The sequence below is a fragment of the Lactuca saligna genome, chromosome 1 (genome assembly GCF_052625555.1).
Source record: "Lactuca saligna cultivar CGN05327 chromosome 1, ASM5262555v1, whole genome shotgun sequence".
NCBI lineage: Eukaryota > Viridiplantae > Streptophyta > Magnoliopsida > Asterales > Asteraceae > Lactuca > Lactuca saligna.
Genome location: NC_136417.1, coordinates 122,826,986 through 122,878,661, shown reverse-complemented (window position 1 = coordinate 122,878,661; position 51,676 = coordinate 122,826,986). Strand labels below are relative to the sequence as shown.

Sequence of the window (51,676 nt, the reverse complement as noted above, 5' to 3'; positions counted from 1 at the left end):
CCCCCGAAATTTTCCTGTTCCCCCGCCCCCGCTCCCGCCCCCGGAATGTTCAATGTTCCTACCCCCGCCTCCGAATCCCCTTTATTACCCCCGCCCCCGCCCCCGTTCCTCCACCCCCAATTGATTTTGAGCTACTTTTTTTGAGCTAAAAGAAGTTGTTATTTTGGTTAAAATAAGCTATTTTTTAGGTAACAAATAATTATTTATAACAGAATTTTATATGTTAAAAACAAAAAAGTTATGGCATTTTAAAAAATTATACTAACAACTTAAAAACATGTTTTTTGATGAATTTTGGAAGCTCAAAATCATATTATTGTTTATTATATTTATATAATTAATATATGTAAATATATGTGTAATTTATTAACGGGGTCCCCATGGGGATTTCGGAACGGGATTGCCTACCCCCGTCCCCGAAATTAAAACGGGGGTTAACCTTGCCCCCGCCCCCGTCCCCGCTCCTGATTTTTTTTAAAAAAATCCCCAAACGGGACGGGATCCCCCACGGGAACGGGGTTCCACAGAACTTTTTGACATCCCTAAGTACATCTAAAAATAAAAATGTAGCCATCGTTAATTTAAACATTGTATTATAATAACCAAATAAACCGCTACCGTATTGTTAAAAATATTTAAATACAATTCATTTCACCGCTCCCAACCTAGTTGCTATATAAATGACACATCATTTGTTTATATCTACATTGGTTTTCATATTTCCAAACCACAACTCAAAATATCCATTTTTCTAAACCCTCCCAATCCACTTCTCTTAATGTGCAAGTACCAAAGCCAAATATACAAGTTAAGAAAGAAAAAGTTGTGTGGCTACCAAAGCCACTCACCACCATACCCCTAGAGGCGGATCAAAATTTCATAGTAGGGATTACACAGGAAGATTAGGGGTTGCACGATAGTAGAAAAAATAAAAAATTTTATAAAATTTCGAAATTTTTTCCACTGCGGTCGGAAATTTTAGGGGTTACCCGTGCCACCCCGGAACCCCCTAAACCCGCCACTGCACACCCCCTCAAGGGGCGAAGTCATTTAGGTTTTTGCCCCGGCTTCATCCATCCTTATAAGGCTTGATGGTGGGTGCCGGTGTCACCACACTCTATATTAGTTCCACCTTATTGATCTTGACATGTTTGCCATTTTTTTATATAGGATGTAGTGTTCATAACCAAAAATAAGGTAAAAAGGAGAGAAAGGGGTGTTTAGATGAAGATAAGGAGAGAGAATGGCAAAAAGTGTGCCACTGGTAAAATGATGCCGACAATATTAAAGGTTACGGGCTGGTGTTTGCCGCCAGCTATCTATGTCACACATGATGCTGACGACAATAATACCATGCCACATAGGTAAAGGTGTGATCTTGAAATTTGAAGAATAATATGGATTGTAATAACTAACATATAATGATTTGATGCAGTGAAACGTAATGATCTATATTAATAACATCATGTATTTATAACTTTTAACTACTGACAAATGATATTTAATAGTACTAGCTAGAAGTAAGATCCATGTATTACTTGGGTTAATTAAAAGAAATTAAATATAAATATTTAAATATTTAAGAACTTTGGATTTATAAGAAAATAAGAAAAATAATTAATTATTAAAATTGATTTTTTTTAATCTTTTAAATTTAAGTAAATAAACAAAATAAACTAACAAACTTTCATTTATAAATTTTGAAAGGATAATATTATACTTACCCCACTTTTAATAATCCCACCATTTTATTATTAATTTTTTTTATAGTTATCAAAACTTTATCTCACTTCAACTACATCACAAATAATTATTATATATTTTTAATTATTTTTTGGATGTTGTTTATTAACGTGTTTTACAAAAATAAGTTTCTTAATTATTTTTTATAATTTTCTAATATATTTTTTATTTTTTTAAACTTCTGACTATATATTTTTATGAGGTATGCTTTTATGTATCTAAGTGAGAAAATTATTTATATACAATAACAAATAAATTTATTGAATTTTTTTTATATGTATACGATCTAAATGGAAGTATAAAAAAATGTTTTTTTATTCACTTAAATAAGATCGCAAAAAATGATTTGTATACATGAACCAAAAAAACAAAAAAAAATGATATATATATATATATATATATATATATATATATATATATATATATATATATATATATATATATATATATATATATATATATATATATATATATATATAATGTTTGTCGCACAAAAAAAAGGTTTTTTTTTTCTATTCAAAGTTATAAAAAGAAAAATATAAATCCTTAATAATTAAATTATGTGCAAAGTAATTGACCATTTATAGTTGGGTTATTAATTTATAATCTCACATATAGTATTCTTACTAGTATTAAGGGAAATCTTCAGAAAAGTCCCAATATTTACGGAAAAGTTACACTTTAGTCCCAAGATTTTTTTTTTTGAACGAAAAAGTCCTGAAAACCGGCAAAAATTTGCAGTTTGACCCTTTTTGACCGGTTGAAACCGGTACCAAACTAATTTGGGACTATTTCGTAAACTAATCCAAAATATTGGGATTTTTCAGTAAACAAAAAATATTAGGACTTTTCTGTAAACAAAAATATTAGGACTTTTCTATAAACAAAACCTTAATTATTATTATTGTTATTATTATTATTATTATTATTATTATTATTATTATTATTATCATCATCATCATCATCATCATCATCATCATCATCATCATCATCATCATCATCATCATCATCATCATCATCATCATCATTATTATTATTATTATTATTATTATTATTATTATTATTATTATTATTATTAAAAATATAAATAAGAATACTTTTTTTTGAACTTGTTATTATTAATATTGTTACTAATACATATAAATGTATTTAAATGAAAAAATAATATTAATGACATTGTTTAAGGGTGGAGGTGGAGGAGATGTTGCTGCCTTTAGCATTGAAATCATGCATGTTTGCTTGTATATTTTTACCTTTTATATGGCCATTTCACATTTGTTGTTATTGTTTTCAATTAAAAATAATAATACTTAACAATTTAAAAGAAGTTGCATATTTGTAAAATTCTTTATAAATAGTTTAAGTTAGAAGGATTTCTCACTTTGTATATAAAAATGTTTACAGTAGAAGGATTATTTTCCAAATCCAACAGATCCACTACAAATATCTACATAGGTAGCCCATATCAAAATTCAAAAATATTAATTACAATATCTTGTTCAATAAAAAGTAATAGGACATGTTTTTTGGATTAATACTTTTGAATTTTGAATAATACTTTTGAATTATTCCTATTACTTTTTGTTAAACAAAATATTGTAATTAATACTTTCGAATTTTAATATAGGTTACTTATGTAGATGTTTGTAGTGGATTTGTTGGATTTGGAAAGTAATTCTTCAACCTTAAACAATTTTATATACAAAATGAGAAACTCTACTACCTTAAACTATTAATATGCAACTTCTTTCAAATTGTTAAATATTAATATTCTGAATTGAAAACAATAATAACAAATATGAAATGACCATATACAAAGTAAAAATATACAAGTAGACATTCACGATTTCAATACTAAAAACATCACCATCTCCTCCACCTCCACCCTTAAACAATGTTATTAATAATATTTTTTTCATTTAATGCATTTATATGTATTAGTAATAATATTAAAAATAACAAGTTCAAAAAATAGTATTCTTATTTATATTTTTAATAATAATAATAATAATAGTAATAATAATAATAATAATAATAATAATAATAATAATAACAATAATAATAATTAAGGTTTTGTTTATAGAAAAGTCCTAATATTTTTGTTTACAGAAAAGTCCTAATATTTTTTGTTTACTGAAAAATCCCAATATTTTGGATTAGTTTACGAAATAGTCCCAAATTAGTTTGGTACCGGTTTCAACCGGTCAAAAAGGGTCAAACTGCAAATTTTTGCCGGTTTTCAGGACTTTTTCGTTCAAAAAAAAATCTTGGGACTAAAGTGTAACTTTTTCGTAAATATTGGGACTTTTCTGAAGATAAAATGAAACTAGTTTGTTTTGTAATTTATAACACCTAATAAAGATTATCCATAGCAATATAAAAAAAGATGAACAACAGAACCAAACAATATAAACAATATAAATATTTTATTATTAAAATAATAGATTAAAAGATTATTGAAAAAGTTTCTTTTTATTCAAAGTTATCAAAAGAAAAAAATGGTATGTTTAAACTTGATTATAAAAAGTAATAAATAAAAAGAATATAAAAAGAAAAACATAAGTAACTTAATATATATTTAAAAAACATAATGATTATAATTTTATTGAAATGAAACATGTTATTAATAATTACTTAATAATTATAACTAAAAAGTAACTTATATGTATATCTAAATTTGATTGGCTATGAATCCACTATAATAAATGAAGGTTTTTGTTACTATATGTTGCATTTTCATTTAATTTGCTAAATATCATTTTGCGGTTATTTTGAATTATTTTTTTCTACATGTCATTTTATGAGTTTTTCTATTTTAATAAATTTCACATAATACTTTAATGTAATAATTACAATTAATTTAATAATAAATGAATATCAAATTCATTAATGGACTTACCTTCTTATTTCAAAATTTCCAAATTAAAGCCCATTAGTTTATTTATTTAAAATTAAAAGATAAAAAAATCAATTTTAATAATTCATTATTTTTCTTATTTTCTTATAAATCTAAAGTTCTTAAATATTTAGACATTTATATTTAATCTTTTTAATTAACCTATGTAATACATGAGTTTTACATCTAGTAAAAAGAATAACTCGTAATTAGAAAAAAATATATAATGATTACCTAATTATTAGTAAAAGTAATGATTAAGGGGTAGGGATAAATATAAAGAAGGTATGGATAAATGATGTCTATAAGAAGGTAAGTCAATTAATGAAATTGATATTCATTTATTAATATACTTATTGTAATTTTTATATTAAAGCATTATGTGAAATTTATTAAAATAAAAAAAAACTCATAAAATGATACGTAAAAAAGAAATTAATTCAAAACAACCACAAAATGATATTTTACAAATTGAATGAAAATATGGCAAGTGATAAAAAAAATCATTTATTAGAATAGATTTCATATTTACTTCAAATTTTATGAGAACAAGATAATAGATGAATCCCACAAACCCACTTGCAAAAACATAACAAAAAATTAGCAAATTGACCGAGATAACCATGATTTCCACATGCCACCATCTAAGAATTTTTTTATTTAGTATCCATTTTTTTTGGACATTTATATATTTTTCTTTTAGATAAAAATGATCATTGTGAGTGGAGAAGCTGGTGATAGAGGTGAATATTCATTAGTTGAATCGCTTAAATTAGGAAAAATCAATAAACTGATATACATTTGGGGCAGTAGATGTGATGGTATTTCTTTATCAATCTCGTCTTAATTTTTTATAATCCCATCATACGTCGACTTTACTACAATGTGGAGAAAGTTGATAGGACTAAAAACATTAAAATTCAAATTATTTACTTCTAATCTTGTGCAAATAGTCTGTTCCATGTAATCTTGACTTCGTTTGGGATAAAATTACTTTTGTGTAATTTCCTTATTAACAAACGATTTAGATAACTACATTTAACCTTCTTCCAAATCTTACTAAATTTTGATTTGCTTGGATCACTTTACTCAGATTTGGAATGAAATGTGACGAAGGAATATTGGCAAAAAGAAGGGTCTTGTATGGCTAATGTAATAAGGAAACAAAGGTTTGTCCAAACTATTGGTGAATTTAAAAGTTGGTTGTTATTTAGTGACACATAAACAAAAGTAATATGTTTTGTTTAATTCTCATATATTTTTCTTTTTAATCTGTAAGAGTCATCAAATGTGGATGATAGGCTTGAGTTAGAGTTTATAATATGTTATGCAATGGAAAAATGACAGCATATACTTAAATAGAAATATTTTATCATAGAACATGTTTAAAATTGATATTTTATAAATATGAACAAACTGTTAATGCATTAAATGCACTACAAACCCACATTTTATATAAACGTATGAAATCAACAAAACCAAACCAACAAGGCTATACAACCATGCGTAAAAAACTACATATATGTGTAAAATGACCAAAAAGGGCTTCCTTTTACATATAAGCATATAAACATCTTAAGAAGATCATTCAAAAACAGTAGAAGGAAATCAGTAGCAATTATTGTTCATTCCTAAGTTACTAACATCAAAATTCAGAAGGTTAACATTAAAACATGTATATTAGAATTGATAAATGGAAACATGCATATGATGAAACATGCATAAGAAACTACTATCCCTATCAGGTATTTGATCAAACAACTTGCCTGCAAACATATTCCATTTTTTACATGACACTATACATATCAGATGTCATACATTTGAACATTAAACACAAATACCAAATCAATAGCAACAAACAAATAGCAAGTCAATTAAAAATGAAAGTAAGAAATCACCTAACAGAATTCCAGTGACGAACTTAAACTTGATGATTGACCAACAACATCAATTGGCGATTTCAAAAAAAAGCAGAAAAAGAAGAAGAAAGAAAGAAGAAAAGAAGGAATGAGAATGGAAACTGGGATTGGGTGCCACCAAATTCTGGCTATCGAATGTCTCCGACCGGTGGCTTCACAGGGGAGGTGACGGCCAGTAGTGGAGAGTCGACGTGAGGAGCAGATAGCGAAAGGTGATGTTTTAATCGTAAGTACAAGGAGTAAGGTTTTATAAGGTGAAGGGTTCTCAAATATGAGATAATGATTTTTCTATAAAAAATGACTAATTACAATATAAGTTAATTTTTAAAAGGTTTCTGTCTAAATATTAGTTTTACTTTTATATCAGTGTAGAATCGATAATAAATTAAAAAAAAAAAAAATTATCTTTACAACTTATAAATAAGATCATTTAAATCAATATGTTTCAAAATAAATCATATATCTTGAATTATATTCATTTGAAATTTTCTAACCTTTTCAACTTATCCTACTTAATGATTGATTAATTGAATTTTTTTTGCCTATATAAAAACTTATTTAGAGTGGATGGAAATAAAAAAGAATATTGCTAATAGGTAAAAGTAATTGTGTTCTTTTCTAACTTACAATTTATATATTATTTATAAAAAGATTCTTGATTTGTTTGGTTAGTTTTTCTTCTTTTTGTCCCTTAGTTATTTATAGTGTATGAAAAATAGTAAAGAATATGGAAATAGATAAATTTATCTATATTCTTTTATCTTTTTCAACTTATACATCTATAATCTATAATGGTTTTCTATATTTGTTTGTTTATTCACACTTGTTTCTTTTATCTTTTTGCTTAGTTGTATAAAAGTGGATGGAATTTTTTGCTTGTACAAAAATTTATTTAGAATGGGTGGAAATAGAAAAAATATGTTAATAGGTAAAGACATTGGTGTTCTTTTCTCTCTTTCAATTTATACATTATAAAAAATTTCTTGATTTGTTTGGTTACTAATTCTTACTTTTCTTCTTTTTATCGTTTAGTTATTTACGGTGCATGAAAAATAGTAAAAATGTGCAAATAGTTAAATCTATTTGTATTCTTTTATCTTTTTCAACTTATACATTTATAAAAAATTTCTTTCTTCAGCTTGGTTATTTATATTTGTTTTTCTTCTCTTTTTGTTTAGTTGTCTGCATAGAAATGAAGATAAATGTGAAAATAAATAAAACTATTTAGGTTCTTTTATTTCTTTCAATTTATATGTATTGATAAAAATAGAAACACACATAAGATTATGTGACTAAATATTTCGTTACATCAAAATTTAGCTTTTTAACATAAGAATCTACAAACGTTTTTTTTTCTTCAACCTACAAACTATTTTACTCCTTAAAATCATATATAAGAAGCAATTAAGTTTTAGATGAATTCGTTTTTTTTTTAATTATTATTTCTATAAAATTATTTTGCTATTTGTGATTTATTTTGTTAAACATTTATTCATCATAAATGTAAATAGAAATGTATTTAATATATATAAAAAATCAATTGTTAATGAACGTTCACATTTTACTATTTCAAAAAGAAAAAGAAAAACATCAAAAAAAAACTTCTATAAAAATCAAATAAATCACAACGACTAGATTAATGACCAAATTTCAAACATTCATTGTTAAAGTTGGTAATTAAAAATTTTGCAACCACTTGACTATAATAAGATAAGAGTTCAATATAAAATACTTAAAAATATCCATTAGTTTTAGTTTCATGTTTAAGTTGGATTTTAACTAAGTATTTAAATAGTAAGGAATGATAATAATCTCTATTCTAATAAAAGAATAGTTTTATTCTTATTTGGATATGTATCATTCTATTAAGCTTTTTAATTAATGCATATGTTATTCTTTTTTTGCTATGTGTCACTTTATTATGTTATCTAATTAATACATATCACTTATCAATTTATTGATTCTTCATTTCAAATTTTAAAATTTAAATTTACCACTCTATTTACATTAAATTAATATCATTAGAATAAAAATTAAAAAAAAAATAATACAAATTATAAAGTGATATAATTTCACATATTTATTTAAATCAATGATTATAATTTCATATAACTAAAAATATCCTAATTAATAATATATTTAAAATAATTGATTAATAATTTTGAGTTTTTACTATAAAAGTTTAATTAAATTTGTAACCATGATTTCCACGAGTTATAAATTAGTCTACTATAATAAATGAAAGTTTTTTTTTCACATGTCACACTATCATTCAATTTGCCAAATGCATTGTGAATTAATTTCTTTACCACATATCATTTTATGGGTTTTTTTCTATATTAATAAATTCCACATAATACTTTAATATAATAATTACAATAAATGTAGTAAAAAATGAATATCAATTTAATTAATGGACTTACCTTTTAATTTTAAAATTCTAAAAATTAAAGATAATTAATTTCTTTTGTTTATTTATTCAAATTTAAATGATAAAAAACATTTCCATCTTAGTAATTCATTATTTTTTTTATTTTCTTATAAATTTAAAGTTTTCAAATATTTTGATTTTTATATATATTTTTTTTAAATTAACCCATATAATACATGGGTCTCATAACTAGTATAAAATATACAAAATTTTAAATAAAATTAAAAATTGAAACCATCAAACGGTTGATACTCAAATGGAACAGTTAGAATGACTGAGTATGATAAATTAAATCAAGTATTGCAAACATAAACATTTATAAAAAATGATAAAAAAAACAAGTATAAATGTATATATCTATATAATTTTTAAATTTATATTTATGTTGTTCAAGATAATTCATATCTTTATTCTTATTCAATAGAAACTACCATAAAATGTTTATAACAAATAATATTTAATTAGTGAACTAAACATAATGTTAAATTTAATGTTAGTTACTTAGTTAGTCTTAATGTCATTTAAGTTATTTCTTTCCTCGCGTAATAAAAGAATCATCCAAATAATATGATTAAAGTTAGATAATTATTTTTTTCATCATAATAATTTGATACTTTCATTTATTAATTTTTATAAATTAAAGTAAACCTTTGAGTTATTTGCTACACTTTTTATTTATGTTTAATACAAAACATAGTGATATAACAAAACAAAGAAACACATACAAACATTTTATTAATCATCATCATTTGTTAGATAAAAAGTTAATATTGTTTTAAGTAATTTATATGGATAAAAATCATTAAAGCCGTAAAAATTTTCACGTGTAATTGGGAAAAATCTTATTATTATTATTTTTTGGTTTTGGCCACAAATTTTACGCAGAGTTATTACTCTAGTCCACTTAACGAGTTTCATAATTAACTCTGTCATTTTTTTGCAAACCAATCCTAAAATTGTGTTTAAAGTCCAATTTTGGCCCCTATAGTTTGTAAACCAAATGTCTAAAACTCGTTTTACGTTTTTTTTTTTAACTTCTTTATTTTCATTTATTTTTATTTTTTATTCAAAACTAAACTTGGTTATATATATTTTTTTGTTTTTTTATATTCTTTTTCTTTTTCGTATATATATGTGTGTGTTTCTTTATTTTATTTTAGTATTTTAATTATTTTCTATTTTAATAATTATAAATAGTAAATATCACACACTGAATCAAAATAAAGAAAATAGAAAAACCATAAATTACCCAAATTTTTTTAAAAAAAAAAACTCAAACACCAAAAATATAATATACTCTAATATATTCATATACTTTACACTTTTTGAAAAATATCAAACAAAGTTATCAAGTTGACAAAAAACAAAACTAAAAAAAGACAAAAAAAAAATACAAAAAAAAAAAAAAATTCATACACTTTACACTTTTTGAAAAATATCAAAATAAATTATCAAATTGACAAAAAACAAAATGTAAAAAAACGAAAAGTTTACGAAAAATATAAAAAAAACAAAAAATAAAAATATAAAAACCAAGTCTAGTTTTGACTAAAAAATTAAAATAAATGAAAATAAAGAAGTTCAAAAAAAACATAAAACCGAATTTTGGACACGTGATGTGTAGTTTTTTTTTGCAAATTATAGGGATCAAATTTGGACTTAAACACAATTTTAGGATTGATTTTGCAAAAAAAAATAAAGGGTTAACCATGAAACTCATTAAGTGGGTTAGAGTAATAACTTTACCTAAAATAAACTCGGGAAATCTGCGAAAAAGTCCCAATATTTTAGGCCAATTTACGATTTAGTCCCAAATTAAATTTTGTTTACAAAAAATGACAGATTACCGACTAAAACTTCGGATTGGCCCTTCGTGGCCGGTTTCACAGATTTAGCCGGTATCTCGTCTTTTTTCGTTAATTAATCAAAATTTTGGGGCTTTTTCATTAATTAATCAAAATTTTAGGGCTTTTTCATTATTTATTACCAATAAACCAAAATATTTGGACTTTTCTGAAGATTACCTTTAAACTAATATATATTATATGATCTAATTTAATATGTACTATTCCATGTCTTCTTTCTTATGCTCTTCTAGGCTCACTGTGTGTTTTTATCGGTGTCGTCAAACCCAACAACAAAAATCTCACTCACAAGTCTTGTTAACTCCATCGATTTTCCAAAATTATCCATTCACAACTCTATGATCATCTTTCAATCTCTAAATAAAGAACGGAGAAAATCGTTGTTGATTACGTGGATGTCCCTATTACCTAACCATGACTTAAACCGTGGTTCCAACACTTGGATGTTCCTATTACCTAACCATGACTTGAACACATACACTAATGGCGTTGTCCATAGTGTTGTTAACAATAGAAGACGAATCTCACATGTTCAACCACTGATACATTAGCTCAAGTCTTACTTGACCCTTGTTTCCTTACAACACTATAGAAGCCCCGACATAAGATAAATCCCACATGGTTCATCATTTATTGGTTTTTTTTGTCAAAAAGTAAAGCATTTTAGAAGCCCCAAATAGACTAAAACGTAATAATGACAATTATTACGTTTTAGTTTATCTGGGGCTTCCAGAATGCATTAGTTTTTGGCAAGACACAAACCCTGAAAATTAGGGTTTTCACACTCAGCTCCTACTCGTCGAGTTGGGGTCCTCCAACTCGTCGAGTAGACTCTAGAAATTACGCGACCATTAACACTCTCTACTCGGCGAGTTGGGGCCTCCAACTCGTCAAGTTGATCAGACAACAAGAATATAACTTAATTAAATATTATACCTGGGAGTTGGGATGTTACACCTATTGTAAGGAAACAAGGGTCAAGTAAGACTTGAGCCAAGGTATCAGTGGTTAAACCACGTGGGATTTGTATTTTGTTGTTAACAAAACTATGGACAATGCCGTTAGTGTATGGGTTCAAAATAAGGTTCGAGTCATGGTTAGGTAATAGGAACATCCGAGTGTTGGAACCGTAGCTCGTAGGTATACCAAATTAATATTTTAATAGTTTATGATGGATAGCTTGTTGACATTTTTTTTTACAATTAGAGTTAACATTCTTCATGGTTTTCAATACATCATATCGAGTTGATTTTTTTACATATGTTGAGTTTTTTAAGATTAATGGTTCATTCTTCATGGTTTTCAAGCCCTATTGTAAGGAAACAAGGATCATGTAAGACTTGAGCCAAGGTATCAGTGGTTAAACCATGTGGATTTGTATTTTGTTGTGAACAACACTATGGACAATGCGACTAGTGTATGGATCGAAATAGGATTCAAGTCATGGTTAGGTAATAGGAACATCCAAGTGTTGGAACCACAGTTGAAGTCATGATTAGGTAATATGGGCATCCACGTAATCAATAAGGATTTTCTCCGTTCTTTATTTGGAGATTGAAAGATGATCATAGAGTTGTGAATGGATAATTTTGGAAAATCAATGGAGTTAACGAGGCTTGTGAGTAATATTTTTGTTGTTGGGTTTGACGACACCGATAAAAAAATACACAGTGAGCCTAGAAGAGCATAAGAAAAAAGACATGGAATAGTACATATTAAATTAGATCATATAATATATATTAGTTTAAAGGTAATCTTCAGAAAAGTCTAAATATTTTGGTTTATTGGTAATAAATAATGAAAAAGCCCTAAAATTTTGATTAATTAATGAAAAAGCCCTAAATTTTTGATTAATTAACGAAAAAAGACGAGATACCGGCTAAATCTGTGAAACCGGCCACGAAGGGTTAATCCGAAGTTTTAGCCGGTAATTTGTCCTTTTTTGTAAACAAAATTTAATTTGGGACTAAATCGTAAACTGACCTAAAATATTGGGACTTTTTCGCAGATTTCCCAATAAACTCTACCTAAAATTTGTGGTCAGAGCCAGCAAAAAAATAATAGGGTTTTTTTTTTTTTTTTTTTTCCAATTACGAATGAAAAAAAGTCCTGGTTTTTATGGTATTATATAACATATCTATATCACATTTTAACTTTTGGGTAAACTCTACAGATTGTCCCTATGGTTTGGGGTAGCTTGCATGGTTGTTGCCTAAAAAGTTTTTTTAACTCGGACAATCCCTTTGTTTTGTTTTTGTTGTGTCGTTGGTCCCTAAGTGACATAAAAATACTATCATGCCCTTACGTATTTCTTTTTTAATTTTCTATTATTTTTGTTTTCCATTTTTAAATCAAAAAGAAAAAAAATAAAACCCCCACTCATTTTATCTCTGTTCACTCGCCTCTCCTTTTCCGTCTCTCCCCAAACCCTTTTCCAGCGAGACACTTTTGTGATGACACCATTGCCACTTTTCTAATAACCACCCCTCATCCCCTCCTAATGTCCGTTCACAAGAAAACCACATCCAACCACCACTACCATTGGAAAACTCCTTCACCTCGGAAACCACCTTCACCCTTTACCTTTCTATTTATTATTCATGTTTATAGTATTCCCCTCATCCCTAAGCCATCGTTAGTCTATATCTATAAGGTTCGAAATGTATATAGTGAGAAGTAGAAATAGGTTTAAGTTTATAACATCAAGTTACTGATGCAGATTCAAATCATCAATGTACAACCAACTCGTAATCAGCAACTCATATATCTTGGTTTGAAGACTATACGATAGTATCGTCTGACAATCACTTTTGATAAATTCTATGAAGTGATTCATGTGAGCGTAGGTTTAGTCCAATACTCAAATATTATTTCAAGAGCACTCATGAATGTTTGTAGCAAACTTTTGCAATGTCTAACACCTTAGACAATCATACAAAACCCATTCATGACAGTCTACTTTCATAACCTACTTCCAAAGTATGATCGACTGTGGATAGTTTGAATAATCTTATTATTCTAGAAGTCATAACATGCAAAAAGTGAAACAATAGTAAATAATTGACACAAGATAGTATCTTTACTTATAAATAAAACTCCTTTTATTCAATCATCAAATATCAATTACATTTTAGCTATTACAAGTTTCTAAATTTCTATCTAATCACTAAAACCAATATCATCTTTCAGCCTGATACTCCTAGCGTGATGCAAGTGCTTAACGCTACTTAGTCTCTTTGTAAGGGGACCTGTCGGGTTCTCCTCTGACGATACCCACTTCATTACGAGGAATCCTTCTTCTACTCGATGTCTTACGAAGTGATATTTTTTGTCGATGTGCCTGGATCTGCCATGATCCCTTGGTTCCTTGGCTAAAGTGACCGCACCCTTGTTGTCACAGAAAATCTCCGTAGGCTCCTTTATAGCTGGTACAACTCCAAGGTCTCTGATGAAGTTCTTTATCCATATTGCCTCATTTGACGCTTCGCTTGCGGCTATCTATTCTAATTCGCACATTGAATCAGCTACAGTCTCCTGTTTGGAACTTTTCCATGTTACTGTTCCTCCATTTAAGGTAAATACCCAGCCCGACTGAGAGCGGAAATTGGTCTGAAAGCAGGCATCACTATACCCTGTCACTCTCAAGTCATAATTATACCTAAGAATGTTCTTTACTACAATCCAGTGAGCTTTACTAGGGTTCCCTTGATATCTACTAACCATGATCAAAGCAAATGCTACATCAGGGGGAGTACATGTCATAGCATACATGATCGAGCCAACTGCAGAATCATATGGTATTCGACTCTTTTCTCATATCTCATCATTGGTACTCAGACTCTGAGTCTTACTCAATTTGGTATTGCAATAGATAGGCAATTATCCTTTCTTGGAATCCTCCATGTTGATGTTGGATTAGGTGTCTAAGCCCATAACTATAGTTGGTATGTACTTGACCCGAGAGTAGCATGGTCCATTTCAGGTTGCCTTCGCCAGAACAATTTGACAGGATGGATATTTGCAAAAGAGGATATTTGTGATTTATTAATATATTATAAGAATAATATATTAATTGAGAAATCATATTATTTAATTGGTATTGATCAATAATTAATTTGGAATTTATTTAGTGATCAAAAGAGACTGATTAAATTTACGAGGACTGATTAGGTAAATCAGTAATACTTATAGTTTAGGCTAAATATCCATGTTGATTAGGATTAGAATAAATCTTTGTGAGAGTCCATGAAGAGTTGGTCCAAAAGGCTAATGAGTTATTGGATTAAAATCCCAAGTGAATTAGGGTTTACAAGTTGAAACCCTAGGAATTCCAAACTATAAAATGAACCCCTAGCTTGATAAAATCGGCACAAAAAAGACTCCTAAGGTGAATGGCTAGTCGATTTTAGGTTCATAATCTCTCTCTCATATTCATCCAATTGTTATTGGTGTTTATGACTTGTTTGAGGCATCACACTTGAGGTGCTAAGCTCTTGAAAGGCCAACAAATACAAGCTACAAATAAGAGGTATTCTTCTAACTAGTTTTATGATTCATGTACCAAATTTGTATACTAGATAGGTTTCATGCTTTGGATAATTTTTTGTTGCATGTATAACTAGAGAAAACTTAGATCCAAAACATTAAGGTTGTATGTGCACCATAGGAGTGTTATAGTACATAAAACCCAACAGTGGTATATGAGCCTATGGTAGTTTTCTATTATATTGAAGCATTGGTATTATTTTCAAAGTTGGAAAATCTATCAATTTTGATTCTGCATGATCACCACGACGTGACAATGCTTGCCACGACATGGTGATGCATCTGATGGCAAATTTTGGATTTCATGGCTTAATTTGGATATGGATAATTACTATAAATTCTTTTGTTAATAACAAAAATTCAATTTTTATGTTATGAAAATAAGTATCCTCGTCTTAATTAAAAGATAATTGTCAAAATTTAAGATAACTGATAGTTTATATGAAAAACTAATTATTTGTAAAATTTGAAATTATCTTACTACGCAAGTATTAGGTCAAATTGGTAAATGATAAATTATATGATAATTACATTAGTTAAAATTTGATCTAAATGTTTCTTGAAGAGTTTCATAACTTGTCCTCAAGTTATGGAACTTGAAAAGTCTCATTCATGAAACAAATTAACTCTTTAAGTTATGGAATTCAAGAGTCTTGAAAGGTTACAAAACTTGTCATTAAGTTTTGGAATCCAAAAGGTTTTGAAGAGTTACAAAACTTGCTCTCAAGTGTTAGAATGAAAATTTGATTAAAACAGTTTTAATTGTGAAATATTAAATACTAAACCTTTTGACTTCATAACTTAAGTTTAGAATTAATTTTTTTTTAATTATGGTTTTGTTGATAATTAATTAAAAGAGTATTAATAAATCCATAATTATATGGTTTGAGTTTAATTAGATTAAAAATCTAGTTTAATTAATAGATTAAACCACCTAGTATTTTAAATATTTAAAATACACCCTTATACTATATAAAATTAAAAGTTTAATATATTATATATATGTATAAGTAAAAAAGTTAGTCTTACCGTTAGTAGACCTCATTCACGAAACTGGTCTATAAGGGGTGTTTAAGGAAGCGACATGTAAAATGACTGCCATTGGGTATCCACTATTACCCACCACACCCTTGACTAGTGGAGGGTGGTTAGCCGAACGCGTTTGATAGGACACCTAAATCCTCATTAAAAGTATAATGAAATACCAAGTAACTAAATGTTTTATAAATTCCCAATCTTAGCTACTTAGGAAAAATGTGAATTTGATGCTAACCTATGAAATTGCACATTGCACCTTATTAGTCGTTAGTGGAGCGTGTGTAGTTACCCGACACACTAATATGGGACTAATGAAGGATGACAATGGGTAGCTCATACTTTGTCCTAGATCAATGGAGGGCGTGTGGTTAACCGACACATTGATTAGGCGATAAATGACTTCGAGAGTACCAAACTAATTTGCATGGTTATTCACACCTTATCTGTGATCCTCGGTATCCTAGTCACAAACTTGAAGGGTATAATCGAGATTAAATGTGCTAGTGAAAAGTTCAATGAATCTAAAAAAATCTAGGAGTTTCATTTAAAACTTAATTCGTTTAAAATTTTGTTTTCATGGTGGAACTGGTAAATCATCATTTACCTACCGAAAAATAGTTTGCAATTGGATTACGACATCCATCTTCCGAATTATAAATTATTGTGTCGGGTCCTAGCCTTAATATTTGTGACAACCCGAAATTTATTTCATCATTCTTAACCCCTTTTCCGTTAACTTTTGGACTGGCTAATTAATTTGGGACTTTTATAAATGACTTAGTAAGGGTTGAAATAAATTAGAAACATCCCAAAATTTTCCTTTGAAAATTTTTAGTTTCAACCAAGTCAAAATACGACCACTAAATCGGGTGCGACCAAAAGCCCCGTTTAACGGCAGTATCGGGTAGATTTTCACTGAGCCCTAACTCAAGCCCCTATATAAGGGAGAGTAAACTCCATTTCCACCTTTTCCACTCTCTCTCTACAACTCGTTTTCGAGCCGAAAACACCCGTTTCGATCCCCAAACTAGTAAGAACTCTATCCTAACTTGTTGTATAGCTTAGTTAACATGCAAATTCGTGTTAAAGACACCAAATAGGGGTAAGATTATGTGTTTACACCCCAAGAACACTCTTGGACCGTGAACACATTAAATGGGGTTTTTAAGCCCCAAAACCCCTCTAAACTACCCCTAAGGCTTAGATATGGCTAAATGACTTATGGATACGGACTTAGAACACATTGAACTTACATTTTGGGGAGTAAACTTGAGTTTACTGCCCAAGAACTTGCTTGGGCCGTAAACTCCTCTTCATGGGGAGTAAACTCAAGTTTAAGTGTTAGAAATGCCCCTAAACACCTCCTATGGCCTTGGAAAAATGTCTAGAAGCAATTACACGAATGTAAATGCTTTAAACATTAAAGAAACCAAGGAAATAGGAGTTTACGGCCGTAAACCCCCCTAGGAAAGGTCCATGGGCCGTAAACTCCTAAATGGTTCCCAAATGATGCCCTAAACTCCCTATTTGACTTGGAAAAATGCATAGAACTTTATTTCCTACCATTTAAGACACTAATACACCAAAGGAATGAGTATATAGGAGCTTACGGCTGTAAAATCCTCAAATGGTCCCTTAAGAGCCTTAAACCCCTACATATGCATTATATTTGGACCTAGCCTAATTCTATGAACGATATAAGGCTATTTAGCATCCTTGAACACTCCCACCATGAGTTTATGGCCGTAAACTCATGGGGACATGGTCTTAGGGCCGTGAACTCTATAAAGAGTTTACTCATGAAGAGTAAACTCCCTATCTAAGCCATACACACCCTTAAATGTTACCTGGGACACCCCTAGAACATAATCAAAGTGTTTTCCGCACTTTAGGATGTGTATACGTATTTAATTAGTATTATATTTGCTAATTGTATGTAAACATATGTTATCATATGTTTATTAGGTCACTAAGTGTGTTCAAGTCTTTACTTGACACCGAGCACCCAACCGACACCTTCGTCGGGTCCACTTTACATCTAGTGAGTTCATAGCCCTGAATTAACCTTTTAAATGTTTTTACATGCTTTTATGGGGGGAATACAAGTTAAACATGCCAGTTATCATATCAATCACATGTGATTGATAACCCGCATGCACAAGGATTCATTACACTGTTAACTGTTTTACCAAGTATGATACTGTAAATGGTTTCCTAAAACGTCTTTATGTATCCAAAGCTTTTCTCAAATTACCACTCATGATGTATGTTTTATTTCAAACTCTGCTACAACAGCATTTTAAACAAAGGTTTTCTCTACTTTATCAAGGTTACAATCAAAACTTGTTTATGAATGATTTTCTTAAAGTATAAAGGTTTTCCAAAGATTTCATCAAAGTTTTCTTCCATGTTTTGTACTCCCACTTTGTTAGATACTACCACTTCGTCATACTTCCTCGTAGTTAATGCTACTACTTTGTTAACAATTTTACTTCGTGATACACTTTTGCTTCACGATACACTTTTACTTCACGATACGCTCTTACTTCACGATACACTTTTACTTCACGATTCACTTATACTTCACGATACAAGTATACTTCACGATACGCTTTTACTTCACGATTCACTTATACTTCACGATTCACTTATAGTTCACGATACACTTATACTTCACGATACACTTATACTTCACGATGCGCTTATACTTCACGATACACTTATACTTCACGATACACTTATACTTCACGATACGCTTATACTTCACGATTCACTTATACTTCAGGATATGCTTATACTTCACAATACACTTCTACTTCACGATTCACTTATACTTCACGATATGCTTATACTTCACAATACGCTTCTACTTCATGATACGCCCGTATTCGTTAACACTTATACCTTGTGAAACACTCCTACTTCGTTAAACACTTAAACTTAGTTAAATGTATGCCTATGCTTGTATAGTTATATAAATAATGTTTAAAGGACTTAGGAAGGCTAGTTCGCCCTATTTCCTTTTCTTCATTGAGATGTGGTCTGGTGGGATCGAATACCCATCCGAAGGTCGTTTGATCATTAGTTATACATTCTGTATACAAGCATAGACATATAGGTTTACATTAGTCAGTTCAGTTGTGAGTCTATATCATTAGTCCAGTATTTCACATCAGATCTCACTACACGAGATACATCTTCAGTACACGACCTTATCCGTTGTCAGGATAGTAACCAGAATCTCTTGTAGGGAGAGCGGGCATTATGTGTATAGATCTATACGGGATTGACACCCCCGCACCCTGACTGCTAGCTACAGTCCCCGACCTACCAAGCCCAAAGGGTGACATATGTCACATTATTACCGACGCTTGCAGGGCGTCAAGTTCTCTAGTGTCTCATGGTTACCTTATAATTCATGGCCTTAAGGTAATGGGTTTTAACACTGTATTCACTGTATTTAGACCTTGCTAGACGTATCATTCATTTGATACTGTCCGGGGTCTGTGTTCACTGTTTTTAGACCTTGCTAGACGTATCTTTCATTTGATACTGTCTGGGGTCTGTGTCTCCCTTTTTGTTAGATGGAATCAGGTGTACCGTTGATTCGATACTCCCTTGGAGTCTATAATTTCTTTTGCCTTAGTTAGCAGTCTTCACTATTGAGGCATATGTTATTTTCCCTGATATTCTCCTACTTTCTTTCAAAATCAATACCACATTTTGATAATGATAGTGTTAAGGAAAAATTACTTTTTACCACATAACTCTGTCCAGTTTTGGTAGAAGACTTCTTTTAATTAGAAAATATAGGATTTTATGGAAAGGACTCTAATTCACTATATACTTTCAAACTACTACTTATATAAAGTTATTTGGATGAAATGACACTAAATACTTATGAACTCACCAGCATTTGTAAAAATGCTGATACTCGCTTTTCAAATAACTTGTATTCTCAGGTCAGCTTTAGACATGTACATTCCAGGAGCTTTTGGATGAGGACAGTTTAGTACCAAGCTGCATCTATATTATTACTTGTATTACTTTGATGATGTAATGTACTATAAACCATATAAAACTATTACTATTAATGCAATGGTTATTGTCCTTTGATTACTATACTGCATATGTTGTGATACTTGACATGACGTCATCCACCCCAGAACGTTTCCGCCGTTCCGGTTTTGGGGTGGGACAATATTTCATTTGGGTGTTATATTAAGGACTTAAATCAACTAAACTTGAATTTCTCTCATATAGATGTCTAGTTTTGACAACTATGTTCTTCCCGAAACTTTTGAAAAAAAGCTTTCCTCATGAAGATGATGTTCCCATAAATCATACTTTAATTCCTCCACCTCCTCCAATAATTCTCCCTGACCCACATGTTCGAAGACTTGAAAAGTTCAAGGTCGCTCAAACCCTATTGGCAAGAAAACACCAAGATAGAAGGTCTGTGTGTGCATATGTCTTGGAGATGAAGTCACACATTGACATGTTGGGAATGTTAGGAGTCGTTGTGTCGAGAAAGTTGGCTATTGACTTGGTTCTTTAATCATTTCCCGAGTCATATAGTCAGTTTTTTAAAGACTACTATGTGACAGCACGACGTGGCCCTCATCGATCTTACCTATTTGCTAATTGATGCTGAATCAACAATGATTTGGCGCACTGGTAATGCAAACTTGATTGGAAGATCTAATTCCCAAACTTCCATAGACATTGACAATGGCGACATTGGAAGTCCAGAAAAGCTTTATCTTCCCAATGGAAAGGGATTAGCCAAGGTCAAACCATTTGACCAAATGGTAAAGAGAAAGGCTAAGTCTGTGATTGTCCCATGTACCATTCCGAACGAGTTTGTTTGTTTCTATCGCCACGAGAAGGGGCATTGGATGTGAAGCTGTCGTATCTACCTGAACGACCATAAGGATGGTAAAGTCAAAATGTATGAATCTGCTTCAGGTACGTCCACTATCTAACTCTATTAAGTTCCTATTTGAAGATTCTTAATACATGATGTGATGAGATCAGATTTTGATGTTTTATAGGATTGAAGAAGAGAAAGGAAGCTTAAAGAAAGAGTAGACTGAGTCTGATCGCAAAGAGATAGATTTCGATCGCATGATTCGATGATTAGAATTTTGAGCTGTTGCTTAGGAGTTATGATAGACTGCTTAGGAATATTTAGAAACATAGTTTTCATATGTACTTGCATTGTAAGGAAAAGTTTTTTCCATTTTATAAATAAAGAAAAAATTTGACTTTGTATTGTTTTATATTTCCTTGCAATGGAATTTGTGAAAATTGATGTTTGTATGTTTCTATTTTTAGCAATATGGATTTGATTCGTTCATTTGTGGTAGTGTCTAAAATTACAAAATAACGAAAGAGTCTCATCACCAAGTTTCAATTGGATAGAAGCTTGGAATCATGCAACTTGTATTGTATGATGCATGAGAACCTTCATCTTTGGGAAATTAAGACTAATTTCTTGTTCACATATAGATGTGAGTCAAGTGAAGGACTAGGGGATCTAGTACACCTTGTTGTGCACTGGTAAGGTCCACCACAAAGAACGATAAGACTATTTGTCATGATTTACTAAAAGCTTAGTGAATATGATTATGCTTACAAGATTAAGTATAATTCTGAATCATTGAAAAGGTTTCAATGTATAGCAGAATGAATAAGAAGAATTAATTAGACAAAAAGATAAAAGTTTCTCCAATCTGAAAGGAAAGAAGAGTACTTTAGTATCATGTTTTATGATCATCCTATTAATTATGAAAACATATCACAATTGATCATCTAAGGACACCTTAGTGCATTTGTATGGCTAAGAAGAGGAATCAGTAATTGTTGAAATGGTTAAATCAATTAAGGTGAGTCATACTTCGTTCCTAAATCAAGTCTTAGAGTCATACTCCAAGATTGTGTCTTGAGTGACATGTCTTAAGTAGGTTTAAAACACATCATGAAAAGTGGAGTAGAAAAGTTTTCTTTCTCTTACACATTTGATATTGGTAGTTGTGATGTTTAGATAAGACAAATACCAACTAAGACCAATTGAGTGAAGTGTCATTCTTGATAAGAATCCACACTAACTCTTGAATATTTTTTTTGTTGGTCAAGGAGTGTTTCTTGGCAAAGATTCTTATATGTTAAGAGGTCAATGGGAGTCTTAAAGATCTTGAAAATTTTCAAGAACTAATCAAGAGTAAAACTATTGTTAATCACTAGCACACGACTTAAGGTTTGTAACCTATCGTGTTGATATATTCTTGTTTCTATGCGTTGCAGTTAAAGTTGACTATACATGTGAGTTCTATGAGTTCTCAATTGTTTTCATAAGGCAAAGAACCTTGATCAGTGAAAGTTCATTAATCAATAGCTACTTAACAACTTGGAAGACATGGTAGGTCCTTGTACTGCCAAGTGGAAAGAAATTAATATTGAACAAGTTCAGTCCATATGAGTTTGAATTTTTCATAGACCTTGTCTTATGATAATGGTTGGGAATGACAGATTCACATGGATAGGAACGCATACACCATAAAATCTAAGTGTTATAAGATTTCTCTCTAATTCATGAAAATGATTGTGAGGAAACGCTTTCACCAAGTAGATTTTAAGGAGATAGCAGTTGTGTTAATTGCGTTCTCAAATTCTATTAAGATTACGGCATCCCTCTTCATAGTTCGAATCGTGAGAAAATGGCAAATTGTATGAACATTCGGGACTTATAGTTGTAAAGTTCTGAAATAGTTTAGTCACACATATGAGCTTTTTAATAAAAGGTGTATGTGCTTAGATAAAGGATTATTGAATCATCTTGTATCAGAAATCTGAACTTTGGTAAGAAAGTCAATAAGTATTGATTTCTAGAAGTCCAATTGATTTTTAGAAGTCCAATTGATTTCTAGATACATGTCAAAGTTAGTGGGAGCATAAGTGATATACTAGTAAGAATATAATTATCATGATAGTAGGAGCATGGTTATTATGTGAAGTGTTGCAAGTTAGCAATACTGGCTATAGGAAACAAAGGTTAAGAATTTGCAAAGTTGAAAATATTTGAAAATTTGTTTTCTATAGTAAGGGAGAGGATACTTATACTTTATTTCGAATCTAAAAGTTTAGATTGAAGTATTAATCAAACTTAGTCATGGATATATGAATACCATGTTGAAATATTTCAACATTAGAAATTCTATATATGGAAATATTATAGCAAAAGACTGGTCAGGTATCATGTCTTTATGTAAGACATTATGAATCGTGCTCCATATGATTTGGGTATAGGATCGATTGCATATGCTACAATATTCACATGTTATAATTTTCCAAATGCCTAGGGCATTGAGAGGGAAAAGGGACCATAACTGGTTATGAATGAAAGTTATTAAACAACTATTAAGGATAATCCAAGGTTCGCTAAGGATTGGTCACTTATGGGCAGTTAGAAGTATAGTAATGAATGGACCATATTGATATAATTATGAATAGATAGGATTATATTAAAAATAAATAGTCATATGACAATTATGGAAAATTTTCCATAATGGGAGTTGGATATCAAGAATCTACGAGTAAGTTAAAAACTTTTATGCATCAGTCTTCATGTCTATGGAATTATGTTGTAACAATTTCCAATGGAAAGTTTTGTAATTGGCACAATCTCTGTGACTTGTGTACATAATCATTACAAAAAGACCGCTGCATATAAGCTTAGAATCTAGCAGATTACAGTAAGTGGCAAGGACTTGGTATTCTTACACTTGCGATAAGGATTTGGAATTGTGAAATGAGTGTCATTGGAAATGTTTATAATTGATCTGTTTCAAAAAGTAAGGACCATATGTAAACATAGTGTGTATGCTTGGAGCATGGGATGAATATTGTTTTAATTCAAGTATTAAGTTGATCAGTCAAAACATTATACAATGAATAATGTGTAATCGATATGGTGATTAAATAAAAGGTGTTTTATTTATATTCAAAACTTTTGAGACCATATTGGATTCGATTATTCTTGTGTTTCATTTCCCATGTTTTGACTTCCCAAATAATAATATTATTCAATCCCTCCATAGTCGATCATACTTTGGAAGTAGGTATTGAGGCAAGATTGTCATGAATCTGTCTTTAGATTGTCTAAGTGTTAGACATAGCACAAGTTTGCTGCAGTATTCATGAGTACTCCTGTAATAAGATTTGAGTATTGGATTAAACCCACCCTCATCTGAATCACTTCATGGATTTTATCATGAGTGATTGTGAGACGATAATATCTTATATTCTTGAAACAGATACATATGAGTTGTAGTTTGCAAGTCAGTTGCACATTGATGATGGGTAAACGTACTAGTAACTTGGTGTTATAAAACGCATCATCGTGTGTGATTTGATGAGTAAATAGAGCAAGTATATGAGTCGAAGTTTATCCGTTCCTTTTACCTTGAGAGGGATAAAACTGATATCTGTGGGCCCCTCGATGATTTAGTGATGACAACCCTAAGCGCTTGGCCAAGCCTTGACTGATTTGATTTGTTCAAATAGTCGGTCGTCATAAATCGGAAATCGGGAAACAACACATAGACAGAGAGAATGTGATGGCGACAACCCGAGTAGGGATGGACCCGGCCTGTGAAGAACTGAGCGGACCCAGGCTGTTCGGATTCAAGTGGCGTTATCTTCTATTAGTTATCTAGTTGTTTTTTTAGAGGTTAATGTTTATCCTTTTGATTGCTTTAGCCAGTTTTTTAGGAAGTTTTTATTTATCTGGAACGATTACTATTGTGGGGGGCAGTTTTTGATTTGAAAATAAAGAAGATCACTTTTTCCTGGGAATTCTTTGTATTATGTCCATCGTGAATGCCCTAGACCCGACATCAGTTGGTATCAGAGCACAAAGCTCTCATTATCGCAATGGCCACAAATCAGCAAGGACCTCGATTGCAAGCCCGTATATTCACCGGAAGAGGCATCGAGGAGAACACACAAGATCCACGTGATGTTGAAGAAATTGCAAGATTACAACAACGAGTCCGGGACTTGGAGTTGCAATAGGAAGAACGTGGGGAAGAAACCGAGTCTGACATCGGGTTCTTCGGAGATGATGGTGGTATTCAAAACCCTTTTGGTCGACAGAATCGTCAGGGATGGTATGAGGCTGATCCACTAAGAAGCATGGGGGTTAAAATTGACATTGCTGAGTTCGATAGGAAGATGCAACCGGATGAATTCATTTATTGGCTTAGCACGGTGGAACGGGTGTTCGATCTAAAAGATATTTGGGACAACTATAAGGTAAAACTTGTCGCTATTAAGTTGCGAAAATATGCCTCACTGTGGTGGGATCACATTAAAAACAGAAGAAGATAGGAGGGAAAATCGAAAGTTGAAACATGGGGAAAAATGAGAAAATTGTTATGTGATAAGTTTTTACCAGTTAACTATCGTCAGGAAGCCTACCTGGAATATCACAATTTATCTCAAAGAACCTCTACTGTGGAAGAGTTTATTATTGAATTTGACAAGTCATGTATGAGATGTGGGGCTGAAGAACCCGAGGAACAACTCATTGCTCGGTTCCTAGGTGCCTTGAAACCGGAAATTTCAGATGTGGTCCAGCTCCAATCTTATTGGACATTCAATGATGTATGCAGCTTGGAATTAAAGGTGGAAAGACAAAACAAGTCCAAGAACCGATTAACTCCATCTAGATTCGGACCAACTAGAACTGAATCAACTAGACCTTCTTCCAGTCTTTCATCCGACAACAGTAGCAAGATCAGTCCCTTTAAAGGGGAACCGTCACGAACCAACAACCCACCTTAGGTCGGACAAACAAAAATAAACCGTTGCTTCAAATGCCAGGGAGTCGGACACTACGCGAGAGATTGCCCCAACTCACACTTCGTTACACTAACGGAGGAAAATCCACGTGACGAAACACACCCTGTCTATGACACCGAAAACGAAGAAGGAACCGAAGAAGGAGAAATCCTTTACCCAAACAAAGGGGAGGCACTTATAACACAACGAGTCTTGAACACAACGCATGTACCTTCTGTTGACAGTACATTGTGGCTTCGCAACAATATATTTCGTACCAAATGCACCTCAAAAGGGAAAGTATGTACCATAATTATTGATGGGGGGAGCTGCGAAAATATGGTAGCCACAAGCATGGTGGAAAAACTAGCGTTACAAACAGAACCACACCCCGACCCATATCAATTAACCTGGTTAAAAAAGGGAAACGTAGTGAAAGTTAACCACAGGTGCCTCGTCCAGTTCTCGATTGGTAACAAATACTCCGATAAAGTATGGTGTGAAGTAGTCCCAATGGACGCATGTCACGTCTTGTTGGGATGTCCGTGGCAATATGATCGGCATACGAAACATGATGGGTTCAAAAACACATATTCATTTCGCAAAGATGGTGTGAATATCACCTTGGCTCATCTTGACCCTCGCGAAACGGATACCGAGGCTCTCGTACTCACACAATCAACATTTCTTGACTACAACCGACACCACACGCCTCCACTCATGTATGCGCTAATCGTGACAGCACAAAACAGTGAACCCAAGGGGACTCCCCGTGAGGTACGACCTCTCCTCGAGGATTTTAAAGAGTTTTTTCCAGAAGATATACCACCAGGCCTGCCACTTGTTCGAGATGTACAACAATACATTGACTTCATACCCGGTTCTGTGATTCCCAATAAACCCGCGTACCAAATGAATCTGAAAGAGTTCGAGGAATTACACCGCCACATCACTGAACTTCTCGAAAAAGGACTCATTCAAGAAAGCATGAGTCCTTGTGCTGCTCCTGCACTATTAGTTCCTAAACCCGGGGTGCGTATCGTATGTGTATCGATAGCAGAGCGGTCAATAAAATCACCATCAAGTATCGGTTCCCAATACCTCGGTTCGAAGATCTCCTAGACCAACTACATGGGTCCTCAATCTTTTCCAAAATTGATCTTAGAAGTGGGTATCATCAAATCCGAATGCGGCCCGGAGATGAATGGAAGACCGCGTTCAAAACACGTGACGGTTTGTATGAGTGGATGGTAATGCATGTCGACCTTTCAAACGCCCCGAGCACATTCATGCGACTCATGAATCACATTTTTAAAGACCTAATTAGACGATGTGTTGTCGTCTATTTTAACGACATTCTCGTTTTCATCCAAGATGTAGAACAACACATCCGCCATCTAACATAAGTGTTTACTATCCTGCTCAAACAAAAGTTGTATGCAAACAGAAAAAAGTGTCACTTTTTAGCATCAAAGGTATTAATCTTGGGTTATCTTGTTTCCGGGATCGGTATCTGCATGGACGAATCAAAAATAGAGGCCATCACCACGTGGCCGACACCCACAACCATCAACGAGGTAAGAAGCTTCCATGGCTTAGCGTCATTTTATAAGCGATTTATTCGAAACTTCAGTTCTATTGTGGCCCCCATAACCGACTGTCTCAAAGGAACCACATTCACGTGGTCCACAGCAGCTAATGCAACTTTCAAAGAGCTGAAAACCAAGGTGACACAAGCTCCGGTACTTGCCCTACCAGATTTCACCGTGGCCTTCCAAGTCGAATGTGACGCTTCGGGTGTTGGTATTGGAGGTGTACTCAGCCAAAATAACAGACCTATCGCCTTCTTTGGTGAAAAACTAAATGAAACCTGACAAAAATACTATACATATGATAAAGAATTTTATGCCATGATACGTATTCTCGAGTACTGGAGACATTACCTTCTGCCCGGGGAATTTGTCCTTTACTCCGAACACCAAGCACTTCGGTTTATCAACAGTCAACATAAACTCAATCCACGACACGCGAAATGGGTTGAGTATTTACAAGACTTTTTGTTTGTTATACGGCATAAAGCGGGTGCGTGTAATACGGTTGCGGATGCATTAAGTCGCCGGTACAGCCTCCTTACTTCTCTCGAGACCTAGATCGCCGGCTTTGATGTGTTTAAAGGGTTGTATATAGATGATCTAGATTTCTCAGAAATATGGAAACATTGCCTAGGAGCGGTATCACATACACATAAACAGTACTCTATTCATGGTGGGTTCTTATTCAAAACCCAACAACTATGTGTACCGAAGTCGTCACTACGCGATGCCATTATCTTAGAAAGTCACCAAGGGGGTTTAGCTGGGAATTTTGGTAGGGATAAAACTCTAAACCTCGTACAGGAAATATTTTTTTGGCCCAAAATGGCCACTGATGTGACACGGATCGTTGAGAGGTGTCGAAACTGTCATATAGCAAAAACCCATCACTCCAACGCAGGTCTCTACACCCGTCTTCCTATTCTAGAGGGTCCATGGGAGGATGTTAGCTTGGATTTCGTTGTGGGTCTTCCCCGGAAACAACGACAAAAAGATTCTATCATGGTTGTGGTCGATCGGTTCTCCAAAATGGCACACTTTATTCCGTGTGCCAAAACTTATGATGCAAGTCAAATCGTTAGGTTGTATTTTTCCGAGATTGTGAGATTACATGGCGTACCTAGGTCCTTGACATCTGATCGGGATGTTAAGTTTATTGGTCATTTTTGGCGTACCTTGTGGAAACGGTTGGGATCCCGCCTCCATTTCAGCAGTGCACATCATCCACAAAGTGACGGGCAAACTGAGGTTACCAATCGTACTCTTGGGAATCTTTTGAGGAGCCTTGTGGGTAACAACCCACGATAGTGGGATGTCATTCTTCCTCAAGCGGAGTTCGCATATAACCGGTCGTCTCACCAGTCTACCGGTAAAACTCCGTTTTTCATTGTTTATGGTCGTAACCCCTTTACTCCACTTGATTTAGCACCCATCCCAGCTACTGATCACTTCAGTGCTGACGGGGAGGATCGAGCGACTCAGATTAAGGCCATGCACGAGCAAGTACGAGAACAAATAATCAACAACAATATCCGATATCAAAGAAGAGCGAATGTGCACCGCAAGCAGGTTGTTTTTTCAATGTGGGTGATCTCATTTGGGTTCGTCTAAGCAAGGACCAGTTTCCTAAAGGGCGTGGGGGGAAGTTGCAGCCGAGGGCGGATGGTCCCTTTCAAGTTCTTGAGCGGATCAACGACAATGCGTACAAGATCGAGTTACCAAGTCACTATAATGTGTCCGCTACTTTTAATGTCTCCGATTTGTCTCCGTTTGTTCCTAGTGATGAAGATCTGTTTGACTCGAGGACGAGTCCTGTCGAAGAGGAAGAGAATGATGGAGACAACCCGAGTAGGGATGGACCCGGCCCGTGAAGAATTGAGCGGACCTAGGCTGTTCGGATTCAAGTGGCGTTATCTTCTATTAGTTATCTAGTTGTTTTTTTAGAGGTTACTGTTTATCCTTTTGATTGCTTTAGCCTCTTTTTTAGGAAGTTTTTATTTATCTGGAACGATTACTATCGTGGGGGGCAGTTTTTGATTTGAAATTAAAGAAGATCATTTTTTCTTGGGAATTCTTTGTATTCTGTCCATCGTGAATGCCCTAGACCCGACATCAGAATGATTATAATCTCTCATGTCCATACGATATCTACAATAGAGGAATATATGATCCATTATCTAATGGATGCGTCATTGACTAGGTCAGAGTTCGACAACAGCTTTTGAGAGCTACGATTGCTAGTTGGATTTTGAAGTCGTACTTGCAGTTATAGTTATTAGACTTATCCAAGTGAGAGACTGTTTGATTAGGTGTCTAAGCCCATACCTATAATTGGTATGTACTTGACCCGAGAGTAGCATGGTCTATTTCGGGTTGCCTTCACCAGAACAATTTGAGAGGATGGATATTTGAGAAAGATGTTATTTGTGATTTATTAGTATATTATAAGAATAATATATTAATTGAGAAATCATATTATTTAATTGGTATTGATCAAGAATTAGTTTGGAATTAATTTAGTGATCAAAAGAGACTGATTAAATTTACAAGGACTGATTAGGTAAATCAGCAATACTTATAGTTTGGGCTAAAGATCTATGTTGATTAGGATTGGACTAAATCTTTGTAAGAGTCCATGAAGAGTTGGTCCAAAAGGCTAATGAGTTATTGGATTAAAAGCCTAAGTGAATTAGGGTTTACAAGTTGAAACCCTAGGAATTCCAAACTATAAAATGAACCCCTAGCTTTCTAAATTCGGTACAAAAAAGACTCCTAAGGTGAATGGCTAACCGATTTTAGTTTCATAACCACTCTCTCATATTCATCCAATTGTTATTGGTGTTTGTGACTTGTTTGAGGCATCACAGTTGAGGTACTAAGCTCTTGAAAGGCTAACAACTACAAGCTACAAATAAGAGGTATTCTTCCAACTAGTTTTATGATTCATGTACCAAATTTTTATACTAGATAGGTTTCATGCTTTGAATAATTTTTTGTTTCATGTATAACTAGAAAAAACTAAGATCCAAATCATTAGGGTTGTGTGTGCACCAAAGGAGTGTGATAGTACATAAAACCCAATAGTTGAAACGTTTCAACCACTTGTCCAAGTAGTTACTTTGACTAAGTCCTATTAGTCTTTTACTCCTACTTCTCAATATCCTTATCTCTAGAATGTAAGCAGCTTCCCCAAGGTCCTTCATAGAGAAACACTTTCCAGGCCAGGGCTTGACTTCCTGCAAGGTTGGAATATTGTTTCCTATGAGTAGTATGTCATCTACATACAATACCAAAAAGTTAATTATACTCCTACTAGCTTTGATATATACACTGGACTCATTCTCGCTTCTCGAAAAACCAAACTCTTTGAATTTCTCATTAAAAAAAAGATTTCATCTGCAAGATGCTTGTTTTAATACATGAATGGATTTCTCAAGCTTACACACTCTATTAGGGTACTTTGCATTGACAAAACCCTCTGGCTGACTAATGTAAACATCTTTAGCCAACTTCCCATTAAGGAAAGCGGTTTTAACATCTATTTTCCATATTTCATAATCACAAAATGAAGCTATGGCTAGAATAACCCTTATAGATTTAATCTTCACTACTGGTGAGAAGGTCTCTTCATAGTCAACTCTAGGAGTTTGAGTAAATCCCTTCACAACCAATCGTGCCTTATAAGTATGTACTTTCCCATCTATTTCGGTCTTCTTCTTGAAGATCCATTTGCACCCGACCGTCTTACGACCTGGTACGTTGTCAACCAAGTTCCAAACTTGATTGTCATACATGGACTGAATCTCACTGTCCATCGCCTCTTTCCATTTTGCAGACTCGCAGCCTGCCATGGCTTCCTTGTAATTGTTAGGTTCATCCAAATTTACCAGTGTACTATCATTGATAAATGTGTCACCTTCACCTGTTATATGAAAACCATATAACACAGGTGGAACACTAACTCTACTGGAATGTTTCAGAGGTACGAACTCGTCAATCAGTTCAATAAGAGTTTCTTCCTCAGGTTGAGCGCTAGTGTTTGAGGTTCCTTCATCACTTAAATCTTGAAGCTCTTCAAGGTCAATTTGCCTCCTACTGTCCACTTGGCATATAAGTTCTCTTTCACAGAAAACCCCTCTCCTTGCAACGAAGACAACATTATCACTCGGTCTATAGAAGAGATATCCAAAGGACTTCTATGGGTAGCTGATGAAAATACATCGCACACTACGAGGTTCGAGCTTGCCCTGAGTCTCTCATCTTATGAAAGCCTTGCAAATGCAAACCCAAACCTTGATATGTGCTAATGAGGGAACCTTCCCTGTCCACATCTTGTGAGGTGTTTTGGTACCCTTTTTAGTTGGGACTATATTAAGGATATGAGCGGCAGTCTCTAAGGCATACCCCTAGAATGAGATAGGTAACGAAGCTTGAGTCATCATGGAACGAACCATGTCCATGAGGGTTCAATTGCGCCTCTCAGCCACACCATTAAGCTGTGGTGTCCTAGGTTGCATCGATTGTGAAACAATTCCACATTCCTTAAGATATTCGTAGAACTTGATACTAAGATACTCACCACCTCAATCAGCTTGGAGCATCTTTATCTTCCTGCCCAACTGATTCTGCACTTATTGTTTAAACTCTTTGAACTTTTCAAAGGTTTCTGACTTATGCTTGATTAAGCAGATATACCCATATCTACTATAATCATCAGTAAAAGTCACATAGAAGCGGTTAGCGTCTCTTGTGGTGGATCTGAAGGGTCCACTTTCATTCTTATGGTGTGGGTCAATGATCCATGATTCTTTAGGTTGGGCCAAACCAATGTTACAACCCATGGATGATCCATGGGGGTTTAAACCCATGGAGCGTAAGGAATATGAAAGGTAATGCACATTAGGGTTTACATGGTGTAACCCTAATCTTGCCACACTATATAATAAGCCCCTTAGCATTCAAAATGGCAGACTAGTACTCTTGGAGATCACTAAGCTGATTTTGGTGTTAGGATATTCTATAAAAAGTCATCCTTTGTCCTTGGTGTGTTGTGATTCCATTTGAGGTGCAACACTTAAGGCACTAAGTTCTTAAAGGCCAAACTCAAGAAGTTCTACAAGCTATAACAAAGTGGTAACTCCATAACTCTGTCTTATGTTGTTTATATTATTTATATGATAGTCGTAGGCTTAAGGCTTTGAAAACAATATTGCAGGTATAATTAGAGAAAACATAGATCCAAAGCTTTTAGGGTTGTATTTGCACCATATGATGTTGTAGTATACAAAACCCATTAGTGGTATCAGGGCCAGGTTGGTTTTCTTTTATATTTGATGCAAAATGTGTTATTTTTCAAAGCTAAATTGTTGTCTGACTACCCTACTTGATGAGTCCATGCTTGGACTCACCGAGCAGGATGCGTTTTGCCTAGGACTCGTCGATTCCAGTATGGGGCTCGACGAGTTACGTGTCCAGACATCATTTTTCGAGTTTTTTTGGCCTGTTTTCGATTAGAATCATTACCACAAAATGTTTTAGTTCTTAAAATCTGATTGTGTTGATATAGTAATGATGATTCTCATCCAAATAAAAGATAATTGTCAAAGTTTCATGATTTGTATTAGTTTATATGATTAGGCTAATTTCTTGAAACTTGTTTGATATGAATTATGTTAACTTATGAGTTTAAATAGATCATAGGCAAATTGTTTGATTTTGTTAGTTGGAAATTTTGATCTAATTGTTTTTGGTGAAATCCATAACTTGTCCTCAAGTTATGGAAAATGAAAGGTCTCATTTTTAAATGTCATCTTAAATGGTTTTAAGTCTTCCATAACTTGTCCTCAAGTTATGAAACTTCAAGATTCTTTTACATAAATGTTTTATGAACTCCATAACTTGCCCTCAAGTTATGGAATGTATAGTGTCTTTTCATAAAACCTATATTAAACTCATAAGTTATGGAAACCAAAAGTTTTTGAAAAGTTCAAAACTTACCCTCAAGTTTTGGAATTTATAAATGCAAAGTCTCATTTTGAAACATTTAGTTCCAAACCCTAGAATTTTAAAAGTTTAAAATTCAACCTTTATATTATTATAATATTATAAGTTTAATATATATATATATATATATATATATATATGTGTGTGTGTGTGTGTGTGTGTGTGTGAATGTATGTGTGTGTGTATCTGTATAAGAGTAAAGCCAGTCTTACCGTTAGTAGACCTCATTCACGAAGACAGTCTATAAGGGGGGTATAAGGTCACTGCCTATAAAATGGCAGTTTAATGGATGTCCACTCTCACCCACCGTTTCCTTGATTGGTGGAGGGTCGTTAGCCGAACGGATTGGACAAGACATTTAAACTCTCATTAAAAGTATAATGGAATACTATGTGACTAAACACTTATAAATTCTCAATCTTAGTTACTTAGGAAAATGTGAATTTGGTGCTAACCCATGAAATTGCACTTTGCACCTTGTTAAGTCGTTAGTGGAGCGTGTGTGGTTAATCGAAACACTAATCTGGGACTTATAGTGTGTGGAAAAGGGTAACTTGATGTTAATCATAGATCAATGGAGTGTTTGTGGTGAACCAGCACATTGATTAGGTGGTTATAACATTGAATGTACCAAGCTAATTTGCATGGTTATTTACACCTTGTTTGTGATCCTCGGCATCCCAGTCACAAAATTGAAGGGCACAATCAAGATTTAAACATGCCATTGAAAATAATCAATGAATCTCAAAGGATCTAGGAATTTCAATTCGTTTAAAACTTAATAATCAATTTCGTTTTTCATGGTGGAAATTGGTAAATCGTCATTTACCTACCTTTGAATATTTTGCAATAGGATTACGACATCCCTCTTCCGAATTGTAAAATATTATGTTGGGTCCTAACCTTAATATTTCATTTGGGTGTTATATTAAGGACTTATCTCAACTAACTTGAATTTCTCCCATTGTAGTTGTCTAGTTCAGACAACTATGGTCTTCCTAAATCTTTTGGAACAAGATTTCCTCTTGAAGATGGTATCCTACGTGGCGATCAAGGTGAAAGATTAGTCCTTTTGTCGTGAATTAGTGGAAATGGAAATCATACTTTACTTCCTCCACCTCCTCCAATTATTCTCCCTGACCCACAAGTTCAAAGACTTGGAAAATTCAAGGTCACACAAGCCCTATTGGCAAGTAAACACCAAGATGTAAAGTTTGTGTGTGCACATGTCGTGGATATGAGGTCACACAATGACAAGATGAGAATGTTGGGTGTCGTGTTCCCAAGGAAGTTGGCTATTGATTGGGTTCTTTAGTCACTTACCGAATCAAATAGTGAGTTCATTAAGGACTACTACGTGACAGACCACAACATGACCCTTATTGATCTTACCTATTTGCTTGTTGATGTTGAATCAACAATGATTTGGCGCACTGGAAAAGCAAATTTTATTGGAAGATCTACTTCTCAAACTTCCATGGACATTGACAATGGTAACATTGGAAGTCCAGAAAAGATTTCTCTTCCCAATGGAAAGGGATCGACCATAGTCAACCGGTTGACCAAATGGTAAAGAGAAAGTCTAAGTCTGTGATTATCTCATGTGCCAATGCAAAAGAAGCCATTTGTTTCTATTTCCATTTGAAGGGACATTGAAAGCGAAGCTGCCATGACTACTTGAAAGATCTGAGAGAAGGTAGAATAAAAAGGTTTGACTTTTCTTCAGGTAAGTCTATTGTCTGACTCTATTAAATTCCTAATTGTTGATTCTAATACATTATGTGACAAGGTTGCATTTTGATGTTTTGTAGGATCATTCAAGAGGAAGGAAGCTTAAAGGAAGAATATGTTGAATCTGGTCCCGAAGATGGATTTCAATCGCATGGTTCGATGATCGGATTTTTGAGCTGTTGCTTAAGAGTTATGATAGATTGTTTAGAAATTTGTAGTAACATAGATTTCATTTGTAATTTCATTGTAAAGAAAAGTTTTTTCTGCATTTTATAAATAAATAGTTTTTTTATTTTTTATATCTCCTTGCAATGGAATTTGCGAACATTGATGTTTCTATGTTTCTATGTTAGCAATATGAATTTGATTCTTTCGTTTGTGGTAGTGTTAAAATTTACCAAATAAGGAAAGATTCTCATCACCCAAGTTTCAATTAGATAGAAACTTGGAATCATGCAGCTTGTATTGTGTGATTAATGATAATTTTCATTTTTGGGAAATTAAGACTAGTTCCTTGTTCACATGTATATGTGAGTCAAGTGAAGGACTAGGGGATCGGGTACACTGGGTGTGCACTGGTCAGGTCCACCTGAAAGAACAATAAGACTATTCGTCATGATTTACTAAAGTTTGGTAAATATGGTTATGCTTACAAGTCTAAGTATAATTATGAACATTTGAAAAGTTTCAATGTATGGCAGAACGAATAAGAAGAATCAAATTAGGTAGAAAGATAAAAGTTTCTCCAATCTGAAAAGATGGGAAGGAACTTTAGTATCGTGTTTTATGATCATCTTAATGATTATGGAAAACCATATTACAATTGATCCTCTAAGGATATCTTAGTGCATTTGTATGGTTAAGAAGAGGAATCGTGAATTGTTGGAATGGTTAAATCAAAAAGGTGAATAATACTACGTTCCAAATCGAGTCTTAGAGTCATACTCCAAGATTGTAACTTGAGTGACATAATCTTAAGGAAGATTTAAAACACTTATCAAATGTATAGTAAAATGTTTCTTACTCTTGTACATTTGAAATTGGTAAGTTGTGATGTTTTGGATAAAACAAAGACCAACTAAGACCAACTGTGTGAAGTGTTTATCTTAATAAGAATCCGCACTAACTCTTAAATATTTGTTTTCCAATGAATGGTTCTTGACAAGAGAGTCTTATATGTCAAGAGGTCATTGGGAGTCTTAAAGATCTTGAAATTTTCAAGAACTAATCAAGAGTAAACCTATTGTTAAACACTAGCACACGACTTGAGGTTTGTAACTTATCGTGTTGACATATTCTAGTTTCGGTGCACATGTTAGTTAATTTGATTATGCATGTGAATTCTATGACTTCTCAATTGTTTGCATAACAACCTAGGAAGCAATGGTAGGCCCCTGTGCTGCCAGGTGGCAAGAAATTAAGATCGAACAAGTTCAGTCCATATGAGTTTGGATTTGTCACTAACATTGTCTTATGATTGTGTTTTGACAAATTCACATGGATAGGAACACATACACCATAAAAATCTAAGTGTCATAAGGTTTCTCTCCAATTCATGAAAATGATTGTGAGGAAACTCTTTCACTAAGTAGATTTTAAGGAGATAGCGATTGTGATATTTGCATTCTCAAATTCGATTATGATTACGGCATCCCTCTTCATAGTTCGAATTGTGAGAAATGACAAAGGTCTAAACATTTTGAGCTTACTATTATAAGTTTTGAATAGTTAAGACACACATGGAAGCTATCTAAGGAAAGGTGTATGATTTTGAGAAGCCTAGATAAAGTCTTATCGAAGCATCTCGTATCAGAAATCTGAACTTTAGTAAGAAAGTCAATAAGTATTTATTTCTAGAAGTCTAGCTGATTTCTAGGTACATGTCAAAGCTAGTGGGAACATAAGTATTATGCTAATAAGAATGTAATTATTATGCTAGCGGGATCATAATTATTATAAGTGTCGCGAGTTAGCAATGTTAATTATAGAAAACAAAAGTTTCAATTTGCAGAGATGTAGGGTTTGAAAAGTTATTTTTCTATAAATAAGGGAGAGGAAATTATACTTCATTCCAAAATCTAAAAGCTTAGATTGAGTTTTTTAATCAAATTTAGTCGAATATATATATTAATGTTATGTTAGAATGGTTCAACATAAGGAAATTCTATATATGGACATGTTAATTGTGTTCTCAAAAATTTGATTATGATTACGGCATCCCTCTTCATAATTCAAATTATAAGAACATGGCAAATAAAAATATTATAGCAAAAGACTGATCAAGTATAGTGTCTTTATGTTAGACATTATAAATCGCATCCCATATGCTTCGGGTATAAGATCGATTGCATATGCTATAATATTCTCGTCTTCTAATTTTCCAAATTCCTAGGGCATTAAGAGGGAAAAACGAATAGAACCGGATATGACTAAAGTGGTTAAACAACTGTTAAGTACAATCTAAGGTTCGCTAATGATTGGTCGCTTAAGGATAGTTGGAAGTATAATAATGGATGGAACATATTGACATTATTATGAATATATAGGATTCTATTAATAATGAGTTGTCATATGGAAAGACATGGAATGTTTCTATAATGGGAGTTGGAGATTAAGAATATATGGAAAAGTTATAAACTTTTATGCAAGTGTAACAGTGACAATAATTTGGAATTCTTACACTTGCAATAAAGATTTGGAATTGTGAAGTAAGCATCATTGAAATGTTTTCAATTGATATATTTCACCAAGTCAGGACGATAGACAAACATAGTGTGCAGGCTTGGAGCATGGCATAACTATTATTTTAATTCAAGTATTAAGTTGATAAATTGAAACATTATACAATGAATAATGACTAATCAACATGGCATTCAAAAGTTTTGGGGCCATATAGGATTAGTATTATTCTTGTGTTTCGCTTTGCATGTTTTGACTTCCCGAATAACTAGGTTATTCAGACCGTCCACAGTCGATCATACTTTGAAAGTAGGTATTGAGGCAAGTTGCAATGTTCATGAGTACTCTTGGAATAAGATTTGAGTATTGGATTCAACCCACGTTCATTTGAATCACTTCATGGATTTTATCACGAGTGAATATGAGATGATAATATCTTATATTCTTGAAACGGAGACATGTGAGTTGTAGTTGTGATTCGGTTTCACATTGACATATGTAAACGCACCAGTAAGCTGGATATTATAAAACATATTATTGTGTGTAATTTGATGAGTAATTACAAGTAAGAATTTAGGTCAAAGTTTATATGTTCCTTTTACCCCATGTGGATAAAAGCGATATTTATGGGCCCCTCTATGATTTAGTGATGACACCCCTGAGTGGTTGGCCAAGCCTGGACTGATTTGATTTGGTCAGTTAGTCCGTCGTTATACATCAGAAATCGGGAAACAATAAATGGACAGAGAGAATGATTATAATCCATGTCTCAGTCCATATGATATCTAAAATGGAGGAATATATGATCCCTTATCTAATGGATGTGTCATTGACTAGGTCACAGTTCGACAACGGCTTTTAAGAGCTATGATTGCTAGTCGGGTTGTGGAGTCGTAATTGAAATAATAGTTATTAAATTTATCCAAGTGGGAGACTGTTGGATTAGGTGTCTAAGCTCATACCTATAATTGGTATGTACTTGACCTGAGAGTAGCATGTTCAATTTGGGTTGCATATCACCAGGATAATTTGTGACAACCCAAAATTCCTCTTTTCTACAAGCCATTTAATCGAAGTCAGACTCATTTCAGCTATCTTTTAACATTGTTTAGAGTCCGCATAAGTGTTCTAAGATTAGTATAATCAAGATTTGGGTTTAGGGATGAGTTATTCTACGTCATACCATAACATTCGGGCCAAACACTCCTTCAAGAGGAGTGTACGGCCGTACACCCCCCCCCCCCCCTCATGGCCAAACACTCCCCATGTATAAGGGGTACTTAGCCATCATTCATCACTTTACACACAAAAACACAAACACACACACACACACTCTCTCTCTCTCCCCCTCTCCTTTTCTCTCTCTATATATACCTTCATCAAGTTTTCATCATGACCTTCAAAAATGTAATTATTCCATCCTTTAGCTCGTTATATTTGAAATACCTCTTGATTCAAGCCTTGATTCATCATGTTTCGATGTGTTCTTCATCCCTTAAAGGGAGTACGGCTGTACACCTTCATAAGTTTAGCTATACACGCCATAAAGGCCCTCCAAAGTGAGAGCTTAGCCGCTATCATCTAGTTGGACATGCGAAGCCTTTGATCCTAGCCTTGATTCACCTTAAAAATCGACCAATTTAGCATGAACATGAAGGGTGTACGGCCGCACACCCCTTGTATGGTCGTACACACCTCATAGGGTTGTAAACCCTCTTTGATGAACATTAATGGCCTTAAACTTCCAATAAAGCTAAGCATGGGACCAAGAACACTTCCTTGATGTTTCTTAAGGCCTTAAAATAGCTCAAAATGCACACTTCTACATGAGTGTACGTCCGTACACTCATGGTCCATACACCCCTGGCCGTACACACATCCCCTTGGTCATACACTCCCCTTTGATCAATCATATGTGATTGTAACACTTAGTTCAATTGTTTCCTCGTCTTTAAGGTATTTCCCTAGCATAATTAGTTGCTATATGCACTAGTTTATATATATATATATATATATATATATATATATATATATATATATATATATATATTTAATTGACATTAAGACTTCGTTAAGTGCCACATACAACAACTCGAGGGGCTTTAATTTCAGTTCATTAATTCAACGCTTACACACAACTAACAGTAAGTTCATACCCCTATGCTTTTATGATTTTTAATGTTTTCAGGGGGAATACAAGCCAAACACAAATGATATTTGTGAATTAAAAGAAAAGGATTTCAATAAGTTTAAAACCTATGTAAATTGAATCAGTCCAACGATTTTTACAGATTAAATAGATATTTTATCCCTTTTGTATTATGCGGAGCATAAGGGACATTTCATGTTAAATAAATATAGAGGTGGATAGTTTTCAAAATCAATACATGAACCAAGTACACAATATACATGCAAACTATAATGGGTATAGTTTGGGGGTTTTCAATATACAGTTTGATGATTTCAGAGACTACACATTGCAAAACATATAAGCTATGACAAATTTAGTTTATGATATACATTACTACATACGGATTTCAAGAGTACCATGTTAAATAATTATTTGAGTATAATTATTTTTACTCTACAAAGTATACATTGAATTCAAGTACAAGAGAACATTGCGGTTATCATATTATTACTTGTAAAGTCATTAATTTAATTGGGAGACACGCCCTTGGGCGCTTACAAACATAACTAAATGGAGGACTACCCTTATGAACCAGAATCTCCTGGAGGGAGAGCGTTGATTTTTTGTATAAATCTATACGGGACTGACAACCCCGCAGCTTGCTGCTAGCTACAGTATGACTGGCAGGTCTACGGGTGACAAAGTCATAAATGATATTAGCGTCCGATTCACGTCGTATCAGTTTAGTATGGTCATAAAACTCGCCAGTAGATAGTAAAGATATATTTACGTAATAATACCCTTTTGCTTTAATAACCTAAGTATGGAAATACTTGTGCATTTCACTCTTAGAACAATTAAAGCAACAACACTCATTTAAGGGAAAAAATAGGATTTTCTCGGACAAACATCGGTACTTTACAAACAATCAGATTATCATTCTATACATTACTGGTAGTAACCAGGGTTTTTAAATAGAACATTTTATACATACAAGTGATTTCTAGGGTTTTATACAAGACTCTACTGACATTATTGAGAATTTCATACAAGAGTATTCACTTAGACCATCTCCAACCCACTTCCATTTTTTTCCTCGAAAAATAGAGTAAAAAATGGGGTAAATAGTGTTTCATCTCCAACCCTACTCCATTTGTTACCCCATTTTTACCCCCAAAAAGTATATTCCATCATTTTAACTTATATAAATTATCAAATACACCCCTTCTACTAATTTGATTTTAACAAATATATAGTCTATATTTTTTCATGTCAATAATATTAAATAAATAATATTATATTTATAATACGTAATTATAAGCTTTTATGAAATATGTAATTGTGTTTTAAAAATTCAAATATGTATTTAAATTTTAATATGAATTTGATAAACAAAAAGAAAATTTTATATTTATAATTAATTAATATAATTTAATATATAACACAATATTATAAGTATTAAATATTACATTTAAATAACAATTAGTAGGTAAAAAAACCAAAAATGTATAAAAATATAAAACGAGGGACTAAAACTGACAACTCAAAGTTCATCCCCATTTTGGGGGAAATGAATAGTATAACACCATATTTTCCCCAAAATGGGGGAAGAAATGGGGTAGGGTTGGAGAGGAATAGGAGAAGAAATGGAGGAAATTCTGGAGAATGGGAGTGGGATGGAGATGTTCTTATAATTACAGAATACAAAAACGAACACAGGCTTAAGAAAATATTGGATTTTCTTGGAAAGTAAACAATCATTTATACAAATTCAATGATAGGTTTTCATTTCAAAAACATGCTCATGAACTCGCCAGCTTTATGCTGTTACTCTTTCAAAATTGCTTGTATCCTCAAGAAATCAGTAGACACGTACCTTCTGGAGTTTTGAGAAGACAGAGTGTATAGAGTCTCGTCTTTTTCTTTTGATTATATTTTGATGTTTAGAAACAAGAATGAAAACAGATGTAAATACGTTTTCATATATGTATTCAATGTAATGGTTGTGTTTACTATGATTACTATGATGCAGTGGTTCTGATACTATATATGACGTCATCCACCCCCGAACGTTTCCGCCGTTCTGGTTTGGGGTTGTGACAGATTGGTATCAGAGCTATTGTTTATAATGAACTAAGTATACCGAACCTTACACGGTTTACAACTACAAACCCTAAGGGGCCGAAGTGCTCTGAACTAAAAGTATACTTTTAAAATATAAGTATTTTATAAGAAGTATACAAGTATACATACGTACCAGAAAACAATATCATGAGTAGAAAAAAACAAAAGTATTTGGATGTTGGACACTGCGGTTAAACCTGGACAGTTATGTAATCGTGTCTAGGGTCAATATAGCCTGATCAACTATATTTATTCGAGACATGACCAACATGTGTTTGGGAGTAACTATGGTGTCGCAGCAAGCCTAAAACTTACCAAGCTATACAAAAAGAGATCGATAGAACAAAACATACACCATATAAAATACTATAGGAGTATTTTAGCTGGAGCCAAATATAGTGTAGAAACTCTTTCCAAGTGTTGCTACTCATTTCTTCCATGCGATAGTTTACTTGTATTAGTAATACTTCTCTGTTTATCGCTTAGTAGAACACTTTATCTATCAGGCTGAGGTGTATCATGTTTCATATCTCTTGATTCAAAATCTAGGGGACTTACCATCCTCTTCTTCTTGATTATTTTTAGTACAAGATGCCTCCGAAGAAAAGACCCAACAGAAAGAACAACAATCCCCTGACAAACACGGCGCCACCGCCTCCTTAGTTCGATTCTGCCATGTTCTAGGCAGCAGTCGTGGCCGATGTGGCTTCCGCAATGTCACATATAAATTTTGGCGGTTCTAGAAGATCAGGAAGTGGTACCCATCCCCTTAATCTCGATGGAAGTCGGGGACATTAAAAGGAGTGTTCCTATAAGGACTTCATGAATGTGAAACCTAAATCCTTCGACGGCAATGGAGGAGTCATTGACTTAACCCTATGGTTCGATAAGATCGAATCCATATTTGAGATTTGCGCTTGTTCTCTGGCAAACAAGGTGAAGTTCGCCGCCTGTACCTTCACCGACAGAGCATTGACTTGGTGGAATAGCCGAGTTAAATCCTTAACTTTGCCAGTAGCAAATGCCATGGGTTGGGAGAGTTTAAAGGAACTCATGATTGATAAATACTGCCCAAGAGGCGAGATGCAAAAGTTGGAGCATGAACTCTGGAACCTGAAGATGAAGGGTTCTGACATTGCTGCGTACACTGCAAGGTTTGAAGATTTGGCTCTCATCTTCCCGGGAATGGTCACTCCGGAAAACAGAAAGATAGAAAGATATATTTAGGGATTGATGCCCCAACTCAAGTGAATGTCTTGGCTGCTAAGCCCTCCACTTTTGACAGCGCCAAGTGCATGGTGCAGACTCTAATAGATCACGGTGTTGATCTTGACAGAGTTACAGCCACTCCTGAACCACCAAAGGTGAGTGGTGAGAAGAAAAAGTTTTGGAACAAGCAAAAGGGCTAGTCTTCACAGGAGTCCTCCAAGACACAACAAACAGTGGTAGTCCATGTTGCTACTACTCATGCAACTGTTCCAACTACCCAAGCACCTGCCAGTAGGTATGCTGGTACTCTTCCGAGCTGTGACAAGTGCGATTTTTATCATCATGGGCGGTGTTGCGAAATATCGTGCAAAATCTGTGGTAAGAAGGGGCACACAACTTGATCCTGCAAGGCACCAAGCCAACCAACCAATCAAACCCTGGAACGGGTGCGAGTCAAGCCTGTTATGGCTATGGGGAGACCAGACACTTCAAAAGAAATTTCCCCAAGGAAACGACTGCTGGAAACACAGGGAGAGTGCTAGCTATGGGCCAGGAGGAAGAAGTCACAGATCCCACCATTGTTACGGGTACGTTCCTCCTCGAAGACTCTTATGCATGCATTCTTTTCGATTCTGGTGTAGATAGAAGTTTTGTTAGTCATGCATTTAAGCACATACTCAAATATAAATCCCAACCGTTAACCAAAACATTTACCGTCAAGATGGCTAACGGAAATAAATAGAGCACTAACGACATATTCATAGGCTGTACCCTTACCCTAAATGATTATTCCTTCCCTAACAACCTTATGCCAATTTCCATAAAAAGCTTTGATGTCATCATCAGCATGGATTGGTTAAGCCCCAATCATGCTGATATCATTTGCTTCGAAAAAGCCACCCGTCTCAATTTACCCTCAGGCGAAACCCTCATAGTCTATGGTGATAAACTTAGCTCAAACCTTCGTATAATTTCCTGTATTCACGCTCATAAATGTTTGCGGAGGGAGTGCCATGCATTTCTCGCCCATGTTGTTAATGAAAATTAGGAAGTTAAAGACCTCGAGAGCATCCCCGAAGTCTGCAACTTTCCTGATGTCTTCCCCGAAGATTTTCCCGGAATCCCTCCCGAGCATCAAGTCGAGTTCTGTATCGACTTGATTCCCAGAGCTACCCCCGTTGCTAAATCCCCATACCGTCTAGCACCAGTAGAAATGAAAGAGTAATCCAATTGGCTCAATGAGCTGCTCAGCAAAGAATTCATCAGACCAAGTTCCTCACCCTGGGGAGCTCCAATTTTATTTGTGAAAAAGAAGGATAGATCTTTTCGGATGTGCATTGACTATCACGAATTGAACAAGATTACAGTTAAAAATCGTTATCCTCCCCCCCCCCCCCCCCCCGCGCGAATCGACGACATTTTTTGTCAACTACAAGGAGCCAGCTACTTCTTGAAAATAGACTTAAGATCAGGGTACCATTAGTTGCGATTTTATGAGAATGATGTCCCCAAGACAGCATTCCGAACTCGTTATGGACACTATGAGTTTGTCGTAACGCCCTTTTGTCTAACCAACGTACCGGCAATATTCATGGATCTGATGAATCGGGTGTTACGCCCTTTCCTTGACAAGTTTGTAATCGTGTTCATTGACGATATACTTGTCTACTCTCTGAGTGAGGAGGATCATAGACAACACTTTAGACATGTGCTAGAAATGCTAAGGGCAGAGAAACTCTATGCAAAATTTTCAAAGTGCGAATTTTGGATCAGAAAAGTAACTTTACTTGGTCACGTGGTAAGCGAGGAAGGCATACACGTGGACCCGTCCAAAATCAAAGCAATTGTGAATTGGTCAGCACCGAAGACGCCCATGGAAATTTGTCAACTCTTGGGCCTCGCTGGCTATTATCGTAGGTTTTTCCAAAATTTCTCCAGGATTGCTAAACCTCTAACCACCCTAACATAGAAAGGTGTGCCCTTTAGTTGGGGTGAAAAGCAAGACACTGTGGTATAGACATTAAATCAGGCCCTATGCAGTGTACCAATTCTGTACCTATTCAAAGGGACGAAGGACTTCGTTGTTTACTCTGATGCATCCAATCAGGGCCTAGGCTGTGTGTTCATGCAGTGAGGAAAGATTATTGCTTATGCCTCAATGACGCATCCATTAGATAAGGGATCATATATTCCTCCATTCTAGATATCATATGGACTGAGACATGGATTATAATCATAATCTTTGTCCATCTGTTGTTTCCCAATTTCCGATTTATGATGACCGATTTATGAGTTATGGGATTAGACACCTAATCCAAAAGTCTCCCACTTGGATAAGTCTAATAACTATTATTGCCAGTATGACTTCACAACCCGACTAACAATCGTAGCTCTTAAAAGCTGCTGTCGAACTCTGACCTAGTTAATGATGAGTCCATTAGATAAGGGATCATATATTCCTCTATTCTAGATATCATATGGACCGAGACATGGTAAATCATTCATTCCTATGGTGTGGGTCAATGATCCATGATTCTGTAGGTTAGGATAAACCAATGTTACAACCTATGGATGATCCATGAGGGTTTAAACCCATGGAGCCTAAGGAATATGGAAGGTCATGCATATTAGGGTTTACATTGTGTAACCCTAATCTTGCCACACTATATAAGAAGCCCCTTAGCATCTAAAATGGCACACTAGTATTCTTGGAGATCATTGAGCCGATTTTGGTGTTAGGATATTCTCTCAAAAGTCATCCTTTGTCCTTGGTGTGTTGTGATTCCATTTGAGGTGAAACACTTGGGGCACTAAGTTCTTAAAGGCCAAACTCAAGAAGTTCTACAAACTACAATAAAGAGGTAACTCCATAACTTAGTCTTATGTTGTTTATATTATTTATATGATAGTTGTAGGCTTAAAGCTTTGGAAACAATATTGCATGTATAATTAGAGAAAACATAGATCCAAAGCTTTTAGGTTTGTATGTGCACCATAGGATGTTGTAGTATACAAAACCCATCAATAGGCAGTATATCCAACATGGATGTTCGGGTTATCTCACTTATATGGTCGACACTCGATTGAGAAGAAGGTTTTGGTTTCAGATGTGCTAGTGTTCAGAATGTTTCCAGAGGATTTTCCCCATGTGCCTCCTATAAGGCAGGTGGAGTTTAGGATCGATTCAATAAATATCATCTCGCACCACCAGAGATGTAGGAGTTGTTCTCTCAGTTGCAGGAGCTATTAAGAAATCAGTTTATCAGGCCGAACAGTTCACCCTGGGGAGCATCGATTTTTTTGAAGTAGAAGGATGGATCTCATCATATGTGCATATATTATTAGAAGTTGAACAAGTTGATGGTGAAGAATCATTACCCACTTCTAGGATTTATGATCTTTTCGATCAGTTATAGGGTGCATGTTGGTTCTCCAAGATTGATCTGAGGTCCAGTTACCATCAGATGAGGGTCAGAGAGGAGGATATAGAGAAGACAACATTTCAAATTCATTATGTTCATTATGAGTTCGTGGTGATGCCGTTTGGGCTCACCAATGCATCGACATTGTTTACAGACTTGATGAACTGGGTATGCAGGACGATGCTCGATCTGACGGTTTTATTTTCATTGATGATATTCTAGTATACTCCAAGACCAGGGAGCAACATGAGGAGCATCTATGGAACTTGTTTGGGGCACTGAGATAGGAGAGGCTTTATGCCAAGTTCTCCAAGTGTGAGTTCTGGTTACAAGAAGTCCAATTCCTGGGACACCTTGTCAATCAAAATGGGATTTTGGTCCATTCGACCAAGTTCGAGGTAGTGATGCAGTGGGAGGTCCTGAAGTCCCCATCTGAGATCAAGGATTTTTTGGGATTATCAAGTTAATATAGGAGGTTTATTTAGGATTTTTTCAATATTGTCGTTCCTTTGACTCGCTTGATGAAGAAGAGTGTGGGTTTCCGTTGGGGTCTGTGGTATTTTCCTTCAAGATTTGGCGACATTATCTCTATGGGGTTCGTTATACCATCTACATGGATAACAAGAGCTTGATATATCTTATAGATCATCCAAATACGAACATGAGGCAACATATATGGCTCGATGTAGCTAACTATTATGACTGTGAGATTCTTTTCCATCTTTGGAAGGCCAATATGGCCGCCGACGCTTTAGGTCGCAAGGCGGATAGTACTCCCATGTGAGAGATATGTTTGAGGATGACCATTAACTCACTATTTATGGATTTGATTATGAAGGCTCAGGCCGAGGGAATCAGGATGGAGATTTGGAATAAGGAGAAGATCATGGATCAGACTAGTAGATTTTTCGTCGATAGTCACGAGCTTATGACCCAGTGTGGTCGGGTTTGGGTCCCAGTTTCCAATGGGGTCCATCAGACATTGACGTAGGAGGCACATAAGTCTAAGTTCTCTCATCACCCTGGAGCCACGAAAATGTATCGAGGCCTAAGAGTTAGCTATTTGTGGTCGTGCATGAAGCAAGAGATAGCATGGTATGTGGAACAATGTATGACCTGTCAGATGGTCAAGGCAGAGCACCAGAGGCCACACGGAAATCTGCAGCCATTGGAGGTACCATGAGAAATGGGAGTAGATCACCATGGATTTCATCACCAAGTTACTGAGGACAATCAAGGGATTTGATGTCATTTGGGTTATTATTGACCACCTGATCAAAAGCACCCATTTTCTTGCCATTCGAAAGAGTTCTTTAGCCGAAAAATTGGCTGAAATTTATGTGCACGAGATTGTTTCTCGCCACGGTGTATTGGTTTCTATTATGCCTGATCACGAGCGGTAGAAATTTCATGAGGAATTGGGTATTACACTGCACTTCATCACTGCTTATCACCCTCATACTGATGGTCAGAGAGAGTAGAATATTCAGATGCTCGAGGATATGTTGAGGTCTTGTACCATAAACTTTGGTGGGAGTTGGGACTCCTAAATTCCTCTAGTTGAGTTTTTGTACAACAACAACTATCATAGCATTGGTGCACTGCTGTATGAGCTGTTATATAGGAGGAAGTGTCATACTCCAGTTTGTTGGGAAGAGGTCAGCTACAGGGTCATGGATAGACCTAGTAAGCATGTCATGTTGTGTTTGGTTCATGTCGTGTGAAGAAATTAAATGAGTTGATAGGGATTTACCCTTACCCGACCCATTTAATTAACGGGTCTTGTCGTGTCAACCCGTTTTTTTCGTGTCGGATTTCGGGTTAAGGTTTAGACCTTGTATATATTTTGTGTCATCTTTGGTTGAAACATTTAAAAAGGTTGGAAAGTAAGACATGGGGAGTTAAAAAGGAAAAAACACTGGAGTCGGGAGGTGGAATAAAAAAATTCAAAGTAAGTTTAGAAAGCAAATAGAAAGAGTTATAGTTAGGGAGAAAAGTGTATAGGTGGTGAGGATGAGTCAAATTAAATCACTATGAAAGTTGAAATTCTACTTTTAATTCTTGAGTTCAGCCCACTACAAGTCTACAATATATAATATATTAATAAAAATATGAAATTTATCAAATGATATATAATTAAATGGTTCATATTAGAGTTTAAAGTCTTGACCCCAACCCTACCCGTTTAATTATCGTGTCGTGTCGTGTCAACCTATTTACATAAGCGTGTCGAAATCTCTTTCCCAAACTCGCTAATTTCATGGCATGTTGTCGTGTCGTGTAAGGTTTTTCTAGGTCTAGTCATGGGGATGACTGAGGTGGTCCTCCAGAAGTTTGTGCTTATTTAGCAGACCAGACAGAAGTTATAGACAACAAAGAGCTGAGAGAAGAGGTATGCTGATAGAGGATGGTTCGAGCTGGAGATTCAAGTTGGGTATATGGTATTACTGAAGGTATCACCCTGGAAGGGTGTTATACGCTTCAGGAAGAGGGGCAAGTTGGGCCCCAAATTTATCAAACCTTTTCGTTTAGTGGTCAGGGTAGGCAAGATCGCCTACCGATTGGATTTGCCTAAGGAGCTTAGTCAGATTCATAGCACCTTCGATGTTTCTCAGCTTCAGAAGTGTGTGGTTAATGATTCAGTGGTGGTTCCATTAGATGACATTTAGGTCGATGATTGCCTAAATTATGTAGATAGGTCAGTGGCAATTTTGGATAGGAAGATGAAGGCCTTGAGAAACAAATTGGTACCTTTGGTCAAGGTGCAGTGGCAGCATCGAAAGGGTTTAGAGCGAACTTAGGACTCCAAGTCAGAGATGTGTGATCATTAACCAGATTTATTTCCATTTGAGGATTTCGAGGATAAAATCTAGTTCAAGTGGGGGAGAATTATAATGCCAAATTTCTAGTATACATATTTAAGGAATTGATTTTAAAGTTTGGAATTTTTTGTGGCAACAGCATGGGGTATGAGTTCCCACGGCCTGGCCATGGTCTAAGGTTGCGCACATCTTTAATGTGTACCATGATAAGCCAGCATTGTGGCCATGATGTGGTGTCTCTTTAATGTCAACCCTAATTTCATGGTTTGCGCCCCTATATAAGGTATATGATGGCTAGGGTTTGCACACCCTCAGCCTCCATCACCTTCCTTCCTCTCTCACTGAAACCCGAGCTCTAGTTTTGAAGTTTTTAAGTTTTTCGGTGATTTCTAGCCAAGAAGAAGAAGAGACGGAGTCTTATTGCATCATCTCAGTTTACAAGCGTAACCATCCTCCTCGTGCACATTTTCTAGACTTTAAAACTCCTCAAGTTCCAAGCTTTTTGACTCCATGTGCTTAGATCTTGGTTTTCTTGTGTTATTCTTCATGTTTAGGCTAGTTGGAAGGTTTGTGTTCCATAAAGTTGCAAACTTTATGGATCCCCATAGTCCCTTTATGGTTTAAAATGATGGATTTGAAGTTTGATAGAGTTATGAACTCTTACATGAGATATTGGACCAATTTTTACACCTTTTGACATAGCTTGATCTCAATACATGCATTGGACATGCATGTCTATAAACCTATGATTTTTATGTTCTTTTGGGGGTTTGGAAGCATTCTGGAAAGTTTAAATGAGTGGGAAAACAGATTAAGATCTTAATGGATTTGGATGATCTGGAAGGTTCCCACGACATGTGGAATTAGACACCACGGCATGGCGTTTGGCAGATTCACGACCATTTCGTCTTATTATTCCTACGACATGGTGGATTAGTCGAAGGCACCAATGTTGGCCCACTGGATTATGTTACCTACCCTTGAGTATAGGATGTAGCTATGCTATGGTGGGCTATTAGATTGATAGATCTTCAAGATTACCTCTATTCCTGGTTATTGTTTATCTGTTTGCATATTGATTGAGTGTGGTTGGGTTGAGACGGTACTACTTTGTGTTGTAAGACAACAAACCTGAGATCAATCTAGTCATAAGCATAAGGCCAAGACGGGCACTCCAATCTTATGTTTTTAGCTTGAGAGCAAGCCAGTCATGAGCTATGGATCGGGAGGTCCAATCCATTCTCATGTTGTGGGCTCAGGAGCAATAACGTCTAATGCTATGGGATAAATGTGCATGCGATGTATATCTATAGTGTGTAGGGTATTTTAGGAAACTCATTAAGCTTTGGCTTACGGTTGTTGATTTCAATGATTTTAGGTACTTCTGATGATCAAGGCAAGGTGCGGGCGTGATCGAACATATCCTCCTGTGATTTTATGTTATGAGAGATTTACTTAATACTCTTATTTTCTTGGATATGATTTGAAAATAATGGTTGTTATTTAAGGAATTTTTAGGAAATGTTTTATAAAAATGAAAATTTTTATCATGGTTTTTGGGATGTTATATATATATATATATATATATATATATATATATATATATATATATATATATATATATATACACACACACAAACACATATACAGACACTAATACCTTCTATTTCATCCTCTGTTCTT

The 51,676-nt window shown here is 34.3% G+C and overlaps 1 protein-coding gene across 1 annotated transcript; it reads left to right on the top strand.

Annotated features, from left to right (window-relative positions):
* The first annotated feature begins 26,619 nt into the window (after positions 1–26,619).
* On the top strand, positions 26,620–27,402 carry LOC145011051 (uncharacterized). Its single transcript, XM_078969676.1, has one exon. The coding sequence runs from the start codon at positions 26,620–26,622 to the stop codon at positions 27,400–27,402; it is 783 nt and encodes a 260-aa protein (XP_078825802.1).
* The last annotated feature ends 24,274 nt before the right edge of the window (positions 27,403–51,676 follow it).

Bases quoted from the DNA above. Each gene is read 5' to 3' on its own strand.
- LOC145011051 (XM_078969676.1), top strand. From the start codon at position 26,620: ATGGTAGCCACAAGCATGGTGGAAAAACTAGCGTTACAAACAGAACCA.